General features: G+C 34.2%; 1 protein-coding gene and 1 long non-coding RNA gene across 8 annotated transcripts; both read right to left on the reverse strand.

Moving 5' to 3' along the window:
- Positions 1 to 788: 788 nt before the first annotated feature.
- Positions 789 to 28384, reverse strand: LOC100258308 (uncharacterized). Of its 5 annotated transcripts, none has more exons than XM_010662003.3 (17): positions 28199 to 28384; positions 27769 to 28007; positions 27484 to 27669; positions 24608 to 24784; positions 21743 to 22151; positions 20997 to 21115; positions 20770 to 20847; positions 20199 to 20339; positions 19263 to 19307; positions 18621 to 18787; positions 18269 to 18347; positions 17415 to 17500; positions 16316 to 16445; positions 5188 to 5320; positions 3559 to 3725; positions 2271 to 2472; positions 789 to 1274 (listed from the first exon to the last, which is right to left on the reverse strand). In XM_010662003.3, the coding sequence occupies exons 2-17, from the start codon at positions 27886 to 27888 to the stop codon at positions 1063 to 1065; spliced, it is 2451 nt and encodes an 816-aa protein (XP_010660305.1). In that variant the 5' UTR covers positions 27889 to 28007; positions 28199 to 28384; the 3' UTR covers positions 789 to 1062. The 5 variants fall into 5 exon arrangements, with proteins under 5 accessions (XP_010660305.1, XP_002266770.1, XP_059598478.1 ...); XM_002266734.5 differs by having other exon boundaries at positions 789 to 1271; positions 28199 to 28345; XM_059742495.1 differs by having other exon boundaries at positions 789 to 1271; positions 28116 to 28345.
- A 36848-nt stretch (positions 28385 to 65232) lies between these two features.
- LOC104881537 (uncharacterized) lies at positions 65233 to 71462 on the reverse strand. 3 transcript variants are annotated; one of them, XR_009467624.1, is made up of 3 exons: positions 69772 to 71457; positions 66803 to 68550; positions 65233 to 65515 (listed from the first exon to the last, which is right to left on the reverse strand). It is a non-coding gene; the product is annotated as an uncharacterized LOC104881537 (long non-coding RNA). The 3 variants fall into 3 exon arrangements; XR_009467625.1 differs by having other exon boundaries at positions 71324 to 71456; XR_787531.3 differs by having other exon boundaries at positions 66803 to 71462.
- Between the last annotated feature and the right edge of the window lie 627 nt (positions 71463 to 72089).

The following is a 72089-nucleotide window of genomic DNA, read 5'->3' on the forward strand; positions in this document are numbered from 1 at the left end:
GTTCACACAACTGATTCTGTACAAGGGTGTACTAGAATGTAGGATTAGCAATTGTGGCACCAACTTGTTCATTTTGTCGTCCAAGTTGCTATGTGGCCTTAAGGAGCATGTTCAGACCATTGTGCCTCCATTTGAGCTTTGGGCTTCAGGGGTACTAAATGATGACAACACAAATGGCTTAAATGTCCACTTGTTGGTGCAACGTATAGCTTGGTATACTAGAATGAAGGTGACCAAAGTTGCCCTTAGTGCACCGTCTCCAATGGTTAATTCAGTGAAGCAAAGAGAGAAGCCATGTTCTCACCCCACCCTTGAATGTACACGTGTGACGTCAATAAAGGACCCAGCCTTGATGAAAGGTCACGCCAAAGGCATTGGTAAACAAGAGTTTGGAGTGTACTCTCATTTTTCACTCGAATGCAAATAATTCAGCCGTGCTGCTTATGACCACTGGCTTACAAGCCAGGTTTACTAACTTTAGCCTCTTGTCGGGTCTCGGCTTGAATATTAATGAGGCGGTCCGCTCTGGTTCTTCATGCTGCGAGTTGCGAGCTGCGAGCTGCTTGATAGGAACTCCTGTGGAGACCAGCTTTGGAGAACACAGCAGACACCTTCAACTCACGTCAAATATAGTTCATCACAATGCTCTTGAATCTGTTACCAGGCTTATTTTGTAAATATTAGCACAAACAAAAGTGGCAACAGAAACCCAACAAAATTTAAGCCCCAAACGTTAGTAACAAACTTTCCCCAGAAGAAGAAAAGAGGAATAAGGAAAAGAAGAAAAATAAAAATAAAAATAACTACTTGCATGGTCAAAGCTACAAAATTTACAAAGCCTGAAGCCGTCAAACCAGGCTTTGTTTGCATTTACACGGAAGCCCTCTTCTCAAGCTTTTAGCCTCTCACATAAATCTTCCTATTTCACTGATAAGAATTCTGATTTTCTTTTACCAGTAAGTATATTCAAGAATCAAGGGCATTTTTCCCAGAATATGTCAAACTATCGGTTGAAAGATGACTTGGAATCCTACACCTGTCAAGCAAAATCCATCATGTGGTTCAATCAGAGATTACTGGCGTTCTCTTTTCTAGCAAAGATTCCAGGAAGGCCGAACACAATTTTGTGATGGGTGGAAGATTATGTGATGATCCACAAAATATGGTCTCCCAGGGCTTTTCAGATGGCAAAAGTGGTGCCAATTCAGTCTGATTTCTCTTCGCATCAAACTCTGGTAATGCCCCATAGATTGATGCATACCCAAATTTCCCTGCTAAAAGGAAAGGAAAACAATCATACAATAAAGATTAGAGAATGCATGAAATGTTGGTTCTAGCTTTCAAATAGTAAAAAATGTAACTCAAAATAAACTAGGGATGCAGCTTAGACGCATTGGCCTAACTCAACCCAACATTTAAGGAAGTTTGGGTAATCATTTTTAATCCTTAGATTGAGTTTTGATTAAATTTTTTCAACTCGAACTTAATTTGGGTTGTGAACTCGAAGCAAGATTTGATCAACCCGAGACTTACCTAAACCTGATTGAATATTTTTATGATATTTATAATATATATTATCCTATATAATAATATTCATTTTCTTTTTAGTTTTTTAAGAAAAAGTACCAAACTATAATTATAGTGTACTTTTTCTATTTTTTTTAGAAAGATATATAAATTTATTTTTTGTTTTTTGTTACTATCTTAAAATTCTGCTCCATATTTCTATTTACTATTTAAATTTTAGTATAAATATATAGAAAAAAGTTTTTAAAAAACATTATGAATGAATTTTAAATCATATAACCCATTCAACCCGACTAACCCGAGCTTAGAAAATGAGGTTGGGTCGGACTTGGGTTGAATACCTCGAGTTAGAGATCAGGTTGAATTAGGCTCAGGTTGCTTATTTCTTCATCGGATTGGGCTATCAGATTAGAGAACAATCTGCCTAAGTTACAGTCCTAGAATAAACACATTCCTCTGTCATATGCATACTTGCATTTTCTGGTTACCACTCTTAACAAAATGAATGACTCCACATTAATATAATACAAGGAGATTGACTTCTACATTTTCTTTACCATTTCAATCTCTAGGATTCTATTGGATTACAATTACCCATACCTTCAGTTTTCATTAACTATTTCATCTCAGTTTATGGTTTAATCCAACAAGGGCAATGGAGCAACAAAATAATGCAGTTAAGAAGGCCTGATTTTGAGAAATAATAATTAAAAAAAAAAGTAATACAAGAACGAAAACTTTACCAGTTTCATCCTCAATACCAACAGGTTTCTCTCGAACCACCATGCTGGGCTCATGTGCTTCTAGGTTGTATGGGTTAAAGAGAACGTACTCATGGTTGCCATTTATATATGCAAGCAATGCTGGAGGCAGTTTTCCATCCGAAACATTCCCTTTGAAGGAAGCTGAATTTACATGAATAAAGGCAAGTCCCCCTCCCTTGGCCTATTATATCACAAGCATAAAGACAGCCTTAATGTATTAATATCAACTTATTCAAATTTTCTACTGTTCAAAATGCAAGGAAACATGCAGAAGCTTAATGCTGCAACTGCCTGTATGGTAGGCCACCAAGATGATAATCTAAGGGCATTCACTAAATAGGAGATGAAGTCCATGCATACAACAAACACAATTATAGCATCTATTACAGGTTTCTGTGGAATGGGAGAAAGACACCAAACAAGGTTTGGAAGATTGGCTACACATAATAAAAGAATTAAAAAGGGCAAGAAACTCAAAGTGAGATGAACCTGAAAATGCACCTAAACAGAAAAGACAATAGAATTTCTCTCATGAAATAAGTCAAGACATTCCCAAATATTGTGTAACAAAGTTATAGTCTGAGAATCCCCTTTTGTTCAACTCCATAGACTACAAATATACATATAGTAAGATTTTTTATTAAGTTGAGGACCTGAAACCATATGGTGGTGCATTTTGAGGGCTAGAAACAAGGAAATAGCATACAGAAAACCTAATTTTTGCAGATGAGAAGTGTTGAAAAAACCAAGGCCCAACCACAAAAGTAGCTCACACTTCATGAAGGGCCTCAAGCTTGGCTTTGGGCCACATAGATAGGCTCACCCACAACTTTAAGGAGTCCGGGCCAGACTGGTTTTTGGGCCTCCAGCAATCCTGCTGTAATGGAGTTCCTTAAGGATTTAATATAACAAAATAATATCCGCCACTGCAAGGCCACAAGCTTTATCAATCACCAAACCTAGAATCCATATCTTCAATTAGTCCTGCACCTCTAAGTACCTAGCAAAAGGATATTTATTCATCTAACCCAGACCAGAAATAGTTCACCAACTTAAGTGCTTGGCATTACTTCTGTACAAATCCCTAAGACAAACATTTCACACATCAATAGAACTACCATGCACCTGAGTAACACCAAGGTTTTAAAAAATGATGCACACTTAAAGGCTACAAAACGAAATGTTTCCTTATCGAAGTAGGATAAAAAACAAACAAATAAATAAATAAGCAGTTCCCAAGTAAATGACCTTGGACTCAAAAGAATACCTTCTTTACAAACCAGGTAGTGACAGGAATAGGTTCTCCCACATTGAATAATAAAATCGCCCCATCTCTTCCATCTATCTTAGTTTCAGTCAACTCAGTGTGCTTGGATGATCGAGGAAGAAGGGTGAGAACAGCAAAATAAGAACCATCCATCACACAGGCTACAGCTGCCCAAAATATAAAACAAATGTTTCAGATGCCTGAAAGAAAGTTGAACTTTAAGGAAGCTAATGGCTCTGATATAAACATTCATAAGAGGAAACTGCAACTTAATCAGCCAACAATAGGGTAGGCTGCTTAATGATTTTAATACATCAACTCTGGTAATATGAGAGTTCAATAACCAGAACTTGTCAAAATCAAAATCCTCATTTAAATGTTAAAATATTGTCATAGAGAGACAATGATCAGGCTTCTTGCAAAGAGACACTCATGAAACCATTTGACATGCATATCTTGCAGAGGGATACATTATCATCACTTGTCATTATCATTAACATTACTTCTTCCTCTACTTATTGCGGAGAGACACCTTATTTCCATTTTTAAAGATAAGAATAGGACATCCAAACAAAAAATTTATTCTTTTAATTATATCTCGGCTTCACTGTCAAACTTTAGAAGCTTTACATTACAGTATAGGACTCCTTTAAACTATCGTATAATTAAAACAACTCTAATGCCAACAAACTTTTTCTGAATGGGCACATAAAAAATTAATAAGCAAAGTATCCACCAAAAAAGGGGTGGAAACAGTACACGAAGCATACAAGAAATGCCGAGGCCAACAAATGAGAAGGAAAACCCTAAGCTGCCGTTTGCATAGACTTCATGTTTTCTATTGTTTAAAAAAACAAGAGAATGATAATAACTCCTATATAAAATGCAAGAACTATTTGAGACTTACCTCAAAAAGATAATGATTTCTAAAAACTCTTTAAAAAATATGAGAAATTAAAAAAAAAATTATTACCTAAAATTTTAAAAGTAATTTTTAAGGACATAAGATAAATCTATACATTTCGTAGAATAGTTGCTCTATTTTATATAGAAATTACTACTATTTTCTATTTTTAAAAATGGAAAATAGGAAGTGTATCCAAACAAGCACTAAGCGAGCCTAAGAGAATCTACAAAATCTAAAATAGATGCTACATTAGCTTCCCCAAGGCATCATCCAACATTTTATAAGATTTACTATTAGACTTTTCTATTAATTGTTAAATATGGATGTACCTTTTATGGATAAACTTGTATTAGTTACATACACCAAGGATGTTTTTTAAATTATTACCAGATCATATGCTGATATGCACATTTAAGAAAACAAAAGAGCTTATTTTTTAGGATCTCATGCACTAGAAACTTTCAAATTTCTAAAATGGCTAAAGTTGATATAGGGAAGATAATATAGGGACAATGATATTTAGAAACCACAAGAGAATTAACTAATGCAGTCAAGCTTCATGGTCATGGGGGTTGACATGGTTTTATTGTGATATTTAACGAAGTTCAGTTTTATTTTTTTCTTTTTCTTTTTTCCTCTAACACTAAACTGTTTCCAATACAATAATAAAAAATAAAAATAAAAACAATAAAACAATAAAAAATGAGTAAGATTTGGCCAACCTTCTGCTTGAAGCTTATATGACCAAGATTCAGACAGTTTCGACAAGCTCCAAAGAGACAGTTGAGATTTTGAACCTCTGGATGCAGACACAAGATACTCTGACTTCCCAATAAATGACAACATCGTGATTGGCTGTAAAAGAATAATCGAATGAGATGCAAAGAGACAAATCCATGAAAAAAAAACACATACTCTAGGAAGGCAGTTCTCCACACTGTATACAACTGTCTGTGAAAGCATCCACTCTCACTCTCTCTGTGACTGTTTGACTGTGTGTGAAGTGAATGAGATACAAAGGGACAAATCCATGAAAACAAAACACATACTCTAGGAAGGCAGTTTTCCACTGTATACTAGTGTCAGTGAAAGCATCCACCTCACTGTGTGTGTGTGTGCACGCGCATGTGAAGCACTGAGATTTGTACTGTTCCAACAGGTTGTTATTCCATGTTTTTTGGCAACTGTATGCCAACATATCTAAACATGGGTAGTCTCAAAAGGAGTTGCTCCACATTTTCCACCTACCATGACAAAAAAATTTCAGAGAAATGGCTGCTAAGAGAGGAGGCAGATGTTGGTTTGCAGTAGAATCAAAGTCTTATGAAATCACGGCGGAGGTGACTGGGGAGAGACCTAAGGGTATCATTGTGGAAAGAAGCAAAGGATATACCTCATGGATCAGATTTGGAAGCATCAGTTTATGTTGCTTATTGGAAGGAGTGGAGGCTTGTTGCAGGGGAGTGTTGATGCTAGGCCATGTTAAAAGTTGGGAAGATGGAGGAAGAAGGTATAAGTTGGAGATCCGTGAAAACAAGGCTGGTAGGTATATTTTATGCTCTGTGGTTGACTTGGAATCAAAGAGATTTTGTTTAGTGTTTCCAGAAGGAAAAAGTGTTTTGGGAGGATGGGTATTGTTGGCCGAAAAACTTCGTTTTCTTGGAGTTGGGTCTCAGGAGGAGTCCAAGGGAACTGCTGCATTTTATGGGACAGGGTGTTCAGATGGGGAATATGTGAGGAAAGCCAAAAAATCCTATGTTGAAGCCGTGAAAACAAGAGGGAAGAAGTTTGGGGAGGCAGTGTGGCTTCAACTAGGGGAGGAAGAAGTGTCAAATGAAAGGAAATTCCTGGGACGATGTCTGGTGGGAAGATGGGGACAATCCTCAATGTTGGACCCAGATATGCAAGCTTTCGAAAGTTGGGGGAGATCTGTGTGGAATACTAAAGGAGGGGTGAAGTTTTCGAGGTTGGGAGGCCCTCTGTTGTTAATAGAGTTTGAGACTAAAGAGGAGGCAGAAAAGGTGTTGTTAAGAGGACATCGGTGGTTTAAGGAATCATTCTTGAGCTTGGAAAGGTGGGACCCAAAGGTGGGGTGTTCTATTAATGGCGAGAGGGATAAGAGTGTCTGGGTGAGAGTTATGGGAATGCCGTTGCATTTTTGGAGTCAGGAGATACTCAGAAAAATCGGTGACTGTTGCGGGGGGTTCCTCGCAGTGGATGAAGACACTGCAAATTTTAAGGAATTAAAATGGGCCAGACTATTAGTGAGATCGGAAGGCTTAGAGTGGCCGAACTCACTGCAAGTGGCAGTCGGGTCGGTCTGTTATTCTCTACAACTATGGTGGGAGGTGAAACCAGGGCTGACGGCAGTGGTTCCGGCGACTAGAAACGAGATGGGCAACGAGCGAGAGGTTAGGGATGAAGGAGAAGGAGATTCACGCGCTGGTTTCAAAAAGGCCAATGTACGGACGCATGGAGAACCTGCAAAAGTGGACGTGCCGTGTGAAAATGATGAAGGGGGATGCAGCAAGGCAGCTGCGTTCTCTGAAGCGCTGTCGGAAAAGGTAGCAGATGGAGTCGGGTCCACAGCCAGCCAGCACATAACGTGGGGGAAGAATACTATTTGCGGGCCTGGGAAATCCCTCGTGTTGGGCCGGCAAATGATGGTGGACTTGGGGCGAAGGCCCAAGGAGAAAGGCCAAGTGACTGAAGGCCAAATAGAATTAATGAAAATGGGCCGGCCCAAGTCTCCATCTTATAAAGACTCTGAGGTGGAGATGGATCGATCCAGAGAAGCTAGGGCTCCCGTCGGGGGATTGGGCGTCAGTGGAGAACTTGAGGGGGAGATGGTAGGAGCTCAGATGGGGTCGCGTTCACCGGCCGTCAATCTTACAGTGTTCACCAACGAAGCCTTGATGGAGGAAGCGTCCAGGTACTCAGACCAATCTTCTTGTTCTCTGTATTCTTTGGGGAAGCGGGATATTTCTCTTTCTTCTACTCCTTCTGGTCGAAATGGGGAAAGTGTAGCCAGGACTGGGGTCATCATTCAGAGCAGTAGCTCTGTTGAAGCTGGGGGTGCAGTTATGGGTCCGTTAAGGATGATATGGGCGGATGGAAGGGAGGCCGAGGTATTGGACAGTGCGGGTAGGGAAGTAGGGGCTTTCGGAGAGAAAACAGAGGGGGATACGAATAGGACCATCCATGAGGATATGGAGGAGAGGGAAGAAGAGGAGGAACCTTGTTGGCAATCTAGTAGTCTGGCTAAGTTTAGCCGCTATATTGGAATGCCGACGGAGGGATTTGAAGGGGAAATTTTGTTTTTACTGAAAAGAATGAAAGAAAGGAAGATTCAGAAAGGACAAATGGACGGCAGAAAAAGCAAAAAATTGAAGTCGTCCAAATTTGAAAGAGAATTGAGGAAATTGGAATGGACAGTGAACTATATTGGAGAAGGAGGAGGAGAAGAAGGGGTAAACACGTGCAGGTCTAAATGAAGTTCCGGATGCTCACTTGGAATGTAAGAGGGGCCAATAATTGTGACAAGAGGAAGGTTATAAAAGCTTTGATAAAGAAGCATAAGGTGGACCTGGTTTGCCTTCAGGAAACTAAGATACAAGAAATGTCAAAGGGTATTATTTGCAGCCTAGGGGTGGGAAGATATCTTGACTGGGGGGCAGTGGACTCAAGAGGGGCAGCTGGTGGTATAGTGGTGTTTTGGGACAACAGAGTATTGGAATTGGTTGATATTCATAAAGGTGGGTGTTCCATTTCATGTATTTTTAAGAACAGCGAGGACGGATTCATGTGGATGTTTACAGGGGTATATGGCCCAATTCTGAGGAGAGAAAGGGAGAGTTTTTGGGAGGAGTTGGGGGCCATTAAAGGGCTCTGGAATGGGCCATGGTGTGCTGCAGGGGATTTTAATGCCATCCTGAGTCCAGAAGAGCGCAACAGGGGGGGGAGACTGAATTCGAACATGAGAAGGTTCGTAGAAATCATTGAAGACTTAGAGTTAAAGGACGTGCCTTTAGTCGGGGGTCCCTTTACTTGGAGTGGAGGGGTGAACAATCAGTCCTTCTCAAGGCTGGATAGGTTCTTAATTAATGAGGGCTGGGACAACCACTTTGGTGACGTGCGGCAGTGTGTCCTTCCAAGGCCAGTCTCTGATCATTTTCCGGTTCTGCTGGATGTAGGGGGTGGGAGAAGAGGCCCTTCCCCTTTTAGATTTGAAAACATGTGGTTGAAAGTGGAAGGTGTTAAGGAGCTTATGAAGTCTTGGTGGGAGGGGGGTAGATTCAATGGATCAGCAAGCTTTATTTTGGCTGAAAAAATAAAAGTTCTGAAGGCTAAGCTAAAGGAGTGGAATAGAGACACATTCGGCAGGATTGAGCTCAGAAAAAATGCGGCGTTGGAGCAGGTGCAGTTTTGGGATGCAAAGGAGAAAATGAGCAGACTGAACTTGGAAGAGCTGGAAGCTAGGAAAGAAGCGAGGGAAGATTATAAAAAATGGGTGTTACTTGAAGAAATCAGTTGGAGGCAAAAATCTAGGGAAGTGTGGCTGAAAGAGGGGGACAGAAATACGGGTTATTTCCACAAAATGGCTAATGCTCATAGGAGGAGGAATAATGTGGACAGAATCAAGATTAATGGAGCTTGGTGCTTAGAGGAGAATGAAATTAGGGAAGGGATTGGCAATGCTTTTAAGTTGCTGCTGTCCAGTTCGGGGGACTGGCGTCCTTCCATATCCGGGCTGCAGTTAGAGACTCTGGATCAGTTGGATGCTAGTACTTTGGAGAGCCCGTTCACGGAAGAGGAGGTGTACAATGCTTTGTTGAGTTGCAATGGGGATAAAGCTCCGGGACCAGATGGACTTTCTATGGCTTTTTGGCAGTTTGCTTGGGATTTTGTGAAGGAGGATGTGTTGTGTTTTTTCAAGGAATTCTATGAAAATGGAAAATTTGTTAAGAGCCTAAATGCAACTTTTTTGGTCTTAATTCCAAAAAAAGTGGGAGCAGAAGATTTGGGGGATTTTAGGCCCATAAGCCTGGTGGGAAGCTTATATAAGTGGTTGGCCAAGGTCCTAGCCAATAGGCTAAAAAAGGTGGTTGGAAAGGTGATCTCCAAGGCCCAAGGGGCGTTTGTGGAAGGGAGACAAATCCTAGACGCAGTGTTGATAGCTAATGAAGCCATTGATTCGACTCTGAAAAATAATGAGAGTGCCATCTTGTGTAAATTGGACATAGCGAAGGCCTATGATAATGTGGACTGGACTTTTATTCTCACAGTTATGCAGAAAATGGGTTTTGGGGATAAATGGATTAGGTGGATAAAATGGTGCATCTCCACTGCAAGTTTTTCTGTATTGGTAAATGGAACCCCTACAGGCTTTTTCCAAAGCTCAAAGGGATTGAGGCAGGGTGATCCCCTTTCCCCTTATCTTTTTGTTATAGCAATGGAGGTTTTTAGTGCTTTCCTCCAAAGGGCTGTAGAGGGAGGTTATTTATCGGGGTGTAGGGTAAAGGGGAGAAGTGAAGAAGGGGTCCTTATATCCCATTTGTTGTTCGCCGATGATACTCTGGTGTTCTGTAAGCCGTCTCAAGACCATTTGACTTATCTTAGTTGGCTACTTATGTGGTTTGAGGCCGCTTCGGGATTGAGAATAAATTTGGATAAAAGTGAACTCATCCCTGTAGGAAGGGTAGAGAATATGGATGACCTTGCTTGGGAGTTTGGTTGCAAAGTGGGTAGCTTGCCGTCCACATATTTGGGGATGCCTTTGGGGGCTTCTTTCAAATCAACATCAGTTTGGGATGGAGTGGAAGAACGCTTCCGTAAAAGGCTAGGAATGTGGAAGAGACAATATTTATCCAAGGGAGGGAGGACGACTTTAATTCGAAGCACGTTATCGAATTTACCAATCTATCTTATGTCTTTGTTGTGGTTACCGAGTGTAGTCAGACGGAGACTAGAAAAGATTCAAAGGGACTTCCTTTGGGGTGGGGGTAATTTGGAGCGAAAGCCTCATCTAGTAAGATGGGAGGTGGTGTGCTTAAGTAAGAAGAAAGGGGGCTTAGGGGTAAAAAACCTATCTATTCTCAACAAGGCTCTTCTTGCTAAATGGAATTGGCGGTTTGCTAATGAGAGAGAAGCCTTATGGAATCAAGTGATTAGAGGGAAATATGGAGAAGAGAGAGGGGGTTGGGCCTCTCGGGAAGTGAGAGAGGCTCATGGCTTGGGGTTGTGGAAAGGGATAAGGATGGATTGGGAATTAGTGAGCAATAGGATGGTCTTCATTGTTGGTAATGGTAGGAGGGTGAGGTTCTGGAGAGATAAATGGTGTGGGGACTCTCCTTTGTGTTCGTCTTTCCCGTCTCTATTTGCTTTGACTGTTGATAAGGAAGAAAGTGTGGCAGATGTTTGGGATTCCTTGGCGGAGGGGGGATGGGGGGGTTGGAATCCATGCTTTTTAAGAGCTTTCAATGATTGGGAGATAGAGGAAGCATCAAGTTTTATGGAGCAGTTACATCGTAGTAGAGTTATTGAGGTTGTGGAGGACAGGGTATCATGGACTGAAACTAAGAGTGGTAATTTCTCGGTTAAATCTCTATACTTGGCCATGGAAGCGGGGGGGTCGGCTCGGTTTCCTTCTAGCCTTATTTGGAATGCGAATGTGCAGCCCAAGATCAGTTTTTTTGTATGGGAGGCTACGTGGGGCAAAGCACTAACCTTGGACAAGGTGCAGAAAAGAGGATGGGCTTTGGCAAATAGATGTTTTTTGTGTCTTGAGAATGAGGAGACCATAGATCATCTTCTTCTTCATTGCTCAAGAACAAAGGTTTTATGGGATCTTCTTTTTACTGTTTTTGGGGTATCTTGGGTGTTGCCTTATTCTGTTAAGGAAACCCTTCTAAGCTGGCATGGATCTTTTGTGGGCAAAAAGCGTAAGAAGGTGTGGAGAGCGGCTCCTTTGCACATTTTTTGGACGGTTTGGAAGGAGAGGAATCGGTTGGCCTTCAAGGATGATACGTTGTCAATTCAAAGATTGAAATACTCTTTTATTTTTTCTCTTTGGGCTGAAACAAAAGTGTTCATAGTTGATTGCCCTCTAACTATAGCTAATTTTATTGATTGGATGGGCTCTAATTAGGGGTGTATGTTGGGGCTTTTTGTTTCTTTTAGTATTCTCTTGAAGGAGGGTGTATAGGTTTGTATTTCTTGAGCTGCCTTCTTGGTGTCTCTTTTTAATAGAATCTCTTTTACCTATCAAAAAAAAAACATATCTAAACATGGGCAAGCAAAAATATTCTAATCTCACTGAAGTCAACCAAATGAGAAGATGACAAAAACAAAAAGAAAGTTTGAGTAATATGTGATCCAAATGAAGGCTCAGCCTTATGTTCTTCACAAAAATTTAGGACACGATAAAAAAAAATTGATAGACAAAAGCTTGTATTAAGAGACGCCAAAAAAGGGGGTGCAGCCCACATATATAGGCAGTATACACAAAAAACCAAACAAAGCACCAGAAAAAAAAAAAAAAACCTAGAAAAGAGCAAGGTTAGCCACAATAAAGAGCATCCAAAAAATTAAGATAAGAGGGAATTTCCCAATCCAAAAACTGTTGGGACCACTCCACAAGGGAACGGGTAAAGAGATCTATCAAACTTTGCTCTGACAATTCTTCATCTTTGAAGGTTCTTCAGTTGCGCTCTCCCCAAATACACCAAAATAAACAAATCAGAGCCAGCCATCATGTGAAGATCCAAAGATGGTACATGATCAGATCAATAAAATAGAGGACTCAGATCTTTAATGATACACTTGATCCAGCACCACAATTAGGTTTTTAGAAGGCAAAGGGGAAGGAAGCTCCTTTAGTCAGGGAAGAGATTGAGGCTAAAAGAATGGCATCAGAAGATTTTAAAAAGTGGGCTCTGTTAGAAGAAATTTCTTGGAGATGGAAATCGAGAGAATTATGGTTGAAGGAGACAAAAATACAAAATTCTTTCATATAATGGTAAATGCTCATAGTAGGAGAAACTTTTTGGCCAGAGTAAGAGTGGATGGGAGTTGGCTGTCCGATAAGGAAGAGATCAAGGAGGGGGTGTCAAATGCATATCAACATCTCTCTGCAGAGAACGGAGATTGGAGACCTAGTAGTAAAAGGTTGTCCTATGAATTGGGAGGAGGCTAGGTGTTTGGAGATTCCTTCCTCCGAAGAAGAAGTCTTTTCAACTCTTTCAGATTTGAATAGGGACAAAAGCAGCAGGTCTTAATGGGTTTCCTATTGCTTTTTGACAATTATGTTGGGACTTTGATACGAGTGAAGTGATGGGTTTCTTTTGGGGAGTCTATGAACAAGGGTTATTTGAAAGAAGTTTGAATGCCACTTTTTTTGTCTTAGTCCCAAAAAAGGGTGGAGTAGCAAAATGGAAGGCTTTTAGGCCTATTAGCTTCGTGGGGAGCTTGTACAACTTATTGGTAAAGGTTCTAGTAAATAGGCTAAAAAAAGTGGCAGGTAGGGTGGTCTCTATTTCTCAAAATGCCTTTGTTGAAGGGAGACAAATTCTTGATGTCGTCCTTATTGCAAAGAGGCCATTGACCTATGGTTAAAGAGTGGTTTTAATGGTATTCCATGTAATCTCCACATAGAGAAGACCAATGATCATGTAAATTGGAGCTTTTTGTTTCTGGTCTTGGATAAGATGGGTTTTGGCCATAAGTGGATTAGGTGTATTAATGGGTGCGTTTCTACAACTAAAATATTCAATACTTGTCAATGGGACTCCCATTGGGTTTTTTTCCTAGTACTAGAGGGTTGAGGCAAGGAGACCCTCTTTCTCCTTATTTATTTGTTTTGGCAATATAGGCTCTTAACTTTCTTCCTAAGAGAGCTAGGGAGGCGGGATTCATATCAAGTTTTAAGGTGGGAGGTAGAGGTGGCAAGGGAGTGAAGGTGTCTCACCTTTTGTTTGTGGACAATACGATGATTTTTGTGAGGCTTGTACGAACCAAATGATGTATCTTTATTGGTTTTTGATGTGGTATGGTAAAATATTTGGGCCGAAGATCAACCTAGAAAAAAATAAGTAGATCCAAGTAGGACAGGTTCTCAATGTGAAAGAGTTGGTTGGTGGACATTCTAGAATTTAGAGTGGGGGGTCACTACCTTCCAAGTATCTCAGACTTCCTTTGGGTGCCATCTTTAATTCAACGGTAGTTTGGGACTTGGTGGAGGAAAGAAGGTTTGTAAAGTGGAAGAGACAATCTATCAAAAGAGGAGGGGGGGCAATTGACTCAAATAAAAAACACTTTATCTAGTCTTACCATTTATTCCATGTCCCATTTTGTTATTCCAAGAGGGGTGCGTCATAGACTCAAAAAAAAACAAATACAAAGGGACTTCCTATGGGGAGGGGGGTCTCTTGAAAATAAGTCTCACTTAATGAATTGGGTCAAAATTTGTAAGCCAAAGAAGGAGGACTAGGCGTTTAGAATCTTTCTGTATTGAACAAGGCTCTCCTAGGCAAGTGGTGTTGGAGATTTACATTTGCAAGCGAGCCCTTGTAGAAGCAAGTAATCATAGGCAAGTTTGGGGAAGGAAATGGAAGGGGTTGCTTTGGAGACAAGGGAGTGGTATGATGTAGGGTTGTGGAAAGCTATAAAGAGAGGGTGGGGTGCTTTCAAAAGTAAGATTTCTTTTGTTGTGGGCAATGGAAGAAGAGTCAGATTTTGGAAGGATATTTGGTTCAAGAACACCCCTTTTTTAGAACCTCTTTCTCATCTTTGTTTGCTATAGCTACCTTAAAGGATGCTTGGGTTTTTTATGCATGGGAGCAGGCTGAAGATGGGCATCACTGGAACCAATGTTGATTAAGAAAGCTCCATGATTGGGAATTGAATTGAATTGAAGTTTTTTAAGTTTTTAAAATTTTCAAGTAAATCTTTTTATTTTGGGATGGTTGAAAGGAGTTTAGAGCCATTCCAGATGGATCTGATATGGAATTCATGGGCTCCAGTAAAAGTGAGCTTTTTCTTTTAGGAAGCAACTTGAGACAGGGGTTTTTCTCACAACTTATCATCTATGATACCCAAGGCAGAAGCTCCCACCACAGTTGAATGGCAAAGCACAACTGCCTCACCACCAACGGCACCTTCCTCCCATCTGTCTTAATCAGAGCCCTAGACCAGTGCAACTTCCATCCACCAGTTGCATCTGCATCCACCCCTAAGAAGCCCACACATGCATTGCCTATTGCTTAGAGAATCCCTTGTCCCATAAGAACAATTGGAGACCTACTATTCTCACCCAAGCTTCATTGGCCTGACTCCAAAAAATCCAGCCTCTAGTACCCACCTGTCCAACACCAACTTCTTCTGCTTGTAAACTCTCAACCCTACTTGTAAAACCTTTTCTACGAAAATTCAAACTTAAATAAGATGAGAAGCTCCCATCAAGGCTAAATGGATATTCCCTTTCAGTTTCCAATGAAACCTAGCCCAAGCCTTTAAAGCAGGCAAAAATGGGGCCTCATCAAAGAAATCTTCCCACCTTCCTCCTAGACAGCAGCTGAAAGACTGCATTTTGTTGGAGTCCAACCCCCCAAACTGCAACCACACTGCTTCTCCTTCACCCCTCAGATCCTCACCACATATATGCAAAGGAAATTCCCTCCTTAAGGCCCTTTGCTCCTCTCTCCTGCGAAGAAAGTTTCCCAGTTTTATGCAACTCAGCAAATTTGTGGGGAGGCACCACTCCAAAGCATCTCATCTTCTTAGCGAAAACACAAGCCCCCCACCCAACCCCTTTACCGCTGCCTCGCATGGCTCCTTTCCTTTCAGAAAAACCAAGGACAATCTTTTTGCTTCCTCAAAATGCACTAAGCATAAAAGAAATCTTCTCGTCCCATTGCTATGAAGCTACAACTTGTAGCTTCTCCCTCCATCTAGTCCTCTCTTTAAATCTCCAGGCGTTCACTTTATCAACAAGCCTCCACCCCTTCCAAAAGCATGGAGAGACCCTTTCCTAACCGCGACTCCTCTTCACAATCTTACCAGTTACCTTACCTTCAACATTATCAATCTAAATCTCAAAAAATTTGATTCTATTGCAAACCAACTTCTACCTCCGCTCACCTCCATGCCTTTCAATGAAGCATTCAGTTCAAAGGAACTCCCAATTGGTACCTTACAAGAACCTGGTTATTTTAAGCTATATATATATATATATATATATATATATATATATATATAAATAATCTAAATCTCAAAAAATTTGATTCTATTGCAAACCAACTTCTACCTCCGCTCACCTCCATGCCTTTCAATGAAGCATTCAGTTCAAAGGAACTCCCAACTGGTACCTTACAAGAACCTGGTTATTTTAAGCTATATATATATATATATATATATATATATAATCTAAATCTCAAAAAATTTGATTCTATTGCAAACCAACTTCTACCTCCTCTCACTTCCATGCCTTTCAATGAAACATTCAGTTCAAAGGAACTCCCAACTGGTATCTTACAAGAACCTGGTTATTTTAAGCTATATATATATATATATATAAATCGCTAAATATTATAATAAATATGGAAACTAAACTTGGCATTTGTGAAAATAAAACACCATAAATATTTCAAATATACTGATATTAAACATGATATTAATATGTTGTCATCAGTATTATTTAATGCATTGATTAAAAAATGCATTTTCAAATCTCAACCAGGAAATCTAACAATACAATTCAATGTTTTGTGTGAAAAAAAAAAAAAAAAAAAACCTTGTGTTTTAAGGACAATACACACAGATAGGCAATACTGGTCAGGTTATTCAAAGAATCACCTCCAGAGTCTCTCCAATAACAGCCACAAGGACATTCTTCTCTGGATCCCATATTGTGATAACAGTTTCTGCAGCAATGGCCAGAACAGAACCATCGGCAGAAAATGTGGCAGCTGTCATCGGCTTTCTTCTGCAAAGAACAAAAGATTTAGCCAGAATAACCAGGTTGTAGCATAATATTTGGGGCCCATGCTGTAATCAGAGATAGATAAATAAAAGAGGAATATTCTGAACAGCAGGTTAAACTAAACTTTAAGGGGTAACCAGCAGTAGCTCTACAAATCAAGCTTGCATACCACATGCAATTTTTTGTAAAATTTAAAGTTCAGGGGGCAAAAATAGCCAGGAGAAAAACTGAAGAACAAACCTCAAGGTCCTAATCAAGTCGTGCTTAGCACACTGCAAAAACATGGAGCTATTTTTTAGCTCCCACAGATCCCCATCCCACCAAAATCCAACTTGGCACAGAATTTTATTTTATTTTATTTTATCAGAAACAAACATATGTATTAAATAAGATGAGAAGGATGAGAAATCCTCCTCATGAAATACAGACCTGATCAAAAAGAGCCCAGTAAACCTCCTCTATACTAGGGTCTATACAAAACGTACAAAAGCCTAAACAGGTTGGCACAGAATTTTATTGTATGCAAGTACTTCCTAACCATCAAAGAGCCTTAAAGCATGTTTGGCTACACATTAGAACACTTGAGAGGATACTTAAGGATAAAAACCTCTTCATAATGGAGCTAATTTGAGATAATTTGGTAGAAGTGCTTGCATGAAGGGGTTGATGAGCTTAAAAATTTTTTATATATTGTATAGAAACCTCTTCTCTACCTTGTTCTTCTCAAAAAAGCACTTCATTAAAGTTACAGTTGGCCCCCGATGGATGTGTTATAATGAAATGAAAATAAATTTTGTAGTCTTCATGCTAGACACCTTGGCTTGTCTTGAATGGAACAAAACCTCTTCCACTTCACTTTCTTTGTTAGACATGTTTTTATTCCAGGAATACATTATTTTTATATTCCACACTCAGCAAAGAAAAACAATGAAAGCCTCTAAAACAGATGATTCAAAACAAAGCAAGTCATACTTATATGAACCAACAGCATGGCATGTCCAGCCAGAATTCTGAAGCGTTTGATCTCTTTGCTGAATCTCATGACTGCAAGCCCAAATCTGAGAAAACAAAACAAACTGTAAAATTACAAAGCAGAAGGCACTAAAAATTAAAAAACATTCCATACAAGATTTAAGTCCTTTCAAGCACTCATGGAAAGTGATGGATGTAATTTTCTGGTGAAGCCAGTATGAGACACAGTACCACCATCAAAATTAGCCTTTTCACATGGATGGCAGTAAAGGATAAAGATTCTAACCATTGACCATTTGATCAGTTGGAGAAAGGTAATTATAAGTAGATATTGTAGGTTCAAAAACAATGAAGAAAATGTCAACCATTCTTTTTTCTACCAGAGGAATTCCAACCATCTTTCTGTTTGTTGTTTGGCAGTGAGTGAACTTATAAGTCATTGCTCCATTTTTTAAATCAAATGGGTTGTCCTGGAATCAGAGGCTTTCCTAAGAGGATGGAATTCTTTATTTTATTTTATTTTTATTTTTGCTAATTTGCCGAGAAGGTATAGTTCTAAAAAGCATAGACCTGCAAATGCTTGGTGCCCTGCTCCTTCTTGCACTTTGGTGCCTATGGAAGGAGAAAAGTCAGATTTTTTTAGGAGATCAAGGTATTTTTCTTGGATCTGAAAGGTGTTTTTGTGAAAAGTTCAATATTGGGTAGTGTTTGATAGTGTCTCACTTTCCAGTTCTTGAATGTGTTCTCCATCACAGTTATTTTCTTTCATTTACTACTCTCTGTCTACGGGCCTTCCTTTCTCTCTTAATACAGTAAATTTCCTAACAAAGAAAATCCGTTTGATATCTGATTACCTTGAAGTCACCACCATATGAAGAGCTGACGGCCATATGACGGGTAGGATGAAAAGCAATAGCAGAAATACCAGCATCCCTGCACAATATTCAGTAGGTAGCATAATGTTGATAACTGCCGAGCAAAAAAGTAATCATTTTCATCTCCAGTAAACTCAAGTGTGAGTGTATGTGTAGTGATAAGTGGCAAGAGACATAAATTTCACTCCTCATGCTCAGTAATCCTATGCTTTTCTTGGCATTCTGGAAAATACTCAAAACCAACCAGGCTGATGATAAAATTATCAAAAACTATAAGAACATTTATGTTTTCTCTATTCATTTTTTCAAGTTGGACTAGGCAGGGATAAACCTGTGAGGTTCATAAATGATGGTGGATAAGATGAACCCTTTACTTTGAGAACCAGATGTCCAAAATTTAAGACAAACAAGGCCTCCTAATCCTTCTTCAGGAAACTTGGTTTCAGCTGTACTCATCATAGACCCATCTGGGGAGAGGACCATCAAAGTCACTACCACCTGTTACAACAAATTATAAGCATATCAATTATACATGAAAATGCATCAACAAGAAATGCATATTATGTCACCAAATGAAAATGGTGCAAATAAGCATAGATTCAAAAAAACAACATTCCCGTAAATACATCTGCATAAAAATTTTGGGAAAAAATTCATATAAATTATTAGCAAAAAGAAAAGAAGTGAACAAGATTAAGATGAACCGAAGATCAATGGCATCAACCGATTTAAGTACATGCTGATCAATTACTGATCATATGGATGTGGTACTAGCATTATGTATAATACAAGGTAGAAGTTGAATACAACACAAGAAAGAAGTTCTGATCAAATATAGATAGTTACACGATCAATAAAACATGACACATCCAAAAAACCATTCCTGCATGAAAGAGAAAATGAGTGTGAAGGAGCATAATAAACCCCATAGGTGGATTTTCAAACAAGAAAAAAACTTAATAACTTTATATACCGTGACATCATCACTTGGTTGATGGTTTCTCTCACAGATTTGGACCTGCAAAAGGCAAAAATTAGAGTGTTTTCACTACCAAATACTAATTGCTTATAAGAAACACAATGCACACTTGATATATGGAAATTACATTTTCCTAAAATGTAATACTGATACACATTTGATACCCTTCCTACTGTCACATATATATAGTGCAGAAGGACAGGGATTGAAAACACCATCTGACACTTCTTCAGGGAAGGAGAAATATAAAAAAATACTTCAGTATAGAAGAGTACATTGATAGAGTGATTTCATTCATTTTCTAGGGCAATTTCCCACAAGAGTCTACAAAGCAATTTTTGTAGATCTTAAAAGATATTGACTAATATATTATGTTTAAAACACAATGCATATTATCTACAATGATGTTAGCATTAATGTTTTATGAACATGAATGTAAGACCTTACTTGAAAGAATAAAAATGGATCAAGATAAATATTTCAAATATGCTCATAAATATAATCAATATGTCAATGACATTTTTTTTGATGAGCAAGAAATATTTTATTAGAAGAAGCACCCAACAAAAAGGGGTGCAACACATGCACACCGGAAGTATACAAAGAGTGCCCGAAGGGGACCAAGTTATAAACACCAAAGCTTTAGCAGACTTTCTTTTTTTTTTTTTTTGATAAGTAAATCATAATTGTATTAAACAATCAATGACACCTGACAAAAGCATAGGACCCACATCCAAAGACTTCTTAGACCACGAGAAAAGAACAAAGAGAAGACTTTTTCAAAGTTTGAGATACTGCACTGCCCATAAACACACACACATATATATATCCAAAAAAAAAAATATTGAATCAGGAGAAAAGTAAAGACAGCAAACTGTGTTAGGAAAGAAAACGCTAATTGAGTCACGGTTTTAATCATTACATGCTTACCTCAAAATTTTCACGATCATCAAATAAGCTGTAAAATTGGATGCAGTAGTTCTCTGTACGAAAGGCAACCAAGCCAGCAGTTTGATCAAATATAAACCGGCTATGTAAACCTTCATATATCTCTGGAAATGAACAAGGAAGCTGAAAGACAGTGCAAAAGTTTTTCAAGCATGACTATTTTATTTTGCAAATGAAGCAACAAATCACGAAGAATATATGAAGCACAAAACAAGGAAAACCCTGACTGCTATTAGGTATATATATATATATCACAGAAAGCTAAAAGTAAGTACTCTACAAATTCTGCTCATCCAAGAGAGAGACAAGGAGAGGGCAAGGTTAAGGTTTATACCCTAGTTGGTTAATTAATATTCAACAAGATCTAGTGGGTATCAAGCTAAAAGCATGGCATCTAAATACACATTTCTTTTATGGTTTCTTGTACCAAGCGAAGACATTCCCTCCAATCAACCAAACAAGTAACCGATTCACTCATTTTTTGATAGATGACTAAAGGCCAACACCAAATAAAAAAGAATGCCAAGAAGCAAACACCCTACTGATAACAAACCTTGATCCCAGATATGGACTTCAAGATTTCCATTGAAGGCATTTTCAGCAGGTGAATCCGATTATCTGAACAAGATACCTGCAGACAACTATTTCAGTAAAATTGGCAACAGCAACTGGCTCCATTTCAGAAGCAACATAAAACATAATCATGATGTCAATAATATTTTTGTTTGTTTACCCAAAAAAATAAAAAGGAAAAAAAATATATCTTTAAAAGAATCTTACAGAGGAAAGTGAAGGATCTAGTGAAGTTGCAAAATATAAAAGTGGAGATCCAATTCGGGGTAGAAATTTCTTTTTTCCTGTGTCCAGTTGCCAAAACACAAGAACTCCTTCCTTTCCACCTGAGTGCCGGAAAACAACAAAATTACCATGAGCATGAAAAGGATGAATCAGAAAGAGGAAAGAAGTAGATGAGACAACAGGTATTGTCAGTTTGCATCAGATACCGCCAAGCAACCACCAAATATGCAAGGGAAACACAATGCAACACCACACCTCCAAGGAAGTAGTTGTTGAATGGAAGTCCATAAATCTATTCAATAGTGGCAGTTGTATCATAGAAATTGCCCTATTATAATTAACAAAGCATTTGGCAATACAAGTCCGTAAATAATGGAGCTGTGAAAAGAAAGTAGGAGCCATCAACGCAACTGATGGTAGAGGACCAGTTTTAAGATTTCAAAATTTACAAGCTCAACTGCGTGGATAGCTGTCATTTTCTGTAATAATCACACTCATGATCATGATTGTGTATATAAAGTTACACAGATATAGCACAATGGAGCAATTCAATCCCATGGGATGTCCAGACACACGAAGTATAGATGAGATAACTATTGTGCATGTCACTAAAAATTCAGCAATGCTGGAAATCCCACTCAGAAGCTACAATCCAACAGTTCACAATAAGACTATGACATCTCCAGTACAATGCTAGATATTGATGAACAATGTTGACTTTCGTCTACCTGAAAACAAATACGCCCCATCAGACGAGAAAGACAGCACCTTCACTTCAGCAGAGTGCCAATGCCAAGTGGCACAAGAATCAGCATCATCATCACCCCTAACCCCAGGCCTTTCATCTTCATTGTTCATTGCTCTTCCATTCATTAGTCCATCACCCATAGAGAATGTTCTCCTACCAAAACTTCTCCAAATCAAAATCCTCCCAGTTACATCACCTGCAGCTACAATTCTCTCAGTCGGATGGAAAGCAAAAACGGTCAAGTTCTTTGTGTGATGCAATGTTATCTTCTTAATTGGAGCCCCCTCGTGATCATGAGCGATAACCTCCCATACATGAAGCTTGCGCTTGTTTCGAACTCCAAAGAATTTTCCCGAGGAACTAATGGTTATTAACTCTGGTTGTTGAGTCTGTAAGAAGGTAATGACATGTATGATATAAATATAAAACTACAACAAAATAAGAGCAAAACACCTTTTTTCAAAATTGCATGGATACATCGAGCTAATGGCATGTATGATATAAATATAAAACTACTACAAAATAAGAGCAAAACACCTTTTTTCACATGAGGACTGAATCATTGTCTTCAAAATTATATATGGATTCTCTGTTCCCGTCTGTTAGAAATTCTGGTTCAAATGCATAATTCATTAACTACCCACTAACATCATAATTAAGAATGTCAAATTTAATCTCTCTAATACTCAACTTTGTTCAACCATTCCATTTTCATTAACTCTCTAATGATAACACTACCTCCTCAAAATTTGTCAAATTTTGTCAATAAATCAATAGTTATCAAGCTTCTCTTCATTTCTCTAGTAGGTTAAACATCGTCTTCTTTATGAAAGCAAAATTTCCAAAGAAAGAGATCAACAAGTACCAACAAGGAATCATTTAAGAAAGTTTGTGAAGATTGAAGTGCCTCTGGAATACTGTTCATAGATTGTATAACAAGAAGGAATTGCTTGGGTGTGGGTAGGTTCTTGGAATGGGTTGTTGTGGAAGATAGGGGTCAAGCACAGGGGATATTGGTCTTATGGGACAATAGGGTGTTGGAGTTAATTGATATGGAAGGGGGGCATTTCCAATCTCTCATTGATTCAAAAACAGAGACAAAAGTTTCGTTTGAATGTTTTCAAGGGTGTGTGGGCCGATCCTACATGGGGTGAGAGAGAGAGCTTGTGGGCAGAACTGTGTAATATTACAGGGCTTTGGGAAGACCCATCATGTATCAGTGGAAACTTCAACGTAGTCAGATTCCCTGAGGAAAGGAAGAACTGCTTGAGAAGGTCAACATTAATGAGGCATTCTTCTAAGATCATTTTTTTTTTATAAGTAAACACACATATATTAGCAAAGGCAAACGCCGCAAAGCATACAGGGAGTATACGAGGCGACGAAGGCCTCACAACAAAGGACCAAAAAAACAACAAAAAACCCACCAGCCCTCAACTGGAGGCTATCCACTCCAGGAAACCTATAAGGGAACGGGACTCCGCACCATCATACAATTTTGCCTATAAGGAAACCTATAAGATCATATAGGAGCTTCATTGGGACCTCCCATGGGTGACCAGTCCTTTTACTTGGAGTGAAGGATTGACTAATCAGTTCTCATCTAGATTGGATCGTTTCCTTCTATAGAATGGGAGAATCATTTTAGTGGTTTGACTCTGTGTTTTTTGCCAAAACTAGTTTCCAATCACACTCCAATTTACTGGATGGAGAGAGGGGAGGGGTGGATGACGAGGGGTAATAGCCCTTTTTGAAATTATGTAGCAGAAAGTGGAAGGGTTCAAACACCTAGTTAGAAATTGGTGGGTAAGCTATACCATTAGGGGATCATATAGCCACATCTTAGCTACCAAGTTGAAAGCCTTGAAACAAGATCTAAAATCTTAGAATGGAGAGTATTTGGGATTGTCACTACCAATAAAGCTGCAGCTCTAAATCAGATTGGTTTTTGAGATGCTAAAGAAAGGGAAACCGTTCTTTCAAATGAGTAAATGAGGCTAGGAGAAAGGTAGTAGAGGAGTAAAATAAGTGGGCACTAATGAAAGAAGTCTCCTAAAGGCAAAAATCAAGAGAATTTGTGATAGTTTGCATGGATAAGAGGAGTGGGGGCTTGGATATTAGAAGTCTATCAATTCTTAATAAGACTCTTCTCAACAAATGGGGTTAGAGATTTGCTTGTGAGAAAGGTTCTCTTGGAAGTAGGTCATTACAAGAAAACATGGGGAGAAAAAGGGGGCATGTAGCTCTCACGGAGTGAGGAAAAGATATGGGGTGGGTGTGTGGAAGACCATCAAAAGGGGGTGGGAGGACTATAATGCCCAAATTATAGGTTAACCAATTGAAGTGTGAGTCTCACTTGGGAAGGAAGAGCTATTTGTTCACAAGTATGCTACTGATTTGGTGTGCCTGGCGTCAGCACTCAAATCTTTCGAGGGAACTGTTTCTGTCGCAAAAAGGGAAGAGGCCAGGACCAGAAAAGATTTAAAAAAAAAAAAGGAAAGAAGGAAAACACCATTTGAAATCTGGAAAACTTACTTTTGTTGGGAATTTGTATTTGAACCTGGCCACCTGTTTGATATATTTAATGCAATTCCCCGGGCAGGAAATAAATAAATATGCCAAGAACAACTAAATTCTCCTAATTTTACACCATTCACAACAAGAGCTTAGGTTCTGGCTTAAATAAATTCAAAACTTATCACTACTACTTTTCTAATGTGTGCGCTGCTTCTTAAGAATCGTACCTTATTTTTGGGTTTCTGTCAAACAGCTATGGGCCTATATAACTGTATATTACAAATATGGAAATTTAATTTGCAAATATGTAAAGATCTATCTCATTCACCTCCGCCAATATAACTCCAGCAGCTAGACGAGACTTTGTCAAGTTACACTTCAAGATTTTCCGATGCACCTTTGGCTGGTCGTCTTGTATTTTTGTATTTTCAACAGACAAATAAGCGAAAAGATTAGGAGTTTTTCCATCAGTCTCAGCTAGTTGGCTTAATATACCTGGAATTACCTGAAAAAAAATTAAAAAAAAAAAGGATTTTTCAGATCGAAACAATGAATGTTATGTAGAGAGATAAAAAGGTATAAAAAATAACTCCTTAGTGAGATGAAAAACACACATAGGGTTATAAGATATAATTCATTCAATATCCTATGTCTTTTGTTTGCACTAAGATACGGACAAGTGGTTTACTGTGAAAAATTTTATATTAAATGTATCATGTATAAAGATGGTGGTAAGTTAAGCCACTACTTGGTTTTGTATTCCTATCTATGGCTTCCATTTTTCATTCATGCCATGAAGTACGATTTGTCTGAAGCTCCTAATTTTTTCCCCCTTGGTGGTTGGAGCTGGAAGAGAATGAAATGAGGATGTAACTTGGGTTTCACATTGTGATCCACAATTAAATTTTTAAAAGCATATGTAGAGCTTCCTATTGAGAGTTTGAAATTCTCCATGTTGCAAATGCTTTTTTTTTTGAAGTGGAGGCATCTAGAGTCACTTTTCATTTGTTCACTCTATGGACTCTGACATTTGAATCTCCAAGAAAAAAAATTGCTTTTTCTCTATATTTATTTTTTTCATACAAGGTTATCATCACAAACATGCTCTTATAATAAGCATCCATTTGAAAGAAAGGAAAACTAAAATTCCTAATAAGAAGCAAACACCCATAGACATTTTTATTTTTTTTTGGATAAGCAAACAGAGCAAGTCTATTAAAAGAGCGCCAAGGGGACACATCCTATGTATACAAGAGGTATACACAAAATACCAAACATAGAAAAACCAACCAGTAACAACCAATAACAGCCAAAAAATAATAAATAAATAACAGTTACAGCCACGACTATCTAAAAAGTCAAGAATTGACAAAATTCCCACATCTAGCGAAGCATTTGTCCATTTCAAGAGGGCTCTAATGAGGTTCTCTTCTAACCTTTATTCTAAGAGCTAGCTTTTCACCATTAAAGATTTGATGATTACAATCTTTTCAAATGCACCAAAACAAACATAGGGAGCCATCCACCAAACATGGCATCTCTTTTCATCCAATCAAACTTCCACTCAAGAAGCAAATTTCTCATAGTTGCTGGAACAATTCATTTCAGGCCAAAGATTGCTAAGAGAAACATCCATAACCCTATTGTTCTCTCATAGTGAATCAAGATATGGTCAGTAGACGCTTCTCTCTCTCTGCTAAGACTACATATATTAACCATTGACTACCCCCTCTTTATTTTTTATTTTTTTTTTTTATAGGTAAATTTTTGTCCTATTGGGACTTGAACCTGGAACCTCCCACACACCCTCTCCATCCTTTTAGCATTTGAGTCCGGCCTCAAGGGCAGCTACCCCCTCTTTATCAACATGTCAATAGTTAAAATTTTCTCAAACTATTTCCTAGGTGAAAAAATGAGATCTCAAAGGTGCATGAGACCTCCACTCTAAACTTCCTTAATGGGGAACTCCACTCTGTATTTAGTGCACAAAGAACTATAGTATGACTTTACACTGTGACTGAAAAAAAACCCTCCCTACCCTCTTTCCAAACCAAGATATCTTCTCCTACATCTTGCACTTTCATTGTATAAATAAGCTCCTTAAATTGGGAGACCCCCTCCATTTCCCCGTCCTGGAAGAGGAGGTCATGGAACACCATGGTGGTAGTGGTGCTATGGCAGTAGTATTTTTTTTAATTGTGACAGTGTGTTTACACAAGTCCTACCAGGGAGAACTTGGATATGACACCTATCAAGGTCAAACTCAAATAAGGGACTAGAGATGCAACACCTTAAATTCCCTATCATGAACTGCCCAATAGCAGAAACTGCTATGCTCAGATTCTTACACAAGATTCAGCAGTCAATGGCATCCTGAATGACACTATCATCACAAATAATACTAGAAAATGGAAAGTGCATCATGTCAGACCACACTGTAGTGATGAATCCATTTACCATTTCTTCAATGCCTCCACCTAGCATGATATAGTTTAATATCCTATCATATAAAAAACAACCACTCAGTTTTCACAGGACATCCAAATGTGCATAAAAATAATATTTTAACCAATCTTAAATGGTATAGAACTCGATATTCATGTCAATAAACATTTCGCTAGTGCCTTTAGAACACAATGCAGATGCTGATACACCTCTAACAAAACTATGATAAAGAAAACAAATAAGTATTTATCATTTCACTTGCAACAAATAAAGGAGATGAGAAAAGAACGAAATTAGTTTAAAAAAAACAAATTAAATATAGTACCATTTAATTTAAAGCAGTTAAGATTTTTTTTTTTCTTTTTTTGGTAACACCATGCACATGAAACCCAAAAGTTAAACAACCAAAGAAACAGATAACCAAGAAACAAAACCCATTTTGTAGTGGTTTCCCTTTTTGGTTAAATTGATGAGAAAACTGTTGAGACGAAAGGAAATCAAACTTCAAATTTTTTATTCATGTTGTTTGGGTTTCTAAAGGATGCAAAACTAACTTCAAGCACCCAACGTCATTAAATCAGGCACAGGCAAGCTAAGATTCCAGGAAAGTAAAAAACATTTTGATAATTTTCTCATCTTCCAGCATTTTCTTTATGCCAATCACAGAATCCATCATCTCCTACCCCTGGGTTCCTTTTACTCATTGAAAACAAAGCATAAGTTCTAAAATTGCACAAATGTAGAATAAATCCATCATACCATGGAGAAGATTGGCAACCGAATATCAACTGTCTTCATCAATTCAGGCAGTGAAAAATCCCAATAACGAACAGTTCCATCCAGTGAAGAAGTCCAGCAGTAGCACAGGATTTTGCTGGAAGGAGTAAAAGCTGGAACCACTACAACCGATGTTACAAGTGCTGTGTGCCCTTCCAACTCTGTGATCTGCTATTCATAATAAAACCAATTGTGAGCCTACGCGCTTGAATCTTGAAACAAAGACTAAAAATAGAGTTTACAAAGAAAAAAAAAAACAAAAAGGACCTGCAAGCTAGTTGAAGTGCTGAAGATAGAGACGGTACAGCCGGTGCAAACAAGCAACTTCTTAGCATCGTTTGAGAACACCGGAGGCGAAGAAACCAAACTCTTTCCTCCTTTGATCATTTTTTCTTTTAATCACAGTGGCGCCGTCACAGAAAGATCATGCAATGGATCAATTTGAACTGCAACTCGCTTCACCTCAATCCAGCCCCACAAGAATGAAAATCTCAAAACAAATATACCTAGCAGACAACAGTCCAATGAGGAATATGTCACCAAGAAAAAATTACAAATAAAAAACTATAATCCAAAAAAAAAAAATCCCAAAATACATTTGAGTTATTTCAAACCCTGTATGAAATTCCAAACAAAGGTTTAGAAGAGAGCTGAGGGTGAGCCCTGGATGAGTCGAAATTGGAGAGAAAAAATGTACCCGTGAAAGTTGAAGGTCGTCTTCTGTTCTTCTTTATGGAAGTGTGTGGTTTCAGGGCCTTTAAAGAGAAAAATAAGTCATTCTGCTGGAAGAGGCGCTAGGGTTTTGGGTTTAAGACACCGAGGGTTGATACGGCGTGTGCCGTCACACCAGAACGTTTCACGTTATATTAAAAGTGACGAAATACTCCTCGTGTTTCTGTTGGAAAATTACCCCTTTTTAACATAAATGGTTTCTAAGCATTTCTAATATGTTTTAAAATGAAGGGTTATTTTATAGAATAAAAAGTTTGGGCATGTTTGGTTGCTGTTTTTGAAAACTGTTCTGGAAAATAGTTTTTGAGAACAGTTTTTAAGAACAGTTTTTGGTGTTTTTAAAAAAAAAATTATATTTGGGAACTGAATTTTAAAAAACAGTTTTTGTTCTCAAAAACAAAAAAACATGTTTGGTTGAGTTAATAAAAAAAAATTTAAAACAAATAAAACAAAAGACATGTTTGAAAGATGTTTTTTTTTTCTTTTCTAATTAATAAAATATTTTCTTCAAGTAATTTTATATTATAAATTTATAAATAATTTTTAGATATATAGTTCATTTAAATTTAAAAAATTATTTATTTTATTAATTTAAAAATAAAAATATTTTTTATATTTTTTTTAAAATAAATCAAACATAATAAAATTATTTTATTAATATTTTTTTATTTAATCTTTAACTTTATTAAAAATTATAGCATATTCTATTAAATTGAGATAAAATTGTTCTTGATTTGTTAATTTTTTTTTTTATCTCTACTAAAACCAAAAATTAAAAATGCCACCCACTTCTCTCTCTCTCTCGGGCATCAAGAAGCCCTTTTCTGAAGTTGCCCTCCATCGGGCATCAAGAAGCCCTTTTTCTGAAGTTGCCCTCCAGCCGAGAGAATCCCTAAAAGGCCTTATTTTCCTCTGCCACTCTCAATCCTCGCAGGTACTAATCTAATCATGTTATTATTATTATTATTATTTTTGCAACCCCCGTTTGATTCCCAAGAAAATCCATCCCCCATTCGATTTCCGGGAAAATTCATCCTCGTTTGATTTCCGAGAAAATCCAAGCAAAAACCCCAAGAAAAACAAAAAAAAATGGATTTTCTTTTGGTCCCTGTGTTTTCTGGATCCGTTTTAGGGGTCTCTTTGCTATTGTGCCATTGGATTTAAATTTCACGAACCTGGAGAAGAGATGAGAATGGGAAGAAAAAAAAAAACCACGGAGAACAGATGGTTTTTTTTTGTTTAATTTTGTTCTGTAAACAGTAAAAAAACGGGGAAAACAACATTTTGTTGTTCTCTAAACAGTGTCATTTTGAGAACACGGGAAACAACAAAAACAAAAACGACCCTCTCAACCAAATGAGTTTTTTGTGTTTTTTGTTTTCAAGAACAGAAAACAGTTCTTGAAAACACTAAACAAACAGGCCCTTAGATTTCCAAAATATGAGAATCCTCATTGTACCCTCCTCTTAATCAAAGACCTTGCACCTTATATATATTTTTTCCAATGTCTATTTGTTTACTCTTCATGTATATCTATATTTATATAATATATAAAATTTTCAGAAAAAATACCCAATAAATTCACCAAGGGATGATAAAGTCCTATTTGGTAACTATTTTTTAAAACGATTTTGAAAAAAAAAATTTAAAATCTATTCTCTGATATTTTATAAAATAAAAATTTGTTTGGAAATCTAAAATCTTATTAGTCTATTTTAATATTTTTATATATGTTTTAACAATAATTTTTATAACTCGTGCTTTATTTTCAAACATTTTATATGTTTATATAATTATTTTCTAAAAAAACTCTCATAAAACAAGTAAAAATAATAAAATATAACTAAAAGATGTTATCTGAAAACACTATGTTTTTTATTCTTAAGAACAAAAAACAAAAAAACAGTTTTTGGTTGTTCAACATGTTTTCTTGTTTTTTTTATTCTAAAAAATAAAAAATTATTTTTGAAAACAATTATCAAACAAGCCCTAAATCTCCCATCTTTTCCTATCAACATTCATAGTTAGCTATTCACAATCAAGACAATGCCAAGAACCTTGAAATTTCTCGTTCAAAATCGAAGTTTTAAAATCAAAACCAGTGTGAATGCATTTATTATATTTTTTATTTTAAAATAAAAACTTTCAAATACAGTGTGAAACCATTTATTACATATTATTATAATATTTGTTTAAATCAAAACTTTCAGTTTATAGTGTAAAAGCATTTATTACATGAAAGTTAAGTTTTTTGAAGATCGACTATTTCAAAAGTTTAAAGAATAAACTCAAAATTTTAAAACATCACTTTGTGTAAAGATAATACCCCCTCCGACTAGACAGAGTCTCCCTAACATGCCAATTTTCCGACAAAAACGGGTTACAGGTCAAGTGTTAAGACTAAAAACTCTAGTTTTAAAACCTGATTTTACACCCAAAACTTTCTAAATAACACGACCAAATTTTATTTTACTTTTAAATTTGATGGAAACATTATATATAAAGGATCAATGTATATTGTAGATATTAACTAGTAAAAGAAAATTGAAATATGAATCAAATAATTTTCATTTCCCTACTTTATCTTTTTACCCATTTTACCCCCTAAGGGTAAGAAAAAAGACACAAAATAAAATAAATTTGAAATAAAATGAGAGCAGAAATTTAACAAAAATTTCTTACTTTCTTATTACTAACCATAGAAATTTACAATGCTGAAGATACAGCTGAAACTCTGATCACTCACTTTTAGATTGCTACTTACTTCACTCTCTCTCCTACACAAATACTTTGTTATATTGGGTTTGTAGAAAAAAGGTTTCGACTAAAGAGCAGTTATCAGCTCCAATTAAGTTTTTAACAACAAATTTTTCATATTGTTCAGATAGAAGAGCTGATTTCTTAATTAAACTAAACATTTCAGGTTGACTATTCGAACAACTGGTTTGATTGGTTGACATTATACTTGTTTTCAAATCTTTTATCAATCTTTCTTGATTTTCTTGGATTTTAAGGTTTTGAAATTTTTGGGTTTCTAAAGCAATTAGTTGGTTTTGAAGGTTTTGTAAATGTTGGGCTAAAATTAACACGGTTTTTCCATAAGCATATTCTAAATTTTGGTTTGGAAAACTTTGTGGTTTTAGGGACCAAAAGTTATCTACAATAACCTTATGTTCTTCAGAAAGGTTTTGAGAAAATAAAGAGTTAAACCTCAAATTTTAATTCAACACTTCGTTCAGACATATGGTTCCATATTGAAAGGTTCTAGCTTTAGTGGGTTTTCTTTGAGTCATGTTCATGTAACATAAAATCAATCATTAGCATTATCAACATTATTAATTATTTGTCTACTTAACCAATCTACTAATATGTTATATTTTCCTTTAATATGTTCAAATTTAGGTTTGAAACCAATTAAAGAGTTTTAAAACTTTATCCATCTTTTGGTGGACAATTTTGAAGAATTTTTATTTTCAAAGAATTTTTTAATATTCTTACAATTGGTTCTTAAAGTAAATTGTTTTTGGTTTAAAAATAATCGAAATTTTTCTAAGACTAATATTATTGCTTCAATTTCTAAGTCTGTAGAATTAAGGTTCCTTTGATAATCATTAAAAATTCCACTACAATATCTATAAAGTTTTTCTTTTCCTATATTAGTGACTACTAAAAGTATACCTCCTCATCTTGTTTGGCTAGCATCGGTTTAAACTATTTTATATTCACTTTCTAAGGGTAGATATAAGGTTGGGAGATGCTTCACAAGTTCTTTTATTTTTTGTACAAGTTTAATGTCTTTTTGGTTAAAATATCTTTGCTCGGTGTTTTTTGTTTTACTATAAAGGGGTCCAACTAATTTGCTAAGGCTTTTAATATACGGTCTAACACAGTTTAATAATCTTAAAAAATTTTGAAGGGTTTTTAAGTCTTCGAGTTTATCTGGAAAATTATTTATTTTTTATACTATATGATCTTGCAGTTTTATTTGTCCATCCTCTAATTCTAAACCTAAAAATTCTATTTGGGTTTTAAATAATTTTAGTTTCTTTTTACTTACTATTAAACCATGGCTAATTAGTTTTTCAAAAATAAATTCTAAATGCTTTATATGTTCCTGAAGAGTATATGAAAAAACAAGAATATTATCAATATATACAAGAACAAAAGAATATTTACCAAAAATATTATCTATCATTCATTGGAATATCTAAGGAGCATTTTTTAGTCCAAATGACATTACATTCCTTTCATATAATCCACAGGGACATGAAAACGTTGCCCATGGTTTACTATCTTCTTCTAATCTAATTTGTCAAAATCCACTTGTACAATCCAGTTGAGAAAAGTATTTACATCCTTGAATAGAATTAATTAAAGAATCTTTATTTGGAATTTTATAGGCATCATTATATGTATTATCATTCAATTTTTTATAATTAATAACCATCCTAGCTTTTCCTCGTTTTTCTTCATTATGGTTTCTAACTAAAAAAACTGAGGATCTATGGGGATTGAAACTTGGTTTTATGAGATTATTCTACAACAGTTCTTCTATTTGAATTTTGAATTCCTTTGTATCTATAAGGTTACATGCTATATCTGTCGTTTTTATTATTAAATTTGGGTTTTTAATTGCTAACTAAAATTCCTATTTTTTCTGCTTCTAATATAAGGTTTTTTAATCTATCTGCATTTCTTAATTGTTCTAAGTAATCATTAGTTATGCTATCCTTTTGTGCTTCTGCTTTGTTAATTTCATGAAAGGTTACATTATGATTTTTATTTGATGCATTTTCCATGTTTGTATAAACAATTGTTGTGGTTTTAGGATGAAAACTTACTTGGTTATTTTGTATTGTTATCCCTCCTTATAAAGAATGTACAAAATTTAAACCTAAAATAAAAGGATATAAACTTATAGTAGGTACAAGATAAGTTTGGGGTAACACTAAGGTTATGTTATTAATTATAATCGGTACATTTGAAATATACTTGGTTAGTATTAGTTTTTGTTGATTATATTGGAATAATTCTACTAGTTGAACTAATGTTTATTGGTTTTCCTGAGGCACTAAGGTTTCAAATAAAAGGTTTTTATTGACTCCGGTATCTAACATTGTATCTACTTTCAATTCTATGGTTTTTAATTTAATTATTGTTTGAAAAATGATAGATTTAACTTTATTCGCCATATTTACTTATTCTATTGTTTGTATAATTGTTTTTTAGGATTTATTGGTTCTTTTATTTCTTTAGAGTTTGAACTGCCTTCTTTTTCTTTTTCTTTTATTATTATTTATAAATCTTTCCACAAATTATAAGGTTTTATTTGACTTTCTAAAGGTTGTACAAGGTTTTCTAAATTTAAAGAGGTTTTCTTAGGTTGATTTTTCTCTTTTTCAATGATCATACAAATTTCTTCTTTTTCAATTTCACTATCATCTATACTATATACACTTGAATTTTCGCTTTCAAAATCTAATTAACTAGTGAGTTCTTCTTCTTCACTACCTACCTGATACTCATTTATTAGGTTGATTTTTGCTTGGGTTTTTCTACTTTGTTCATTTAATGGTTTTTTAAGTTCAAGACATTCCGGTCTTATATGGCCTTCCTGACCACACAAATAGCATTTACATTGTCTTTTTCTTTTTATAGTTTTTTTCTTTTTTATCCAAAACTTTCTAGGTTTTTTATATCTTGTTTGATATGGTCGTTTTTTATAAAAGGTTTTTGATTTTCTTCTTAAAAATTTATTGTAGTTCCTAGGTTTTCTAAACTTATATTCTATACATCCTACGTCTAAATTTCCTCCTATATGTAATTTTCTAGAAAGTTGTTGATTTATGTCTTGTTTCTTTATTTGGCTTCTTTTTCTTATACTTACACATTCTCTTTCTAACCAATTTTTTTACAAATTCTATTCTAGCACCTATATAAGGAGAGTTTTTATATTCAGAGGTCAAAAATTCATTTCATAGTCTAAGTCCTACAAGTCCTTGTATTTTTAATATATATTTATTTAAATATTCAAGGGTTTTATATACTCTAGCAAGGATTGCATATTTTCTAAATTTTTGTTCATATTCTTTTATATACGAAAGGTTACATAATTTCAATTTGTATAACTTATGAAGGTATATTGCGGGTTCTTTTACATCTTCTTGAGTTGTTCCTAAAAAATATAGTTTTATTAAATTTATAAATATAGATATGCTAAAATTGTTTCTAATTTCTTAAAAATAACTACTATTTTCTTGTTCCATGTTTCTAAAAAATTGTATTACAATTCCTCAAAGGGTGCTTTTACAAAATTCATAAATTTCTTGTTGGTTTTCAAATGATACTACTACACTGGTTGAATTTAAAGATTGTTCCCAATTTTCTATGGTTTTCCTAAGATCTTGTGTACTATCTATATCTAATATTATTTCATATTCATATATTGGTTGTAAAGAACTAGAAGGTTCTGTTTTAGTTTTCCATTGGGGTCTTTTTGGCTTACTATACGGCTTACTATACCTTACCATTTCAGTTTTTACATTTACAAATTCTTTTTCTTCATTTATTGTATTTACTGACTCATTTGAGGTTGTTTCTAGGTTTTCTTTAACTTTTGGTAGAATAGTAAATTGATTTATTATTTCTATATCTATAAGTTTTTTTTAATTAAATTGGTTTTATAAAGTTGTTCTATTATTTGTTCATCTATATAGTTTTTACACATTATATCAACAAAGTTTTCTTGATCTACATGTTCTTCTATTAACGTTGGGTTACTGAAATCCTCTAACATTATATTAACTAGCTTTGAGTTTTTGTATAGGTTTTCTACTATTTCAATGTTTAGTAAAATATCTTCTTGTATAACATTTACAGTTTCTATCTCACTATCTGACTCTACCTCTACACTTACAATTTTATAGTTTCCAAAGGTTATACTTGCACTTTCGTCTTGATTTTCATATAAACTACTAGATGTCAAATATTTTATTACTGGTTTATTTATTTGGGGTAATAGTCTATATTTATAGGTTTCGCTTCTATCATATTTACAACCTTATTCCCAAAGGTTTTTACTATATCATCAAATTCCATCATACATTTTAAACTTAGAGCATTGGTGGTTTTTCCTATAAATCCTATAGCTATGCTAAGGTTCTTACTTCCTAATTCCATATCATAACCTTTAGTATTTACAATTTTTTTTTTTTTTTGTGAATTCCTTAAGATTTATACAAAATTGAGGTACACAACCAATAACTACGTAATTTTGATTCATATTAACTTTTGCACTGGCTAAAAGAACTCGTCCTATTGTATTGTTTCTAGTATCTAAAAGGTTAATATTTATAAGTGCTCCAATTTCTTTATGATGAAGTCCTATTATTCTTATTAAAATTATTCCTAAATGCATATATTTATCTATTTTATTTTTTAATAGTTTATGTTTTGTTTCTAGAGATACTAAATCTAAATATACAATATTTCCTATTGAACTTATAATATGTTAGTTTAAAAATCTAGTTATGTTAGAATTTTGAACTAACTGTTTTTTATATGGTGTTACTTCCTTTACTGCTTTTTTTTTTTATTTATTTTTCTTCAATAAATTCCTTTGCATTATTTTTAGGGTTTATGACTTCTACTATTTCCATGGTTTTATTGCTAAACTTTTTTGTTGAAAAAGATTTATTTTTCGTTCTGTTCTAATTACTGGTTTTTCTCCTAAACTAAAGTTTTCAAATTGTTTTAAAAGGTTATTTAATTTTTGTTCCTTTGATGATCCTGTATTTCTTTGTTCTAAAAGTTCATCTACCTTTTGGTTAACTTTTTCTAATGTTTCTTTTAAATTTTGTTGTTCTAACTTTATTTGTTCGATTTCCTTTCCAACAAAATTTTCTTCTCTAACTAATTGCTCTTTAATATAATCTAGGTTATTTCTTAGTAAGTTATGGTTCTTAAAGTTTTCCAGCTTCTTTTCTAATTCCTAAGGTTGTGTTTAGTTTTTCTACAGATTTTATTTGTTTTCTCTGGATTTCTTTTAAACAATCTATATTATTTTGGTTTTCTTCCTGAATTTGTTTCTTATGTTCTTGCAAGACTACGTTTGTTATTTTTAATTGTGTTTCTACTAAATTTTTTAACTATTTTACCTTTTGGTTTGTAGATGAGGGTTCATTAGTTTTAATAATTAGATGAATTAGCATATAAATTATCAATATAATATTTTATAATTTCTCTTTTAATTAAGGTTTATGTAGCAAAAAGTTCATCAAAGGTTTCTTGTATAGCTACTTCGTATTCGTTCAAATATTTAAGAGAGGTTAGGTTTTTAATATTTGTGGTTAAATCTTTTATAGTAGTCCTTAAATTATGTAATTTATCACAAGTTTTTCTAAATTCTTTCCGTTGAGCTTACAACCTATTATTAAGTTCTTTTCCATGATCATAATCTAAATTATATATACTAGGAGGATAAGGAATAAAAGACATCAATTCATATCAAATAAGCAGACTAAATGGACAGATCAAGGAAATATAATCAGCCTTTTAATGGGGTAAGATAAAGTTCGGTACTCTGAAAATTAATTTGAATCAACAGTTTCTTTGCCTAATTAATATGCTAACAATATATAGAAGCTTTGATACCAACTTTTCCCATATTTTCCCATCAACATTCATAGTTAGCTATTCACAGTCAAGACAATGCCAAGAACCTTGAAATTTCTCGTTCAAAATCAAAGTTTTAAAACCAAATTCAATGTGAATGCATTTATTATACTTATTATTTTAAAATAAAAACTTTCAAATATAGTGTGAAACCATTTATTACATATTATTATAATATTTGTTTAAATCAAAACTTTCCCTTGACCTATAACCTGTTTTTGCTGGAAAATTGGCGTTTTAGGGAGACTTGGTCTGGTTGGAAGTGGGGTATTACCTTTACACAAAGTGATGTTTTAAAATTTTGAGTTTATTCTTTAAACTTCTGAAATAGCTGATCTTCAAAAAACTTAACTTTCATGTAATAAATGCTTTCACACTACAAATAACTTGATCAATTTTTTTAAACTAAATATATTTCTACTTTGTCATTTTTTTTTCTTTTTCTAATTGTCATTATTATAATATATAACATGTTCCACGAAAACAATATTAATATTATTATGTATAAATAATATAATAATTAATTTAAAATTTATTATTTCATCATTATTAATTTATAATATTTTTAAGAATAACTTATCCAATAATAATAACAACAATATATAATATAAAGTTTTTTTAAATTATCGTTTCACTCCTGTGATTAAAAAAATAAAGTTACTATATTTTTATTATATAAATTTTATAAATTTTGAATTGTTTAACTTATAATATAACTATTAAAAAAATATTACAATAAAAAATGATTTTGATAATTGTTAAAAACTGAAATTAATGCATGTCATACTATATTGTACTTTTATTGTATTTTTATTATAATTTCAATGCATAATCATGGTACATATATTTTGCAACAAACATATAGTATTAGAAACATTGTTTTATCTTATAAATATTTGAACGAATACGAAATAGCTATACAAGAATCCTTTGATGAACTTTTTGCTACAAAAACCCTTATTAAAAGAGAAATTATAAAATATTATATTGATAATTTATATACTAGTTCATCTAATTAGAAACATTAAAAATTCATGAACCCTCATCTACAAACCCAAGAGGTAAAATAGTTAAATTTTTAATAGAAACATAATTAAAAATAACAAATGTAGTATTACAAGAACATAAAAAACAAATTCAGGAAGAAAACCAAAATAATATTAACCAAAATTATATCAATTGTTTAGAAGAAATCCAAAGAAAACAAAGAAAATCTTGAGAAAAATTAAATACAGTCCTAGGAATTAGAAAATAAGTTGGAAGACTTTAAGAACCATAATTTGTGAAGAAATAACCTAGATTATATTAAAGAACAATTAGTAAAAGAAGAAAAATTTGTTAGAAAATAAATAGAACAAATAAAGTTAGAACAACAAAATGTTAAAAAAAAAAAAAACACTGTAAAAGGTTAACCAAAAAGTAGATAAACTTTTAACCAAAACAAAGAAAGATAGAATCATTGGAATAACAAAAATTAAATAACTTTTTAAAACAATTTGAAAACTTTAGTTTAGGAGAAAAACCAATAATTAGAACAGAACGAAAAATAAATCTTTTTGATCCAAAAAGTTTAGCAATAAAACCATGGAAATAGTAGAAGCTATAAACCATAAAGATAATGTAAAAGAATTTATTGAAAAAAAATTTAAAAATGCAATCGAAGAAATAACACCTTACAAAAAACAATTAGTTCAAAATTTTAAACTAACTATTTTAAACCAACATACTATAAATTCAGTAGGAAATATTGTATATTTAGAGTTAGTATCTCCAGAGACAAAACATAAACTATTAAAAAATAAAACCGATAAATATATTCATTTAGGAATAATTCTAATAAGAATAATAGGAATCCATTGTAAAGAAATTGGAGCACTTATAAATATTAACCTTTTAGATACTAGAAATAATAATACAGTAGGACGAGCCCTTTTGGCTAGTGAAGAAGTTAATATGAACTAAAATTATGCAGTCATTGGTTGTATACCTCAATTTTGTATAGATCTTAATGAATTCACATAAAAAATAAAAATAACCGTAAACACTAAAGGTTATGATATAGAACCAGGGAGTAAGAACCTTAGCATAGCTATAGGATTTATAGGAAAAACCACTAATGCTCTAAATCTGAAATGTATGATGGAATTTGATGATATAGTAAAAACCTTTGGAAGTAAGGTTGTAAATATGATAAAAGTAAAACCTGTAAATATAGACTATTTGTTAAGATGAGAATGGACATTACCACAAATAAATAAACCAGTAATAAAATATCCAACATCTAGTAGTTTATATGAAAATCAAGATGGAAGTGCAAGTATAACATTTGGAAACTATAAAATCGTAAATGTAGAGGTAGAGTCAGTTAGTGAGATGGAATCTGTAAATGTTATACAAGAAGATATTTTATTGAACATCGAAATAGTAAAAAACCTATACAAAAATTTAGAACTAGTTAATATAATGTTAGAAGAATTTAGTAACCCAAAGTTATTAGAAGAATAGGTAGATCAAGAAAACTTTATTGACATAATGTGTAAAACCTATACAGAGGAACAAATAATTAAACAACTTTATAAAAAAATTTTGATAAAAAAAATTATAGATATAGAAACAACAAATCAATTTACTATTCGACCAAAAGCCAAAAAAAAAAACCTAGAAATAGTTTCAAATGAGTCAGTAAATACAATAGATGTAGAAAAGGAATTTGTAAATGTAAAAATTGAAATAGTAAGGTATAGTAAGTCGTATAGTAAGCCAAAAGGACCTTAATAGAAAACTAAAACAGAACCTTCTAGTCCTTGACAACCAATATATGAATATGGAACAATATTAGATATATATAGTGCACAAGACCATAATAAAACCATAGAAAATTGGGAACAATCTTTAAATTAGCCGATGTAGTAGTATCCTTTGAAAATCAACAAGAAATGTATGGATTTTGTAAAAACACTCTTAGAGGAACCGTATTACAATTCTTTAGAAACATGGAACAAGAAAACAATAGTTATTTTCAAGAAGTTAGAAATAATTTTAACATATCTGTATTTATAAATTTAATAAAACTATATTTTTTAGGAACAACTCAAGAAGATATAAAAGAACCTGCAATATATCTTCATAAGTTAGAACAATTGAAATTATGTAACATTTTGTATATAAAAGAATATGAACAAAAATTTAGGAAATATGCAATCCTTGTTAGAGTAGATAGAACCCTTGAATATTTAAATAAATGTATATTAAAAATACAATGACTTGTAGAACTTAGATTATGGAATGAATTTTCAACCTCTGAATATAAAAACTCTCCTTATATAGGTGCTAGAATTTTGTAAAAAATTGGTTAGAAAGGGAATGTGTAAGTATAAGAGAAAGAAACCAAACAAAGGAACAAGATATAAATCAATAACTTTGTGGAAAATTACATATAGGAGAAAATCTAGACATAGGATGTAGAGAATATAAGTTTTGAAAACCTAAGAACTACAATAAATTTTTAAGAAGAAAGTAAAAAAACCTTTTCTAAAAATTGACCTTATCAAACAAGATATAAAAAACTTGGAAAGATTTGGATAAAAAGAAAAAGACAGTGTAAATGTTATTTGTGTGGTCAAGAAGGTCATATAAGACCTGAATGTCCTGAACTTAAAAAACCATCAAATGAGCGACGTAGAAAAACCTAAGCAAAAATCAACCTAATAAATAAGTATCAGGTAGATAGTGAAAAAGAAGAACTCATTAGTGAATTAGATTTTGAAAGTGAGAATTCAAGTGTATATAGTATAGATGATAGTGAAACCAAAAGAGAATAAATTTGTATGATTATTAAAAAAGAGGAAAATAAACCTAAGAAAACTTCTTTAAATTTAGAAAAATTGGTACAACTTTTAGAAAGTAAGATAAATCCTTATAAGTTGTGGAAAGATTTACAAATAATAATTAAAGGAAAAATCTCGGAAGAAGAGAAAGACAATTCAAACTCTAAAGAAATAAAAGAACCAATAAGTCCTGTGAAAACAACTATACAAACAATAGAATAAGTAAATATGGTAAATAAAGTTAAATCTATTATTTTTCCAACAACAATTAAATTAAAAACCATATAGTTAAAAGTAGATGCAATGTTAGATACTGGAGCCAGTAAAAACCTTTTATTTGAAACCTTAGAACCTTAGGAAGATCAACGAACACTAGTTCAACCAGTAAAATTGGTCCAATATTATCAACAAAAACTAATATTAACCAAGTATATTTCAAATGTACCAATCATAATTAATAGCAAAACCTTAGTTTTACCTCAAACTTATCTTGTACCTACTATAAGTTTATATCCTTTCATTTTAGGTTTAAATTTTGTACATTCTTTACAAGAAGGGATAACAATACAAAACAACCAAGTTAGTTTTCATCCTAAAACCACAACAATTGTTTATACAAACATAGAAAACGCATCAAATAAAAATCATAATGTGACCTCTGATAAGATCAACAAAGTAGAAGCACAAAAGAATAGTATAATTAATGACTATTCAAAACAATCAAAGAATGCAAATAAGTTAAAAAAACTTTATACTAGAAGCAAAAAAAGAAAAAGAAAAAAAGAAGAAGGAATTATAGGAAAAAACCCACAAAAATATTGGAGTAGAAATAAAACAACCTATAAAATACCAATTGAAATCCCAGATTTAACAATAAAAAGGGCAAATATAACATGTAACCTTATTGATACACAGAAATTCAAAATTCAAATAGAAGAACTATTGTAGAATAACCTCATTAAACCAAGTTTTAGTCCCCATAGATCTTCAGCCATTTTAGTAAGAAATCATAATGAAGAAAAAAAGAAAAGAAAAACTAGGATGATTATTAATTATAAAAGATTAAATGATAATACATATGATGATGCCTATAAAATTCCAAATAAAGATTCTTTAATTAGTTCTATTCAAGGATGTAAATACTTTTCTCAACTAGATTGTAAAAGTGGATTTTGGCAAATTAGATTAGAAGAAGATAACAAACCATGGACACCATTTTCATGTCTCTATGGATTATATGAATGGAATGTAATGCCATTTAGACTAAAAAATGCTTCTTAGATATTTCAACGAATGATGGATAATATTTTTGGTAAATGTTCTTTTTTTCTTGTATATATTGATGATATTCTTGTTTTTTTTGTATATTTTTCAGGAACATATAAAGCATTTATAATTTATTTTTGAAAAACTAATTAGTCATGGATTAATATTAAGTAAAAAGATACTGAAATTATTTAAAACCCAAATAGAATTTTTAGGATTAGAATTGGAGAATGGACAAATAAAACTATTGGATCATATAGTACAAAAAATAAATAATTTTCTAGATAAACTCGAAGACTTGAAAACCCTTCAGAGTTTTTTAGGATTATTAAACTATGTTAGACCATAGATTAAAAACCTTAGTAGATTAGTTGAACCCCTTTATAGTAAAAAAAAAAAATACAGGGCATAGATATTTTAACCAAGAAGATATTAAACTTATATAGAAAATAAAAGAACTTTACATTTACCCTTAGAAAGTGAATACAAAATAATTCAAATTGATGCTAGTCAAACAGAATGGGGAGGTATACTTTTAGTAGTCACTAACATTGGAGAAGTAAAACTTTGTAGATACTCTAGTGGAATTTTTAATGATTATTAAAAGAACCTTAGTTCTACAGACTTAGAAATTGAAGCAATAATCTTTGTCTTAGAAAAATTTCAATTATTTTTAAACCAAGAACAATCTACTTTAAGAACTGATTGTGAGAATATTAAAAAAATTCTTTGAAAATAAAAATTATTCAAAATTGTCCACTAAAAGATGAATAAAGTTTCAAAGCTCTTTAATTGGTTTCAAACCTAAATTTGAACATATTAAAGGAAAAGATAATATATTAGCAGACTGGTTAAATAGACAAATAATTATTAATAATGTTGATAATGCTAATGATTGATTTTATTCTACAGGAACATGACTCAAAGAAAACCCACTAAAGCTAGAACCTTTCAATTTAAAATCATATGTTTGAATAAAGTGTTAAATCCAAATTTAAGGTTTAACTCTTTATATTCTCAAAACCTTTTTGAAGAGCATAAGGTTATTGTAGATAATTTTTGGTCTTTAAAACCACAAAGTTTTCCCAACCAAAATTTTAAATATGCTTATGGAAAAACCGTGTCAGCTCTAGCCCAACATTTACAAAACCTTCAGAATCAACTTATTGCTTGAGAAACCCAAAAATTTCAAAACCTCAAAATCCAAGAAAATCAAGAAAGACTGATAAAAGATTTGAAAACCAGTATAATGTCAACCAGTCAAACCAGTTGTTTAAATAGTCAACTTGAAATGCTTAATTTAATTATGAAATCAACTCTTTTGTTTGAACAATATGAAAAACTTGTTATTAAAAACCTAATTGGAGTTGATAACTACTCTTTAGTTGAAACCTTTTTTCTACAAACCCAATATCACAAAGTGTTTAAAAATCAAGAACTCTTATACACACATTTTGGAACAAAAAATGTTGGGATAAAAACAGGGTATATGGCATATCATGACCCATAATTTTTCTTTGTTATATATTTAGCTTATGTGAATATGTTTGTTATATAAAAAAAAAATTTGATCTAGTACCCTAGTTTATGGATTAGAGAATTTTAAAAAATGTTTTCATGAACCATGTATCTCAAATCCTTGAAAATTTTCCAGAAAAATTAAAAGATATTTTAACCTATCTTTTCAAAATTGAAAAACAAATCGACATTTCTTTTGAAATCATTCCACCTTTATTTCAAACCAATGGATCAATAGTGCCAGCCTATCACCATGTTTATATAAAACACAATAAAGAACCACGTACTCATCCCTCAATAAGAACCAAAATGGGAAATGATCTGTTTACATAAATTTTCATAATTTTTTTACTTGTTTTAGAGCCTTTCAAATTTATGATCTTAGACCAACCTGAAATAAACTATTTCATCTCATTGGAGAAACAAAAACCATGTCTATATGGAGAAATAAACCTTTAGAATACATTATTGTTTCAAAACCTTTCATCACTCCCGAAAAACAAGATTTTATAACCGAACTCAGTGTAGAGTTACCAGAACCATCTTCTTGCCATAGCGATGACGCATCATTTTGGGGAAACCTTGACGATGAAAGTTATTATAATTTGTAAAATGCAATGGAACATTGATGTCAACAATGACAACATTGAAGCAGTAAATGCATCTCCAACTATAAGAATTTAATGCAGCTGTAGAAGTCCAGAGTCAATAAAGCCGCGTACAAAGTCACATATATTGCATGTGATAAAAAACAAGAAAGAGATAATGAAGAAGACACTAGATGGATGGTAAAGAAAAAATAAATGTCAAATTTCATAAATCTTACCATCTTTACATTTATTATTAACCAAACCTCTGAAGACTTTGTAAAACTTTGTAAATATTTTTGTTTGCCATCTACCAATTGCCAACAACCCCAATTAAATTTAGTTTGTTGTATTGGAAAAGTTATGTCTATAAATAAGTTGTAAACTAAGAGAGAAAGCAAGTAAGCGATCAAATAACAATCAATAGAGAGATTAAGAGAAATACAGTCAGTTGTATCTTCAGTTGTAAATTTCTACATTCAACAATAAAAGTAAGAATTTTTTGTTCTCATTTTATTTTCAATTTAATTTATTTGTGTCTTTTTTTCTCACCCTTAGGGAGTAAAAAGGGTAAACACATAAAGTAGAGAAATGAAAATTATTTGAATCGTAGTTCTCTTTTTACTAGTTAATATATGCAATATATGTATATATATATATATATATATATATATATATATATATATATATATATAATGTTTCCATCAAATTAAAAAAAAAAAACAGATCAGGTTATTGAGAAAGTTTTTGGTGTAAAATCAGAAATTTTAAAATTAGAGTCTTTAGTCTTAATCCTTAACCTATAACTCATTTTGCTGAAAAATTGGCATGTTAGGAAGACTTTGTCTGGTCAGAAAGGGAATATTACCTTGACACGAAGTGATGTTTTTAAATCTTGAGTTTATTATTTGAATTTTTGAGATATCCGATCTTCAAAAACCTAATTTCTATGTAATAAATGCATTCACATTGTAAATTGAAAGGTTTTACTTTAAATATGTTATAATAATATGTAATAAACGTTTTCACATTGTACATTGAAAGTTTTTATTTTAAAATAATTGTATAATAAATGCGTTCACACTGGTTTTGGTTTTAAACTTTAATATATACCAAATTTTCCCATCAATTATTAGCAGTCAAGGCAAATGGCAGAAACTTTGAAATTTATCGTTCAAAATTAGGGTGAAAACGATGAGAATAAAAGTTTAAAACCAAAAACTAGTGTGAATGCATTTATTATACGATTATTTTAATATAAAAACTTTCAATATACAATGTGAAAGCATTTATCATATTATTATAACATATTTAAAGTAAAACCTATCAATTTACAATGTGAAAACATTTATTACATAAAAATTAGGTTTTTGAAGATTAGATATCTCAAAAATTCAGAGAATAAACTCAAGATTTTAAAACATCACTTCGTGTCAAGGTAATACCCCTCTTTTGATCAGACAAAGTCTCCTTAACACGCCAATTTTTCGGCAAAACGGGTTACAGGTCAAGGGTTAAGACTAAAGACTCTAGTTTTAAAAATTCTGATTTTACACCAAAAACTTTCTCAATAACCCGATTTTTTTTATAAATTTGATGAAAGCATTACACACACACACACACACACACACACACATACATATACATACATATATATGTATATGTATGTGTGTGTATGTGTGTGTGTGTGTGTGTGCGTATGTATAGGATCTATGTATATTACAAATATTAATTAGTAAAAAGAGAACTATAATTCAAATAATTTTCATTTCCTTACTTTATCTGTTTACCCCTTTTACCCCATAAGGGTAAGAAAAAAGACACAAATAAATTAAAAATGAGAACAAAAATTTAACAAAAATTTCTTACTTTGTATTACTGAATTTAGAAATTTACAAGATGAAGATACAACTGATTGTTTTTCTTGATCTCTCTATTGATTTCTCTCTGATCGCTTGCTTGCGTTCTCTCTCAGTTTACAACTCATTTATAGACAGAACTTTTACAATACGACAAACTAAATTTAATTGGGGTTGTTGGCAATTGGTAGGTGGCAAACAAAAATATTTACCAAGTTTTACAAATTCTTTAGAGGTTTAGTTAATAATAAATGTAAAGATGGTAAGATTTATGAAATTTGACATTTATTTATTCTTTACCATCCGTCAAGTGGCTTCTTCCTTGTTTTTTATTTTTTTGTTTATTTTTTTATTTTTTTATTTTTTTATCACATGCAATATGTGTGGCTTTGTATGTGACTTTATTGATTCTAGACTTCTACTACTACATTAAATTCTTGTAGTTGGAGACGCATTTACTGCTTTAATGTCGTCATTACTGACATCAACGTTCCATTGCATTTTGCAGATTGTAATAACTTTTGTCGTTAAGGTTTTCCCAAAATGATGCATCATCGCTGAGGTAAGAAGATGGTTTTTGTAACTCTATACCGAGTTCAATTATAAAATCTTGTTCTTCAAGAGTAATGAAAGGTTTTGAAACAATAATGTGTTCTAAAGGTTTGTTTCTCCATATAGACATGGTTTTTCTCTAATGGGATGAAATAGTTTATTTCGGGTTGGTCTAAATCATAAATTTGAAAGGCTCTAAAACAAGTAAAAAATTATGGAAATTCATTTGAACGAGTCATTTCCCATTTTGGTTCTTGTTGAGGGGATGAGTGGTTCTTTATTGTATTTTATATAAACATGGTGATAGGCTGGCACATTGATCTATTAGTTTGAAATAAAGATAGAATAGTTTCAAAAGAAATGTTGATTTGTTTGTAGTTTTGAAAAGATAGGTTAAATATATTTTAATTTTTTTGGAAAATTTTCAGGGATTTGAGATACATGGTTCATAAAAACATTTTTTAAAATTCTTTGATCCATAAACTGGGGTACTAGATAAAAAATTTCTTTATTTATAACAAACATTCACATAAGTTAAATACATAACAAAGAAAAAGTCAGGGTCATGATATGCCATATACCCTGTTTTTATCCTGACATTTTTGGTTCCAAAATGTTTGCACAAGAGTTCTTGATTTTTAAACACTTTGTTATATTGGGTTTGCAGAAAGAAGGCTTCAACTAAAGAGTAGTTATCAGCTTCAATAGGGTAAGGGTCATGTTGAGACCATGTTTTGCTTGTTTCAAAAAGTTATTTTTAACATCTAACAAAAAACTAAATATTTTAATTTTTTCTATTCAATAAAAAATAAAAAATAAGTAATAAGTGAAAAAAGTTAAGAACAAATTATCTAAAGTTTGAAAGCAAATTGCATTTAATATTAAATTTTAAAAACAATACTACCTAAGTAAATTACTATTATAAATGGTTTTTATATTGAAACCTAAAAGCTTTATGAATAAAAGAAAACATATCTTGGCTTCTAGGATTGATTTAAAGTTTTAGTTCAAATGTATTTTTTGAAAGTATTTTTAGGGAAATCACCTATCAAGTGTTTCTCTATAAAACACTACATGTGATTTTTTAAAGGGTTTATTACACTTTATCCCCCAACCTATACCGTGTTTTGCACATTACACCTTCGAGTTCAAAATCAAACAATATACCCTCCATCTTTTATAATTGGGTGCAATATGCATTTTTTGAGAGATGACATTATTTTTTTAAACGGAAAGGCATGTGCTTTCCGCATGACCATGGACAAAAGTGTCTTTTTATTTTATTTTTATTTTATAAACCCCAAGCTATAGCCCTCATCTCGATCATTGTCCCCTTTAGAATCCCCAAATTGTAGCCTGCCTCATCCCTTGTTCTTCCTTCCTTCAAAACCTTAGAATTTTGATCCTACAAAGCTACTGCTAAAATCCTAGATAATTTCTCCTTATTCGTGGGATGGAAATTTACAAAATCCTTAAATAATTTCTCCAACTCTATGATCCCACATAACTCCCCAAAGCGGTCGTTGAAGGTTGAAGTTGAAGATTTGTGAAGGCAAATGACAGTTGGAAAATTAATGGATCCTCTAGTCCATTGTTATTATGGTAATGAGGCTTGTGTTATAACATCGTGGACAAATTTAAATCATAGTAGAAAGTTTTTGGAATGCCAAAAATACAAGGTAATATTGTGTTTGTTTGTCAAATATTTCAAATTTATCATTGGTGTTTTTGTAGACATGTGTTCAATTTGTTGGTACAAAAGTATGGAGGTTGTGGATTCTTCCTGTAGAATGATGGTCCCATGTGTGATAGATCAAAGCAAATAATCTATGTATTGTTGAATGCTATGAAAAAGAAGGAAGTTGAACTTGTGGAGAATCAAAGAAGGGTTAAATGCATGTTATGGTTAGTGATGATATCATAGACAATCTGTTTGCTTCTTTTGGTCGTCTCGGTACAAAGAAAATGTGGTCTTTTGGATGAAGGCTTCCCAAAGTTACTTGAAAATTAGAATGCTCCCAACTTGGTTTTAATTTTGTGTTTTGTGTAAATTGTTTGAATAGTTGAAGGCTCCCTACTGGAGATTTGAATTTTGTATTTTATGTAAATCATTTGAATAGATGAGGACTTGTAGTAGGGGCCTTGATGAAAAGGGGTGGAATTACTGTGTAATTTTGTAGTTAATGGAATGAACAAATTGAATTACAAATTTGATTTTGGGTTTTTTATGCTTTGATTTTTAATTCATGGTGTTTTAATGACTTATTTTGGCAATATGTAATATGCATTATGAGCAAATGTGGTGCTTTGGAATAAGCAGTTCATCTCCAGGTTTAATATGCAGCTCTCTGATTTATTTCCTTGAGCTACATAAAAATTTCAAGTGTTCATATTGCTATTAGCTTCCGAAAGGGGCCTTGTTATTAGCATCTCAAATGTTGCCCACTCTGAAGGCATAATTTAAAGAGACCTTAGCTTGCAATTTTGGTTCATAAGACATATATAACCAAGAGACCAACCTACATTAGATAGCCTGCACAATTGACATACCAAAAAAAAAAAAAAAAAAAAAGCAACGCTTACACTAGACATACATAGAAAACACAATTGATAGCTTGTACTAGAGACTAGCCAATCCCACACAACACAAAAAATATAGCTGGCACCAAATAAAATATCATTCAATCCCACACAGGAGAAAAAATAGCTAGCACCAAACAAGGCCAAATATTGACAACAAAAAAAGTCTATGTTAATTACATAATCAGTATAGGTTGTTCATCCTATGTTACTTACAAAATCATGTAATGCATTTGCATCCATATGACATATAACTATAGCCCATGTTACTTACAAAATAAGGCATATCATGATAATATAAAAAAATGTGTTCCCATGATGCCCAACAAGTATGAACCTGCAATAGAAAAGTATCATTCCCCAAATATTATCCTTCCCACCCAATCCAACAATTGTATACATTCATATAAAATATACCAAAAAACTATCCTAGAAAAAAAAAAAATTTCTTCCTAATAGTCCATATCACTATATAATGCCTGAGGCTGCAGTTAATTGTTAAGTGCCCTGTTCTAACTGTGTCTCATGTGAACCTTTCCCTGATTTACAAGTTCTTTTGTTATGACCTTCCTTGCTACATGCATTTTGAAACGACCAGCGAGTCTGAAGACTTTTTTCAAGTGGCTGCTAATTCTTTTTCTAGAAACTGGCTCATATTTGTGATTATTTTTTTTTTTACTTATTGAAAATCTTGTGCGAGTCTTGGATATGTTAAGCTTCATTTTTCATGCTACTAAAAGAATGAGAAAATCTTCTATACCCATGAATATGCGCCAGAAATACCACAGAAAAATACGAGCCATAGGTGTATGACCCCCTTTGCCTGATATTCCGAGTACTAAAGGCATCACAAGTAAGAAAACGTGTCACTAAATAGATGGCTGCTCCAAGGTGAAGTTTGAAGTATGTGCATTAAGCTTTGTATTTGCGTTTGTTGCCAGGTTGTTGAGAAGATGTTTAGAATGCAGAAAAGTAGTAATAATAAAATCATCTAAGGACAACTGGTCTTTGGAGAAAGTTACTGGAGATAATCTTAGATCTTTGTTTTTTTGTTTTGTTTTGTTTTGTTTTTCAATATGGAATTATATACCAACTAGGTATCGCTATTGATAACATCAGTATTGCTCTTTACTTGCCTTTCTGGATCTGTGTGGTTGTTTTTGTGGCCATTTCTTTAACAATAGCATATGTTCAGGACAAATATATTGCAAAAGAACACATCTACTATCGGCTTGCCCAATTCCTTGTTATTTTGCTTGTAATAATTGTCATTGTTGCACTGTTCACCCACTTTAAATTTGTTAATCTCTTCACCAGTCTGCTGGCATTTATTCCCACTGGGTGGGGCCTGATTTTAATTACCTGGGTATTTAGGCCATTTCTGCAGCGCACTCCAGCAGGAGAGGCCATTATTTCCTTAACATAGCCATATGATATTATTTTTGGTGTGATCATCATGGCCCATGTGGCACTACTATCATGGATAGTTTAGTAATGCACTCCAACAGGGGAGGCCATTCGTTCCCATTGTTGTGCATATGGGACAGTTTAGGTGTTAAACATGTTCTCAAATTTTACCATGTGCTACTTTCTTCTAGTGCTGGAGACAAGCCTTTCAGTAAACCACCCAGATGATGCATTTTAAAAAGCCCTCAAAATGGGTCTCTTCTTCTAATTGCCTTATGAGGAAGACTTATCCAAATATGTTGAATCTTTCATAGGAAAAATTATACATGGGAACATGTAATTAGATAATTGGAGATAAAATTTCTTCTTGATATTAGATTATTTTTCAAGACCATATAACTATGATTGCTATTTTTTACAATTTACAAAGTTAGGATATCTTAATCTTGAATAAGTGTCTATCTCTTTATCATGATATTTGAACCTATTTCTTCCTATGAATTTCCACTTATGACAATCACTCCTTTTACTTCCCTCTTGCAGGTTCCGTTTAAGCATTGACAGGCAAAGCTTTTGTTACTGAGGAATGTTATGTAAAATGGACTTCACGATCTGTTGCAGACTTGCAGTTTTTGGGTTTTGATCTGTAATCAAGTAACAAAGTCAACTGGGCTTTGATGGCTTAAGATGTCTTGGAGAAAACCTTTTTTCCCCAATCATATTGGGATTGCCTTAATTTTATGTTTTTTTTTTCCTTTCTTGGTTCGAGGACAAAGCTAAAGAAGTCTCGATTTCAATTGGCAGCATGACGTTCTGATGTGAACCACTCAAACTCTTCTCCAGTCACCACCTTATTCTATTGGTGCTGATTTGAATCCGAAAAGATTCAAAGCGGGTAAGTGAAACATTTAAAAGCAGATATCATACTTGCATCTAGTATCCATGAGCATTTGTGTTGGGTTACTCTTGTCACACCAGAAGACTGGTAGCTCCTTTAGATTGTTACTTTGTGTAGGAATTTATTTTCCCATAAATAGGATAACTGGGTAAATGAGTCTCTTTTGTATTGTACTCAACAGACATTTCTGTCATAATGAATGAGAATATAAGCAAAAGCGTTACTAAAGTTTCTGGTTCTTGTTGGCATGCAAGAAGTTCAGTTTGACTGAGTTTATGAACCCAAAGGACCATGAGAAATCAATTCAAGAGGTTTGTTACCGAACTTTTTAGGCGAAGCTCACAACCCAAATCTAAAGAAATCAGTTGTGAAGATGAGGACTTACCTTATCCAATGACTCTAGATGAGGTTATAAGGAAGACCAAGAAACAACAACTATAGTAATGGCTCGTGTAGTTTCTTTCAAAATGGGAACTAAGGTTGAGTTTGACCCTATTAGATGGCTAGATATATCATGATTCAACTATGTTCTCGGTTTGGAGATTACCGAAAGGGCAACCCATCTTCTTTCAGTTTATCTCCAAGATTTTCACTATTTCCCCAGTTTATTAACCACGTTCTTAGTTTGTCCAGGTTTTTAACTACAACCCAGATGAGACTGCATACTTTAGAATGATCCTGGCCAGGAAAATGTGGCCAACTCAGTTGTGATATTCAGCTTTCATTGATTTCTTACTCATTTCATTCATCCTAGAACCAACTTTTCTTGGTGTGGCTGCCTTTGCAGCTGATAGGATCTTACTTTTGGACTCTTATTTTATTGTTGTTGTATTTCATGGGGCAACTATCGCTCAGTGACAAAATGCTGGATACCAGAATCTTATCTAAGTAAGATTATTGTTTTAGTTTTGTAAAAGTTTAAGAAATATTGTGTATAAAAAAATTCTATTTAAATAGGAGTAACAATTTTTTTTTATTTCTTAAAATTTTAGGAAATTTTTTTGAAACAAATCTTATTTCATTAATACTCACCAACTCGATAAATAATAATTTTATGAAATAGTAGAAAAATAAAAATTGATAAAAAATTTGAAAACTAACACAACATCAAACAGTCAAACCAGTTTACCTAAAATGCTTAATTTAATTGGAAAATCAAACATTTTTTCTCAACAACATGAAAAACTTGCCAAAAACACAACTGGGACTAATAATTATTCTTAGTTGAAATTTTCTTTTTGCAAACCCAATATATAACAAAGTGTTTAAAAACCAGGAACTCCTGTATAAACATTTTAAAGCAAAAAATATTGGAATAAAAACAGGATATGTAGTATATCATGACCTGGATTCCTTCTTTGTTTTATATCTTGCTTATGTTAATATGTCTGTTGTAAATAAATAAATTTTTGATTTCATACCCCAGTCCATGGATCAAAATCCATATTAGCAAGAGATTTTAGCAAAAAAGAAAAAAACTATTGCTTGTTGGGTTCAGACTTATTGAATTATCTTAGTCGTGACCCAAATTTTTTTCAATCATACTGCTCTAGTTAAGATTATTTATATATTTTCAATGGTACATGATTTCTTATATTTATTATCACTTATATTATAGAAGATTCAAATACATTGTTGGATAAGATTTTATGATTTTATTTTTATTAAAAAAATCTAAAACGTTATCCAAGCATATCTTTTATTGTTAATTAAATTTGTGTTATGTATTTATATTCTTTTAGAAACTTTTATCTCTTTTTGTACAATTTTAATGAAATCCATATAACTAGAAGTTATGTAAAAAATATTTTGTAACCGAAAGTTGTGCAAATATTCAATTTTATTATAATAAAATTTTTCATAACTAGTAGTTATGATAAAATATATTTTCATAAACCATGTATCTCAAATCCCTAAAATTTTTTTGGAAAAATTAAAAGATATTTTAACCGAAAATCAAATTGATATTTATTTTGAAACCATTCCACCCTCATTCCAAACTAGTGGATCAATCATACCAACTTATCACCATGTTTATATAAAGCATAATAAAGAACCACTCTTTTCTCAATAAGAACCAAAATAGAAAATGATCCGTTCAAACGAATTTCTAGAATATCTTACTAGATTTAGAACTTTTCAAATTTATGACCTTACACCAACTAGAAATAAATGTACAATAGTAAAAAAGTCATTTCAAATTTTAAGGTAGTAATGAATATTTCTTGTTTTTAGGGATTTCAAGATTTAAAATTATTTTTTTTGGATAGGTAAATAAGAGATTGTATTAGACAAGCCTAAAAGAGGTGAAAAGAGTACACACGAAGTATACAAGCAACGCCCAAGAAGCTACAAGAAGCTAGGCAAAAAGAAAGAAGAAAACCTTTCTCCTATCTAGACAAAAGCCACTCTATAAAATCAATCAAGGACAAAGAATGATCCTCTAAATACACCCTACCCTAATTCACAAAAGTGTACAAAAGAGAAAGTTTTAAAGCTTAGTCAGATCGTTCAGTGTCATTGAACACTCTTTCATTTTTTTCCTTCCATAAGGTCCGCATTAAACAAAGGGGGGCAAGCTTCTAAGCCTTTTCCTTTCTCTTACTCACAAAAGCACCATGCCAACCTATCAAATTCCTTGTGATTAAGGATTGCAGGACCCACTGCACATCAAAAAGAGAGAAAAGCAAGCTCTATAGCATTATAGCCTTCTTACAAAATAGGATCAAGTGGTTACTAGTTTCCTCTTCCACTTTACACAAGTAACACCTATTTGGCATATTCCAACCCCTTCTTTTGAGTTGATCAATGGTCAAGATTCTATTCCAAGACGCTTCCCAAGCAAAAAAGCTTACCCTCATGGGAGCCCAAGATCTCCAAATTATACTCCAAGGAAAAAGGTCACTAGAAGCTTTTGTGAGGGAGCGGTAGGGAGATCTAACAGAAAAGGAGCCGTTCTTTCTATTCTTCCAACTCAAGACATCCTTCACATCTCTATTCAAAACCAAAGGATGGAGTTTCCGGAGCAAGCCCTCCACCACATCCATTTCCCAATCATTAAAGTGTATTGAAAACAAAGGATTCCAACTATCCACCTCTCTACCCTCCTCCAAGCATCAAACACCCACTGATCCTTGTTAGCCGCCAATTGGACCAAGTTAGGGAAACCATCTTTCAAAGCTTGGTCCTCACACCACAAATCCTTCCAAAATTTGACATTCCTCCCATTCCCTATTATAAAGCAGGATCTAGAGCAAATCCTTTCCCAATATTTTCTAATAGCTTTCCACACTCCCACACCATAGGTTCCCCTCACTTCTCTTGAACACCAACCTCCTTCCTCTACTTTAAATTTGTCTATGATGACTTGTCTCCACAAAGAATCCCTCTCTACAACAAATTTCCAACTCCACTTCCCAAGCAAAGCTTTATTTAGGGCTACAAGACTGAATACCTAAGCCTCTCTGTCTCATATAAGCATAAACCACACTCTAATTCACTAAGTGCGGCTTTTTCTCTAAGGCACCACCACCCCATAAGAAGTCTCTTTGGATATTTTCCATACCTTCTGCAGAATGAGAAAGAGAGACATAAAGTAAATAGGGAGATATTGTCTCTTCCACAAGGACAAACACTTTCTAAATCTCTCTTCCCCTATGTCCCACACCCTTGAGGACACCCAAGGGTAGACCCAAATAAGAAGTAGGGAGCTTCCCAATTCTACACCTCAATACTGAAACGATATTCTCCAAAGAATCAACCTTCCTATAGGGATAGCCTTACTTTTATCCCTATTCACTTTTAACCCAAAAATCGCCTCAAACCATAAGAACACCCAACTCAAGTATCTCAACTGCTCACTATTGGCCTTGCAAAATAAAAGGGTATTGTTAGCAAACAGAAGATGGAGTAGATCCTTTCCCACTCCACTACTACTTCCCACCTTAAACCCCTTAATGAAACCCCTACTTTTGGCTCTGAAAAGTAGTTGGTTGAGAATCTCCATGACTAATAAGAAGAGATAAGGGGATAATGTGTCACCTTGTCTCAAGCCCCTAATGCTATGAAAAAAGTCTAAAGGGGTTCCATTAATTAAAATTAAGAAATTAGTTGTGGAGATGCACCATCTGATCCAATTAATCCACCTCTGCCCCCCATCTTGGACATAACTGACAGAAGGCAATCCCAATTGACATGATCAAATGCCTTCTCAATGTCCAAATTTAAAAGGAGACTAGAGAGATTATCCTTCAACCTGGAGTTTACAGCCTCATTTGTAATGAGTGCGACATCCAAAATCTACTTATTCTGAATGAAGACATGTTGGTACTTTGAAACCACCTCCCCAATAACTAGTTTTAGCCTATTTGCCAAGACTTTGGCGAGTAATTTGTAAAGACTTCCAACCAAACTTATCGGTCTGAAATCTTTCAACTCTTCCGCCGTATCCCCCTTTTTTGGGATTAGAATGAGAAAAGTGGAGTTTAGACTCCTCTGGAAAGTGCTAAGGTGGAAAAAGTCACCAAAAAAGGCCATAATCTCAACTTTGGTAAAATCCCAAGAAAATTACTAAAATGCCATGGTGAAGCTATCTAAACCAGACGTTTTATTGTCGAAGAGGCTGCATAGGGCTTCGAACACTTCTTTTTCTAAGAAAGGCGCCTCTAAACTTCTAAACCTTTCTATCCCCAGAACACGAAACTGTAAATCCCTAATTCTCGATCTCCAATCCTCATTTTCTGATAACAAAGTCCTATAAGCCCTACACACCCTAGACTTGATATCTTCCTCAACAGTAAGAGTGTTCCCATTAATTTTTACATTGGATAAAAAGTTTCTTTTTGCCCTGGCATTGGCCATCTTATGAAAAAATTTGGTATTCTTATCACACTCCTTTAACCAGATTTCCCTAGATTTTTGCCTCCGAAAAGTTTCTTCCATTAAAATGCAATTCTTCTATTCCTCTAAATCCCCCATTTAAGCCCTTGCTTCCTCAAAAGACAAAGGATTAACACTCTCCTTTGAATCCCATAACTGAATTCGAGAGAAGACCTTAGATTTTCTAGCAGAGACATTTCCAAAAACTTCTTTATTCCATCTTCTTAGATCCCTTTTAAGAGCTTTCAACTTTTTAGCAAGGTAGTGGCTATTAGACCCTGCAATTGAGTACCCTATCACGCTCTTACTAGCTCTTTAAACCCATCCGATAGAAGCCACATATTCTCAAAGCGGAAGGGAGTCTTGCCTTTTTTAACCGCTTGTCCTCCAGAGAAATGGGACAGTGATCAGAGATGATTCTAGGGAGAGCACATTGAAAGACACACAAAAAATGATTCTCTCACTCGTTGGAGACTAGAAAGCGATCCAACCTTGAAGCCGCTTGAGAATTAAGACCACTGTACCATGTGAATTGACCACTGGAAGAGGGCAGATCCTTTAGACTCAACTCCTCAATGACCTTAGAGAACCTTCTCATCTCTGTTGTCAGATTGAGCTCGTTCCTTCTTTCCCCTGGAAATATAATGGAATTGAAATCCCCTCTCCCATGCAACAGAGATCATCCCATAGGCCTTTAATTACACCCAATTCTCCCTAAAACTTTTTTTTTTCCCTCGATAGGACTGGTCCATAGACAACAGTGAATACCCAAACAAAACCATCATCCACATTCCTAAAGCGACCCCAGATGGTGAAACCATTGCGCTCTAGCTCCAAGAGTTCTAGAACCCTATTGTCCCAAAAAATCAGAATGCCTCCTGAGGCACCCCCAACATCAACTGCACCCCAGCCCATAAACCTTCCAGTGCCTAAGCTTTTCACTACCTTTAACGACATCTCCTACACCTTTGTTTCTAAAATACAAACTAAATCTGTCTTCTAGGATCTAACTACTGAATTAATCATCCTCATTTTCTCCTCGTCGTTGAGCCCTATAACATTCCAAGAGAGGATTTTTGATCTTCATCAATCCATAGGGATCATTTCCCATTTGTTCTTGTCTCTCATTCTATTCACAAGCACAGACTCTCATAGCTATTCGTACAATCCAATCTCTTAAGTTCCTTTTCAGAGCGTGATGTGGACATCGTTTTCTTCTTTCTCTTGTTACAAAGGGTCCCCCCACCAGTCATCTTTTTCAACTTTTTCAGCAGCATAACTATTTTTTCTTCGCACCCCTCAACTAGCATTCCCAAAAATCTATTGAAATATTTGAAATTGGAAAACTCCTTGTTGGAGGACAAATCTTTTCCAGATGAAGCATTCTCAAGGAAAACCACATCTGACCCATCTTGCAAAACCAGAGATAGAGGCCCCTTTATAACATCGGTCTTTACCTCTAGTACACCCTCTTCTCACTCAAGGGATCCTTCCTAACGCTTTAGAAACATCGTTGTCCCTTTTCAATCATTGCCCAAAGTAGAAGAATTTGGCACCCAGAAATGAGTAGAAAAAGAAGAAGGCCCTTCCTCCCAAGAAGAACGGGATGAAGAAAGTTTACCTTGGAATATGAGAACTTCTTCTAAGAAAACGATGTCTGCTAAAGATTTCGAGTTCACCTCCGAAGTTGTCGGAAATGACGCATAAGGGTTGAGGCCTTGGGGAGGACCCATCGTCGTGGACGAAAAGCTAGGGCACCAATCGTGAAGAACTTCTCTAGGAGAAGAGTGGAAATTTTCTCTTCATTTTAAAAGACAGGCCCGACCCATTTCCATTTGGGCCTTGCCTAAGGAAAGCGTTTTAACACTACCTCCATAAAAAGAGCCCAACAAGGCCTAGGATCCAGTAGCAAGGGCCTCATTTTTTTTAGCCTAACAAAGCCCCCAAAGCACCCGCTCCACAAAGCTCCCTTTTCATTTATGTACCTATAGCCATTCCTGTCACATTAGGAACAATGTCTTCTCCCACTTTTGCAGAGAGTAGTGGGTCAACCATCGACACATGGCCATCCCCTTTCCCATAGCAAACTTCAGCTACTCGAGGGGAGGGGAGGGGAGGGGAGGGGAGGGGAGGGGAGGGGGGAGAGCGTGACCCAACCTCACCCTCATCATTTCCCCTCTTCCTCTGCAACACCATGAATGTTGCACCTCACTGATCCATGGAGTAGTCTCCCATCATAACTGGACCATGAAACAGGTAGAACCAACCACTACCTAGAAAGAGCTAGGGAATTCCACCCTCTTACCCCGACGAGGACCTTGGCCCACTGCAAGTTTCGACTTTCCGCCTTATCATCGTCAACACCCACAAAGCGACCATAGGCTTATCCTAAGTTCATGAAAAAACTCATCCCTCAAAGATGTAGTGGAAGGCCCAAAATTCTTACCCACACCTCTCGGTTCTTCTTGTCCTCTATGAGACAACCAACAGAAGGGTTCCACCAATCCAATATAAGACATTTACCTTTAAACCACTTTACCCCTATGTGCAACATCCTCTCAGCTTCAACGACATCTTCATACTCAAAGAGGATAAGAGGACCTCCTAAAAGAGCCAAATGAAGATTTCCTTTCAACATCTAACTGAATTTAGCCCAAGACTTAAGAGAAATAAGGTCTGGGAACTAATCGGAAAGTCCCCCCATCTCCTTTCCTAGCTCCTGCTCAAGAATTCCTTATTGCTATCGATCACCCCCTTTTCAATTTCTAACCACACAACATTCCGAAGTTTAGCAGAACCAAAAAACTTTGCCTCTACTATTGGGTCCTCCTTCTAACACTGACCCCTTTGAGAACCTTCCCTCTTGAAGAAGAGGTTAAGGACTCCTCTCTCCTTTGGGACAAGGAGAAACTCAGACTTCTTAACTTCCTAGCCAAAAGTTGCCAACCCCCAACCACAATCCTACCTTCAGGGAACGCCAAGGAGAATTTCTTATCTTCAATATCCCAGGCCGTGTGATTACTACTCAAAAAGTGCTATTTGATAGCTTTTAATTAACTCTTTTAAACACTTTTGAGTAGTAGTTATTACCTTTTAACTCAATTAGCATATTAAGTACCTTTGCAATCATTTCTAATCAATTTGTGTAAGTTTTGGTGCTTTTGATAGTAATTTGATCACCAAAGCAATCCAAGATTGAGGAGAGTTCTATGGAATCCATGGCAAAGCAATGAGAGGCTCATTAACATGAAAAACCTAAGATTTGAAGCTTCATAATCCTTTTCCATATGCAAATCATGAATGCAAGGAGGGAAAGCAAAGAGAGAAATCTAACATGAAGAATTCAAGAGGACAACCACTGTTGAACACTTTTGGAGCACTTTCTGGAGCTCAATTTATGCATACTATATGTCGTTTTGAAGCTCGAGAAGTCAGCAATTCAATGCTTTAAACGGTGCACGATTTAGAGCTGAAATGAAGAAGTTAGAGACATTGGAAGCCGATCACACCAAGTTGAAGGCCAATTTCGCAAGCTGCGAAATCAGCCTTTGGCTGTGAAATGAGCTGCGAAATCAGCCTTTGGCTGCGAAATGGTGTCCTTCAGCTTGTGAAATTTCGCAGCCATCTTGCATGGCTGCGAAATCCTCCTGAGTGCTTCCAAATATTTGCGACTGACATTTTTAGATTTTTTGCTTTAGATATTTGATGTCTAAATCTCCATTTTCTCCTTGTAATCCACCTATCATAGGATTCCTTAGTCTTTAGGTAAGAACAAAGGGTAAATAGCCATATATATATTATTTGTAATTTCCATTACACAGATATCTCGAGAGCTTGTTCTCAGAGAAAAACTTTTTGTATAGTTTTTAAGGAAGTAAAAATACAGAGCTTTGCTCTGCCTTACCTACTCGTTTTGATTGTATTGTATTTATTTTTTCTTACTAGCCAAACAAGCTCTGAGGATGTTTCCTCAGAGAATGGGTGGCTAGGCTTTTAGTTCCTTGGAGCTTAGTAGCCGGGTAAGGCCCCAAATGCAAGAATTGGTAGTTTTGTTGTTTCAGCCATTAATGAAGAGAAAGTGTGACCCGTTAATGATTTCTATGTTTTTAGTTAACTTAAAATGCCTTCAATTCACTTGGGCCAACACTTGGTAAGGCAAGTGATCTCTGTCCGTGGAGATGCACTAGTTTATCTCTTGCGAGCCTTTGGGAGGTGACTTGAAGGTAGGATTTCTAGAATTGCCAACACTTGGTAAGCTTTTGGACTCTAAGGAGACATCCATTAGTTATCTCTTGCGAGCTTGAGAAGGGAAGTCCAAGGTTAATGATCACCTTGAATGGAAAATGCTAGGTGAAGGCATGAGCCATTGCAAGTTGCATCAGTGAGAGGGAATTAGTGCTGAAATCCATTAAAGGGAAGCATCTGTACAACATCGGTTAGAGAATTAACTATATGTTAAGTCTCTAATGCGAGGAAAAGATTCAAGTGACCGGAGCTCTGTTTTTGCATGAGGAACCTGACCCCAATGAACCTAAAACTCCAAGGAACGCTTTTCTTCATAAGTAATTCCCATTACTTTCTTTTTACTTAGCTTAAAACAAATCATTTTTCAACCAAAGTTTATGTTTTCTTCTTAAGCTAACCTTGAAATGAAAAAGTACCAATTCAGCTCTGAATTGGTATCAGTTGTAAGTTGAAAACCCTTCCCAGTGAACAACCCTAGAGCCATTATGCTATGCTAGCTGAGGCTATCCTAGTTCATGGTGATATAGGTTATAAATTTTGTTGATTACTCCCGTTTGAGGACCAAACTCAAGGTACACTAGCTGGGCACGAGTCAAATGGCGCCGTTGCCGGGGAAGGTGCCAACTTCACAGTGATATTATTTCAGCGTACTTGTGATTTTCATCACAAGTTTGGTGATTTTTCTTTCACTTTACTAACTCTTTTAATTGTTTCTTTTACTTGTTCATACTCTAGCATATCTTTTAATTTAGTTTTAGTTAATTTTAGTCTTTTTGTAGTCTTGTTTTCTTTTGTTTTTGTTTTTGTTACAGTTGATACTAGTTGTGTATGCCAAATTGGATACGAGATAGTGGAGGAAGGCTTGTTAAATGTGAAACACCTCATAACAAGGAATTGGAATTGAGCTTGAATATCATGGAAGCTACACTTGAAGATCAGCATAGTCACCATGGTTACCAAGACAATCCCAATGCATTCAGATCAATGAGGGACCGCATGCTTCCACCTCGTATGAGTGCACCATCATGTATAGTGCCCCCTACAGAGCAGCTAGTGATCAGACCACATATTGTTCCATTTCTACCAACTTTCCATGGGATGGAAAGTGAGAATCCCTATGCACATATCAAGGAATTTGAAGATGTTTGTAATACATTCCAAGAAGGGGGAGCTTCAATCGACTTGATGAGGCTTAAGCTAAATCCTTTTACTTTAAAGGATAAGGCCAAGATTTGGCTTAATTCTTTAAGGCCAAGGAGTATCCGTACTTGGACTAATTTACAAGCTGAATTCCTCAAGAAGTTTTTTCCTACTCATAGAACAAATGGATTGAAAAGGAAAATTTCAAACTTCTCAGCTAAAGAGAATGAGAAATTCTATGAGTGTTGGGAAAGATACATGGAAGCCATCAATGCTTGTCCTCACCATGGTTTTGATACATGGCTATTAGTGAGTTATTTCTATGATGGGATGTCTTCCTCAATGAAGCAACTCCTCGAGACAATGTGTGGAGGAGATTTCATGAGTAAGAATCCGGAGGAAGCTATGGATTTCTTGAGTTATGTGGCTTAAGTATCAAGGGGATGGGATGAACTGAACAAAGGAGAAGTGGGGAAGATGAAGTCTCAACCGAATGCTTTCAATGCTAAGGCTGGGATGTACACCTTGAATGAAGATGTTGATATGAAAGCAAAATTTGCAGCTATGACAAGAAAATTGGAGGTGCTAGAACTGAAAAAGATACATGAAGTGCAAGCTGTTGCTGAAACACCAGTGCAAGTAAAGCCATGTCCTATTTGTCAATCTTATGAACACTTGGTGGATGAGTGCTCTACAATTCCAGCTGCTAGAGAAATGTTTGGAGATCAAGCAAATGTCATTTGACAATTCAAGCCCAACAACAATGCTTCGTATGGAAATACTTACAACTCAAGTTGGAGGAACCATCCAAATTTTTCATGGAAGCCAAGAGCACCTCAGTACCAACAGCCGGCTCAACCATCTCAACAAACTTCAAGTCTTGAACAAGCAATAGTAAATCTCAGCAAGGTTGTGGGAGATTTTGTTGGAGGCCAAAAATCCATCAATGCTCAACTCAGTCAAAGAATTGACAGTGTAGAGAATACATTGAATAAAAGGATGGATGGGATGCAAAATGACTTATCTTAGAAGATAGATAATCTCCAATACTCAATCTCAAGGCTCACTAACTTGAACACAGTGCAAGAGAAGGGTAGATTTCCTTCTCAACCTCACCAAAACCCCAAGGGTATCCATGAAGTGGAAACTCATGAGGGAGAATATTCATAGGTGAGAGATGTTAAAGCCTTGATCACTCTAAGGAGTGGTAAAAAGGTTGAGTTGCCAACACCCAAGCCACATGTTGAAGAGGAAGAAGAAGAAGAGACAAAGAAGAGGAAGGAAATCAAAGGAAAGAAGAAAGATATCAGTGAAGGGAAAGTGGACCATGATTCAACAGTGAATGCAAATCCGGAGAAATTGCTTATTAAGGAAGAAATGATAAAAGAAACACACATCTCCACCTTTTCCTCAAGCTTTGCATGGGAAAAAGGGGATCAGAAATGCATCAGATATCCTTGAAGTATTGAGACAAGTGAAAGTCAATATTCCATTGCTGGATATGATTAAACAAGTTCCAATGTATGCAAAATTCCTAAAGGACTTGTGTACTATCAAAAGAGGGTTGAATGTGAATAAGAAAGCCTTCTTGACTGAGCAAGTAAGTGCTATCATACAATGCAAGTCTCCTTTGAAGTACAAAGATTCGGGATGTCCTACCATTTTAGTCATGATTGGAGGAAAGGTAGTGGAGAAAGCTTTGTTAGACTTGGGAGCAAGTGTGAATTTGCTACCATACTCTGTTTACAAGCAATTGGGACTTAGTGAATTGAAGCCAACAGCAATCACTCTATCTCTAGCTGATAGATCAGTGAAAATTCCAAGGGGGATAATTGAAGATGTCTTAGTTCAAGTTGATAATTTCTACTATCTAGTAGATTTTGTTGTTTTTGATACGGACCCCTTTGTTAAGGAAGCTAATTATGTTCCTATCATCCTTGGAAGGCCATTTCTTGCTTCATCAAATGCAATCATCAATTGTAGGAATGGACTTATGCAACTCACTTTTGGCAACATGACACTTGAACTCAATATCTTTTATATGTTTAAAAAGCTAATCACTCCGGAAGAAGAAGAAGGTCTAGAAGAGGTATGCATTATTGACACTCTCGTGGAGGAGCATTGTAATCAGAATATGCAAGACAAGTTAAATGAAAGTCTTGGGGATCTTGAAGAAGGGTTGTCTGAACCCTCTGATGTGCTTGCAACTCTACAAAGTTGGAGGAGAAGAGAAGAGATTCTACCTTTGTTCAGTAAAGAGGAGGCACAAGAAATTGCTAATGAAGAGACCCCAAAGCTCAATTTGAAGCCTCTGCCCATGGAGTTGAAATACACATACCTGGAAGAAAATGAACAATGCCCTGTTGTTATATCTTCATCTCTTACCACTCATCAGGAGATTTCTCTACTTAAAGTTCTCAAGAGGTGTAAGAAAGCAATAGGATGGAAAATATCTGACTTGAAAGGCATTAGTCCTTTGGTTTGTACACATCATATATATATGGAGGAAGAAGCTAAACCAATTCGTCAACCTCAAAGAAGATTGAATTCTCATATGCTTTTGGTGCGGGCTGAGGTTCTTAAGCTACTTCAAGCAGGTATTATCTACCCTATATCTAACAGCCCTTGGGTGAGTCCTACTCAAGTGGTACCAAAGAAGTCAGGGATTATTGTGGTTCAAAATGAAAATGGAGAAGAAATTGCTACACGCCTCACTTCAGGTTGGAGGGTATGTATTGATTATAGGAAATTGAATGCTGTGACAAGAAAAGATCATTTTCCACTGCCATTTATTGATCAAGTGTTGGAGAGAGTCTCTAGCCATCCTTTCTATTGTTTCTTGGACGGGTACTCTGGGTATTTTCAAATTGAAATTGATGTTGAAGATCAGGAGAAGACCACTTTCACATGTCCATTTGGAACATACACCTACAAACACTACAAGAAAAAAAGCCTTCGTTGACAGTTTTTCACTGTCAATGTAAGGTATATTTGTGAAGGTAGGTTATTGTTCATATATGTTATCTATGCCAGTGTCAAGAAAAGTTTAAAGGTAACTTGACATATACATATGTTAAGATTTTCTCCATTTTTACAAATAACGAAATCTTATTAGTATGTGATATGTCAATGTTTCTTTCATACATGTTAAGGTTGGATTCAACTTATATCAAGATTACTTAATCTTATGTCAAGGTTAACTCACTCTTTTGTTAAGATTAGTCCTACAAATATCAAGGTTAGATATCATATATGTTATGATTAACCCCACATATATCAAGGCTTTTAGATACATATGTCAAGGTTAGATTTTATATATATCATAATTGACTTATATATGTCAATGTTTGGTATCACATGTCTTGGTGGGCACCATATATGTTAAGGATAGGTACCAGTTGTGTCATGATTGCTCCCATATATCTCAAATTTGAGTATAATGTATGTCAATGTAGGGAATAAGTACAACTGTCAAGGTTCCCCTTGAAAAATTTTAAAATTATTTTTTAATATGAAAAATTGTACCTGTTTCCATGTATAATCAATTTGATATTATTTAAGAATGATAATGACAATCAAATAATCATGATTTTACATATAATCAAAACATATTTAATATACATTTGATTATTAATTAAAGCACAAATCAATGAACTTGTTTAAAGTTGTCCCCAATTTCTCTATATAGAAGAAACTCATAATATACAATGAAATTAAAAACAAACTATAAGGCAATATACATAAACTTAAATTAAGTTGCTCATGTATATATCTACAACCAAGTCTCTTGCCTCCATCTTGAAGCATTACTTTATAGGAAAGCCTTAAATTTCCAACACCCAAACTTCGAATCTGTAGCAAAAAATATAGAGCATATTAACAAATTAAAAAGAAAAATGTATAATGAGGAGCAATCAAATATCAAGCTTTATGAATAATTTTAATAGCAAGCTAGCCACTACACCTTTATTAGACAATAATAGATTATTTCTTAATAACACAGGTAAACAAACCAACTCTCAAATATTAAAATATTGATATAGCAAAAACATGTGGAGGCTAAACCTAGGAGCAAAACCTAAAACAAAAATCATTTTAACCTAATGAAGTTATTGTTTTGATCCAACCTCAACCAAGATATTTAACTATTTAGATCATTATTATGATTTTTTAAACTAACACTTTCCCTGAAATGTCCAAGGTTTCCATCAAACTATACAAGTCAAAGATAGCAAATGTTGTATTTGGTTGCTTAGAAAGACCAAGAAAAAAATGACAACACAACCAGCTATAGTTTACCAAGCTCTACAAAAAGGTACATGAAAAAAATAAAAATGACATCATATTGAATGAGGATAGGAACAATAAATGAACAAATTTAGCAAGAACTAAAACAACTCCAAATTTATGTAAATGCAAACTATACTTGGTTTCATCTAAAACTGCTCATTTAAGGTTTTTTTTTTCAATTATTTTTCTATACAAAAAGAACTTATCCTTATAAAATCCGAGGAACCTTCAAGAACTTGTCTTTCCACATTTGGAGCTTGGAATTTGAGGACAATAAAGTGGTGTGTGTTGAAAGTGAGTGAAGCATGTTGAGTTGTGTGTGATGAGAGTGAAAATGTGGTTGATGTGGGCATGTTCATAGTGGCATCATGGCTGCAAGTGAACAAGTTGATCATCATAAAACCAAACAACCAAAATGATATCAAAGCAAAGAAAACAAAATAAAAAAATCAATTTCACACAAAGCCTTAATTCATGTGGTCTCCAAAGGCTTGAATTAGGTGATGAACATGAGAAGATTTTAAGAAAAACGATTTGAGATTCTAACAAAGATTAATAGAAACTAAATTGCTAACAATGCTAATGAATTCACAACCAAAGATAGGGAGAATCACTAACAAATTTCTACATGAAATCACAACTAAAAAGAGAACACATCATGATCCAATTTTCAACATGAATTCATAATTAAAAAGGGAAGCATATCTCAATCAGATTCAACAATCTATGTGGCCTCCAATATCCACACCTAATCATGGTAAAATCTCATATTCAAAAGATGCAAAAGACTATGAAGAAAAAGATGAAACCACAAACTATATATAAAAAAAAAAAGGTCCAACAACTTACCTCAAAATCCTCTTCAAAGTTTAGTGATGTATCTCTTTAAAACCCGATGCATGCTAATGGTGTCTTCAATGGCTGATGCATGTTGATGGTATTTCAATGGCTGATGCGTGTTGCTTCAATAAGCAACCTGGTGGTCTCCTTCTCTATGCAACTATGTGTGCCTTCTTCATTAGTTTGGCTAGTGTGTGTTCTCCAAAATTCAGCTGGTGGTGTTGTTCTTCACAAGCTTATGCAAATTCTCAAAATTCAGCAATCTAATGAGTGCTTGTGCTAGGAATCTAGTGGTCTCAAAATCTGATGGTGTGATCATGTGCTTGTTGAGTTTCGTCTCATAGCCATGCACTATCAACTTACCTCTCCACCATTAATAGTCACACACAATCAGCTTGCAACCCCACGAATCTCATGCTCTCAACCATTAACAACCATTCTGTGTTCAACTTTTCTTCCCAAATTTCTGGTTGTTCTCTCAATTTTCCAAGCTGATCTATGCCCTGAATTCTCCCATAATCTCTTTTCACTTAGCTCCATCTCTCCTTTCTTCAAGACTGAATTCAGTTTCACGCTTTGTCCACTAAAGAATTATGCCGTGTGATATTCTCCCTTGAAGAAAAATTCACTTCTCCCTATTTTTCCTCCCCAACTGTATTCAGTCCTCCCCAAAGTTCTAGAGACTTCCCTTTAAAAATTCTGATCACTTTCATTCCCTCCAAAATTCAAATCTGTCCACTAATAGTCACCTCTCTAAAACCTTCTCATCCTATTCCCTCCAAGCCAAAACCATGCACTAAATCCATGTGACTTTAGAACATTCTGCCACCTTCATTTTTTCCACAAACTGAGCACCAAACAGCCTCCATTCTAGAAAAATCAGATGCTCACAACAATCCCCACCGTGTGCACAATCAGCTCAGGTGTTCTCCAGGTTTTGATGCTCTCCACTTTACAAATTTTGATTTTGTCCACCGTGTGCACAACAATTCTAGAAAAATCCATGTGACTCTAGAACATTCTGCCACCTTTTTTTTTTTTTCCACAAACTGAGCACCAAACAACCTCCATTCTAGAAAAATCCGATGCTCACAACAATCCCCACCATGTGCACAATAAGCTCAGGTGTTCTCCAGGTTCTGATGCTCACATGAATCCTCCTTAAAAGCCCACTCTCATGCCCTCCTTCTAGTGAAATCCTCATGTTTTCTCTCTCATCATAGCCCACTTGCACAACTTGGAAAGGGTAATTATATATGTATCTCAAGGATCCCATGCATTTGGACATTTCTTTTAGGAATTAATTTAGTGGGAGTACAAAACCTATTTTTCCTTAAATTTGAAAACAAAAATATTCAACCTAAAGCTGCAATGTTCACGTGTCTGAAATAGTTGCTCAACATAGTCATGAAGTATTAACATACAACGTTGCTTCCCAGAATATGATAATAAAAATATGGACTAGTCATTTCACATTCAGTTCCCTGCAGGGTTAGTTAATTGGTCGCCTGGACTTGGCAGTAATATCATATAATTCTAGATAAAAAAATACAATGATATTTTCTTTAAACTATATATGAGAATAGATAAGAACAACATAAAAAGCCAAATGTTTTTATTTTACCTAAGCACCCTTAAGAAATGAGAAGACAACACTTCCTTTTATAGCTCCTTGACAACAAATTGCTTTAGCAGTCTTCCCTGATCAGGATCCACTGTGGTTTCCCAAAGTTGTTCAGGCCTCATCTCCCCTAAACCTGAATTGCATCCACATAAATTAGAATGAAAGCCTCAAAACAATGATTTAATATCATCATATATAGACATGCAATTTCACATTCAGTTCCCTACAGGGTTGGTTAATATTCGTAGCCTAGACTTCGCCGTAACATCAAATACAATGATATTTCATTTAAGCTTGTTTTGAAAATAAATGCAATGATAAAATGACACTTGGAACCTATTTTAAACATGATTGCATGCCTACATTGAATGCTAAGACAAGTTGGAGTGGGGAACTCCAGCTTAATTTGACACCAAAGAAAAGACTGAAAATAAGAATCACCGAGTATATTGAAATCACATCTATAGACAATAATTAAAATAAATAAAATGATATTTCATTTACAAAATTGTTTGTTTGGTATATGTTTATCCTAACACTATGAAAACATATGGACATGTATTTTCCAACATATGCCATGTGCACAGTCATGTCAGCTCATATATATGCCTAGCTAATGAAGTCATTCGTGATTTGTGAAGACAAACATGTAGGCAACAAGAACAATTAAATTTTCCATCTGGCCTTTGAACCATTGAATGTTGTATGATGCAACCGGGGGTAAGGGACGCTAAAGATATTTTAAGTTCTGCATCAGTACTATGACAATAATATACCTTTTTTCCCCTCTCAACCTGCTCATTTCAGCAAAGAGAGCCCTGACAAGATGCTTATGAGTTATGTGGCTATCCAGGTAAATGATTTCTAAACCTATCAAAGTTGAAGGCTATTCTTAGCCTACACCAACATATTTCTATGATCAAATTTCTACAACAGTCTTGAATAACTTTACATTTGTTCATAGTCAAGCACACTTGATGATAAAGGGAAAAAAACATCATTGGAACAACCAGAAAGTTCTCCATAACATAGGATCTGATGGGTAAATTAATAAATAAATATGGTGGCAACAACTTTGTTATGCGAGTGAGCAAGTCGATATGCCAACATGAAAACATAGACTATATTCTATAAGCCTACAACATGCATGGGTTGGAAGACAACCTAGACTTTTCTCTGCTGCTTGTGGATCAACATAATATGATTCTCAAAATCAAAACAAAGACAAAAGACTATATACAACAGTTGACCTAATGAATGATTAGTTTATAGAGTGTATTGTGCCATCCATATGAATAAAAAATTCACTACAACATAAGGACAAAGAAATATCACAAGTATCTCTATGATTTACCAAAATCAATGCAAGGGCTTTATGCATACTCCAGTCATAAATTTAGCAACATACTGCATAAGGATATGACTGAAATCTTCATGAGTCAAACATTTATGAAGGCAATCACAACCATGCCTTCCACCTCAGCTGTTTTGGAGACAATTTTAGATAATTTTCAGAAGACACCAACCAAAATAAACAAGGAGCTTAGTTGTGAAACCCTTCTATATATCATTTTTATTAATCATTCTGGCATGAAGAAAAAAAAATGATAACAAGCCATATCATTTTCCTTCACTTTCTTGGAAACCAATCAGAAATCAAGAACACACTGTACTTCATTCCTGCTTCATGAAAACCAAACAGACACTGAGAAAAAGAAAGAAAACACAGTGCATATTAAACCTAGATCACTTTCTTGGAAACCAAACAAAGCAGAAGAGGAAAGATAAAAACGTACGTTTGAAAATGAGAAACCAAAGTACCAAACAAAAATCAAGAACCTACTTTACTTCACTCCTGTTTCTTGTAAACTAAAGATAAACCAAGAAAAAGAAAAACCCAAACATAAACCAAGAAAAGGAAAGAAACTACTATCCAGATTACACCTAGACCTTTGACCTTTGATTCAATGATGTTCTACATTACCAAAAGAGGAAAATAGATTATTAGAATTTAACTAACAAGAACAAATATAAAAAATGAAATATTACCATTTCCACACCTTTATTTAATTGATTGAAAGAGGCAAAGACCCATTCAAAGCCACAAAATTAAGTGCCTATGGAAGAAGAACCCATTTGATTTGAAACCCAACAAGCATGTATTTATCGGTATTTTTACCTATTTTTCGAGAAATTTCCCGATATTTCCTACTAGTCTAGCTCGCACACAGGATACAAAATCTGTCCAATTTTTTTTTTTTTTTTAAAAAACATAAGATGCTATTTGGTTATCTGATCATGATTTGCAAGCAAAGGTTGTGTTTTTCAGCCTAGCTCAAAAATCGTGGATTTAGGGTTCGTGAATTTTAAATCCAATGGCACAAAAGCAAAGAAACCCCTAGGACAGATCCAGAAAACACAGGGAGTAAAAAAAAAAAAGCAATTTTTTTGGTTTTCTTTGGGGGTTTTGCATGGATTTTCTCGAAAATCAAACAAGGTTGAATTTTCCCGAAAATCGAATGGGGGATGGATTTTCTTGGGAATCAAATGAGGGTTTTTCAAAGAGAAAACATAGGAAGAAGAAAAAAACAATTTATTTGGTTTTCCTTGGGGGTTTTGCATGGATTTTCTCGGAAATCAAACGAGAATGAATTTTCCTGGAAATCGAATGGGGGATGGATTTTCCTAGGAATCAAACGGGGGTTTTGCAAAGAGAAAACATAGGAAGCAAAAAAAAAAGCAATCTTTTTGGTTTCCTTAGGGGTTTTGCATGGATTTTCTCATAAATCAAACGAGAATGAATTTTCTCGGAAATCGAATGGGGGATGGATTTTCTTGGGAATCAAACGAGGATTGCAAAAAAAAAAAAAAAAAAAAAAAAAAAAATAACATGACTAGATTAGTACCTGCGAGGATTGAGAATCATAGAGAAAAATAGGGCGGATTCTCTCGTCTGGAGGGCAACTTCAAAAAAGGGCTTCTTGATGCCCGAGGCCCCAAATGAGAGAAGCGGGTGACCCTTTTGCTCTTTAGATTTAGTAGAGATTAAAAATATATATATATATATAAAAAGCCAAATCATGTGAACAATTTTCCTCTCTCTATATAAATAATTATTAATTACTTCTTTATTTTGATTATATCACTTCATGGATTGAAATTTCAGTTTTTATGAACGATATTTTATGAATTAAAATTAATTTGATAAAATAAATTATTAATAATTTTAATTATTTAAATAAATTAATATTAATAGAAAAGGTTGTTACCACATATTTTAATAAAATTTTAGAAATTAAATCTCAAATAAATTATTTTATATAAATTAATTTAATTTTTCATTTAAAATGTAATAAAATGTGTTTAATAAAAATATTTTAAATTTTTTTGAATAAATATTGTTTTCAACAAGATGGGCTCCCTTCATCTAGAAATATAATGGAACCACATCAATCTTCATTTTGATAATAAGACTATATCATATGTATTATATTTATGTATAAATTATTTTTATTCAATAAAATCAAATATTTCTTAACTCAATTCTAACTTTATACACTTCCAAAATTCATATTTATTATTCTTAAAATTCAAATATCAAATCTATCGATATATCTCTATTTATCGATGTTTTTATTTTTTTATCATATTTATGTCAATTATATTTACAAA

Source organism: Vitis vinifera, chromosome 14, assembly GCF_030704535.1.
Source record: "Vitis vinifera cultivar Pinot Noir 40024 chromosome 14, ASM3070453v1".
NCBI lineage: Eukaryota > Viridiplantae > Streptophyta > Magnoliopsida > Vitales > Vitaceae > Vitis > Vitis vinifera.

Coding starts and splice junctions, on each gene's coding strand:
- LOC100258308 (XM_010662003.3), bottom strand. CDS start 27,888: ATGATCAAAGGAGGAAAGAGTTTGGTTTCTTCGCCTCCGGTGTTCTCA. Junction 18,788..19,262: donor AACCAAGTGATGATGTCACG/GTATATAAAGTT, acceptor TTGTTGTAACAG/GTGGTAGTGACTTTGATGGT. Junction 3,726..5,187: donor ATATAAGCTTCAAGCAGAAG/GTTGGCCAAATC, acceptor TATTTTGGGCAG/CTGTAGCCTGTGTGATGGAT.